Source organism: Erigeron canadensis, chromosome 4 (assembly GCF_010389155.1).
Source record: "Erigeron canadensis isolate Cc75 chromosome 4, C_canadensis_v1, whole genome shotgun sequence".
NCBI lineage: Eukaryota > Viridiplantae > Streptophyta > Magnoliopsida > Asterales > Asteraceae > Erigeron > Erigeron canadensis.
The window spans coordinates 42639892-42710467 of NC_057764.1; the positions used below are offsets into that span (position 1 = coordinate 42639892).

Here is a 70576-nt window from a genome sequence, read left to right on the forward strand (position 1 = left end):
AAAAGTTACTTTTTTTAAAAAAATTACTCGTATGTTAAAAGTTAAAAAAAGTATAGATTGGAAAACAAGTTGAGATCCGTGGGCTGAAACAAAAACGAAAAGAAAATCGTGTCCGAATTGAGTAATTGATGTTAAGGAATCTTCCTGCGTGTCTGCTCTCCCTTGATCACACAAATCTTGACCTATAGATACAACATATAGATACATACGTTAATACATAATAATCACGCCCATAAATATAAAAAGGGGTTGGCAATGCGGAAATTCGTAGCACACAGAGCCAAAACTTTACTCAAAACCACCACATCCAAATCAAATTCTAATTATTCCTCTTCTTCTTCAAAACTTGCTAGATTTTTTACATCACTTAATTCACCTCCTTCCGATACACCTCCGTCCATGGCTTCCGATCTCTCAACGCCGCCAGTCACCGTCGAATCACTAAACCCTAAGGTCTATTATTACCTTTCCATTTCAAAATTTTATATCAGCTGATTATGTTAATTTTTAAGATTCCTATAGTTTTGGTTTGCTTGTAAAATTTAATCTGTTCATCTTCAATATATACATGTAATATTCATTTGTAGTATATATAGAGTCTATAGTATTGTTGTAAAGTTATGGATATATGCTTATGAATCTGCTTATAGATAAGTAAAAAGTTGTGAATAAACTTAGTGGATCTAGTAACTATTTGGAAGTATCATTAACAGCATATATAGAGAACTTCTGTTAGAGATATTAAAAAAAGTGTCCACTAATCAAGTGTTTGGATGAGCTTTTTTGAAATTATATTACTCGTATAACTTGATAGAAAGTTGAAGCCTATATTTTGTAAAAATACATAAATTTTATATAGTATATATTCACAGATTTGTATCTATAATAGTGGTTTTGAACTGATTGCATGACAATTGAAAGTGGTTGACATTTGGGCTCATGTTTTTGCCTTTATTGCCAGGTATTGAAATGCGAGTATGCTGTTCGTGGTGAAATTGTCTCCTTGGCTCAGGTAATCTATTGATTTGTGTTGTATAATGAGTTGTTTCGACATAAGGTATCAGTTATTGATGTTTTAAGTTCATGCATTACAGAAATTACAGCAAGACTTGCAAGCAAATCCTGGTTCTCATCCATTTGAGGAGGTATCGTTTTCTGAATGCTTTTTTTTTTTTTTTTCTGTTAGAGAGGTGTATAATTTTGCTTAAGTGATGGTATACTTTGATATTGGCAGATACTTTACTGTAACATTGGAAATCCACAATCACTTGGTCAACAACCGATCACTTTCTTCAGAGAGGTTCTCGCATTGTGTGATCATCCCGCCATATTGGACAAGAGCGAAACACAGGGTTTGTTTAGGTATGAATACCTTAAAACGGGTTTTAGTTTTATAACTTTGGTGATTTCTTATGTGTATTCAATATTTCAAGTACCTTGATGTGCATAGTTAAACATAGTCATCATGTATCTTATTCTTATTATGACTTTTGGTGAACTCCTTCAGTGCGGATTCCATAGAGCGAGCATGGCAGATCCTTGATCAAATTCCTGGAAGAGCTACCGGGGCATATAGTCACAGCCAGGTAAAAGTTTTGTTTATTTGTAGCTTTCCAGAGTTGTGATGTGACTATTTTGCAATTGAGATCAGGGTATCAAGGGATTGCGTGATAGCATTGCTGCTGGGATTGAAGCTCGTGATGGTTTCCCTGCTGATCCAAATGATATTTTCTTGACAGATGGTGCAAGTCCAGCGGTAAAGATTTCTGTTCTGTGTTTGTATCATTAAGTAAAAGATTTTGAAATTAGCGAAACAAGGCAATTTAACTATAGATTATATTTTGTTTCTATACCAGGTCCATATGATGATGCAGTTACTGATAAGATCAGAGAGTGATGGAATTTTTTGTCCAATTCCTCAGTACCCTCTTTACTCTGCTTCAATCGCTCTACACGGTGGCACTCTTGTATGTGTTATTGTTTCCAAAAAATGTTTGTTATTTGTAGCCTCTTTGTTACTGACTGAGTTTAAGAGTGACCTTGTTTAACCTCAATTTAATAAATAGTGTAATAGAGCTGTGCATAATGATTTTTCAGGTTCCTTATTATCTTGACGAAGCTACCGGTTGGGGACTTGAGATTTCTGAACTTAAGAAGCAACTGGAAACTGCTAGACAAAAGGGTATTACTGTTAGGGCTTTGGTTGTTATTAATCCAGGCAACCCAACAGGCCAGGTGAATATATATATATATATATATATATATTTGTGTTCTTAACATTAAAGGATGTACCGTCTCTTATCTATTATAAATAATTTACTGATTATTTTTTCCAATGAATTTTGTTTAGGTTCTTGCTGAGGAGAACCAACGAGATATTGTGGAGTTCTGCAAGAAAGAAGGTTTGGTTCTTCTAGCAGATGAGGTATGAAATTTTACAATTTTGTCAAAGTATCAGTTATGCAGGGTTGTGTTCCATCTGATCTTTTTGTATATGTATGTTATGCAGGTTTACCAAGAAAACATCTATGTTCCCGAGAAGCAATTTCACTCTTTCAAGAAAGTATCTCGCTCTATGGGATATGGTGACAAGGATATCCCCTTGGTTTCGTTTCAATCAGTGTCTAAAGGTGGTTCTTTTTATTTATTTGTTTGTTTGTAAAAGCAGTATTTCAGGGTAATTACACGTATCCATCAAATTTCTGAATGACTATTTTTCTGCTTCTAAGGCTATTATGGGGAGTGTGGGAAAAGAGGTGGTTACATGGAGGTCACTGGTTTTACTCCTGAAGTTAGGGAACAAATTTACAAGGTGGCATCAGTGAATCTGTGCTCAAACATCTCTGGTCAGATTCTTGCAAGCCTTGTTATGAGCCCTCCAAAGGTATCTTTCTCACTGTGTGTTGTGCAATTCTATTTTGTATTAAGAATGGCGGGTGGTTAATTCAGTATAATAGTAAGTCTGATATGTGCGAGTATGCAGGTTGGAGATGAGTCATACGAGTCCTATTTCTCTGAAAAAGATGGCATCCTACAATCACTGGCAAGACGTGCAAAGGTCAGTTCAGATTAACAATACTTGGATTGGTATTATGTATGCGTTAATCTATCATAAAATTGAGGAAAAATCTTGATAATTCTTTATTTTGCCTTTTTTCTTCCCATTAATAAACAATAGACATTGGAAGATGCACTAAACAGCTTAGAGGGTGTTACTTGTAACAAAGCTGAAGGCGCAATGTATCTTTTTCCACGCATTCGACTGCCTAACAAAGCAATAAAAGAAGCAGAGGCAGCTAAGAAGGCACCTGATGCATATTATGCTACCCGCCTTTTGAATGCCACTGGTATAGTTGTGGTTCCTGGTTCTGGTTTTGGTCAGGTAAAGATTCTTGGATTTTAGATACTATGTTCACTAAACATTATTAGGCTAAACTACAGCAATTAAAGGATCTGTTATTAATTAGTTAGCCTTTTCCACATGAGTTATTTGTTTAATTGATAGACTGTTATTGTTTGGTTTACAACAGGTCCCTGGAACATGGCATTTTAGGTGCACGATATTGCCACAGGAGGAGAAGATTCCAGCCATTGTTTCACGGTTGACAGATTTCCACAAGAAGTTCATGGATGAGTTCCGCGATTAAATCTATCATACGAGTTTTTTGTTACTTTTGTTCATGAATCGTGACAAACAGGCCTTGAAAATTTTGAAATAAAAAGGTCAAATAACTCTCTTTTATAGCTTTGCCAAACTTTTGTTAATTGTGTTTACGTTTTCTGCTCAATGAGATTCTATCGAAAATATATCTTGCGTTAGCATTAGCATTATATAACATTTTGCAGTTCCTTTGGTACGTTTACTTACATTCTCTCTTTTGGTTGTGCACCTTATATTGTTTAGTGTAGTTTCAAGTTTTCTACTTAGATTGAATGATGTATAGTAAAAGTTCATGGCATACATCAACTTTCATGTGTGGAGTTCTGCGATTGTATGCAAGAGTATGTTAGTTTGGCTTGTCCTAAAAATGCCCCATCTGGCTTATTGGGGTTGGCTAAAGAGGATTCACTTTCAGTAATGGGAGGACCTGAATAATAGTTTGGTTTCAGGGGAAAGATATCTGGGACACCCAAATTAGAAATAAAATGGATTCAGTTATATGGGTTTGGTAAAGCCGATTTAATTCAACTATGCAATGTTACTAGTAATGCCTATTTTTTCTTCATAAAACCTCCAGTTAATAAACCGATTACCACTACAAATATATATTGAGTTGTTGCGGGGTTTGGCTTATTTAATTCAATCTGACACTTCATCTGGTAAGGGTCCTAATTTGGTTTTGGTCAATTATACTTAGTTCAGTTTGGTGCAACGAAAGTTAAAAAGTTAGTTATTTGGTTACCGAGCCCTACCCAATTAACCTGATTAATTGTTTTTTTTTTTAGGTGACCTCTGAATTGGCTCAGTTTTTTGTTGAATTGGGTGACGTAGCAAACCCGTTGGCATTTTTTCATCTCGTCAATATTGACAATGAAAACCGATTTTTTTTTATTTTATTTTTCTTTTTCCTTTTGGTTATCAAATTATGAATATAAAATAACATAAAAAGACAAATATTTTAAAAGATGATATATAGTTATATGGTGGAAATATATGTAATCTCATTTTTCATAGTCAAGCTCTGTCAACCACACCCCTAGCCATTGAATCTTAATTTTTTTAGTTTTCTTTTATGAAGGAGAAAATGTACACACCTCTAACAACCAGATATTTACATCAATCGTAGATTTTGTTAGTTCTAAGAGCAAAGCAATGTTGAATAAGAGCAAGTCAGCAAGCCCCATCAAAAACTAAAAAGCTCTATTTTAGAGTTCAATAATTTGACCTATCAGGTTCAAATTACAAGTGTAACTTTGTTATCAGTTATGGTAAAAACTTTACGCCACCCTCGATTTTAAACTCAAACACAATAAAAAACCAATCATATATGCAAACCTAAGGCCTAAAATGTGTAGAGGGAATAATTACTGTGGGTATAGGAACACAAGATATAATAAAGCTGCAATGATTTTAACTTTTGCCAAAACAGTGATTGTTGGCGAAAGCAATCTTTGAACAGACAAAAGTAATGCCGTGCAAGTAAAAGTAATCTTTGAAGAAGAAGAGGACAAAGTTATGGTTGTAAGCCTTTTGACATGAATCCAAAGCAATTCTGTGTCATGTCAAACTTTTTTTGTAATTAAAAATTGTAGATTAACCCCCCTAATCTAGTGTACTAATCCTATTATTCTTTCTAGATCAATTACCAATCAAGCAACCACAGGAGCCCTGGTGGCCCGAAAAATGCACACTTGGGTGGCGGTTCATCGTCTTGTTCGATTTGGAAGTCGTCTCGGTGTGCTCGAGCTGAGCCGCTGCCCTCAACTCCTCTGCTTTTCGATGAACTAGCATCATCTTTTTCATCATTTTCTCTTCATGTTTTGATCTCATTTTTTGAATCTTTACCTACAGCCCATTTTGTTAACTTAATTAGAGTGTTCAAATCCCAAATCTTTTGGTTTAGTTGGTTTCTCTTTTTCTTTTTTAATTGTGGAGAAAAAAAAAAGTTTTCACCTCAAGCTTTCTTGACTGCTCTTCTGCTTTGGCCTTCTGGAGTTTCACCCATGCTTGAATTTTTGCTTCCTGAATTTGATACCTGCAGAAGAAAGAATAAAACATAAAGTCAAATGTTGTTTTCTCCAAAAACCTATGTTTGAAGGGATGTTTGGGTCATGCTTTGGAATAATCAGAGCATGGATAAGCTACTTTCATACATTATCCAAAACTGATTATTCCGGTCCAAAGTTAATCAGATTATCAATTACAAGTATATGAAACCGATAATCTGATTATCTTTAGATAGATGATCAGTTTGGTCTAGTATGATGGTGTTACGTTACTCACCTTATGCACGGGGGAGACATATCTTTTTCTTCCCAGGCAGAAGGTCTAGGCCCTGAAATGCTATCCAAACATTCATTTTTTATCTCAAAATGCCTCAAACTTTTTGATATTTCCTCCTCTTCTTCTTCTCTTGAGCTCCACTTTGAAGTATTCAAATCAAATGGTGTCCATGGTTGTATTTTAGCTAAATGGCACTCCTTTAACTCAATAATGTCAAATGAGTTGCTCTGGTCCTTCATTGACAACGGGGTGTTATGTCGTGGCGGAGACAAGCTTTTCAACGGTGTTGGGCACCGCGAGGTGGTGTTGCTGCCCGTTGGAGTCATCTGGGTTCCCATGTCTTTGTTTTTGGCCTCTTGAATCACTTCCAATTTCACATTGCTTGTTGAATTCTCTATTTGAGTTTTGAATCCAAATGCTTCACTCATTGGCTCCAAACATTTGGTTTTTGGAAATGCAGTTTCTACCTCGTTTGTAAATTTATCTGCGCCACCAAACATAGGTCAAGAACTCAACATGTGTGTGAACCAAAACAAAGCTTTACATACTAGTGCATTTGTGCTTCTTTGCTCCATTCTATGTAACATAATTGCTTGAAAAATATAATTATAGTGTATATAATAGCAAAAACTGAAGTAAGTACTAGTATACAATGAGACCAATATCTTATATTTTGCTAACTCAGTCTATCAACATATTCCATAAATAACAAAAATAGTCATACTCCCCCTTCATTTTCACAATTTTTCACCAAGAAAAAGATCATAATTTTTTTTGTGTGTGTGTGTGAGCTATAAGGTAAAAATACAAAATTATGTGTGACAATGGGGAGCAAATAAAGCTAAAGATAAGTGCACATGAAAAGTATATATGAAGAAGACAATGCAAGTGAATAAATTTAGTTTTACCTTTTAGAAGGCCATCACAAGAATCAAAAGTTGAGACCCCATTGGAAGCTTGATTGTGGTCCAAAATTGCATTTTTTGGACCATGAAAAACACAACTTTCTTTTGTGAATCTTGATCCATTTGAAAAGGCTTCTGTTTTGTAAAGTTTTTCTTGTTTATACATGAAATCTGCAGACTTTACAACACCATGAGCAGGAGATTCATGGCCACTCATGACCCATTTTTCAGCATCATCCCATTTTGAAGGAAAGTTTTTCCTAGTCCCAACTGTACTTAAAGTGTAACCGGGTCGACCCATTGTTGATGGAGCTCCAGTTTTCCTAGTCATGGAGTCAGGAAACCAGTCTGCAAATGGGTTTTCTTTATTCATTCTTACTTCCTGTAAAATGTAACAATTGGTGAAAAAAGTTGCCAAACTTTTGAAGTTTTTAAAGTAAGCAAATAAACAGTTTTTAAAGTTTTTGTTAATTAATGGTTATCTGTTTAAAAAACAAGAAATAAGCACTTATATAAGTAACACCAAACACCCCAAAATTTCAAGAAATTTGAAAAAAAATTAGTACCTCAAGAGAGTGGAAGAATGGTGTAGGGTCTTCAAGATACTTAGAGCTTTTGAAGTCCATTGTGTTTTATGGGAGTAAAAAGACAGTAAAAAGAGTGGAAAGTAGTAGAAAAAATAATATACTTAAAAGAAGGAATCTTTTGTTTGTAAGTTTGAAATAAAACAAGAGGGTGAAAAGGGTGACATAATATGGAAGATGAACAGAGGTAAAATAGTACAAGCAATCTTATTATGTAGCAAAGATGTGCAATGACTGCTATGAATAACAATGGTCCGGATTCTACATAACAGCTACTGGTCAAGAGTCTTCAAATTCAAAAAGTAAGTAGTAGATAAAGAATTCTTGTTGGTACTCTTTGGTTTGTTACTCAAAATCTTTAAATTTGTATATATAGTGATAGTGAAAAAAAAGTATTTATGTAGTTTGTAAGGTTCCAAGTACAAATCTGCATATATGTGTTACCAACATACAAACAATAAAAGATCCATTCATGCAATAAGGTTTTGGAATTATTCTAAAGAAAATTTAATAAATTATTACTCGTACATTTTAAGTGTATTGGAAGAACTTAGTTATTAGAGTGTCGTGTGTGTTATTTATTAACTCAATAGCATTACGAGTTCAAATAATAAGGGATTAATTTAAGGCTAAAGGACCAAGGTCTACAGACAATTGACTATGAAATCAGCAAGTATATGTTGGAAAATAATGATTCGTATTATAAATATAATGTAAAACATGATTAAGATTATTAACCTGAATATCCTGAGGAACCTGTTAATTGATTCAACATACGTGTCATTGAGATTGGTTTCCAAATTAAGGTGATTGTATATTTGATGGGGTGTTATACGGCTGGGTAGTTAGACCGTGATTAAGAGAGCATAAGCACACAATTAAGAGAGATTAGAAAGTGATTAAGAGTTCTAATGAAATGTAATTAGGTTCTATTTATAAATAGAACATTTATACTTTAGCCCCCTGGTGTTTCATAAGTGTGCAATATAATTCATAATAATTCCAATCACCTAATGGGAAACGCTATATTATGTCATTAATGGTAAATACGCCCATCGTATATTTACCGACATAAGGATTTCAATTATTTGTCAATTATCATATCGGACTGATATATGATCGGTGAAGGTCACAACTACGTGAGTCCAACAGTATATGGTGCCGAACTGCCGACTTATCTATAATCTATCTATATCTATATCTATAATCTATATCTATAACTATCACCTTTTACAATAGCTATATTTACATTAATCACCTACACTACTCGACGTCGGCACTACCACACTGTTGTCACCGCCGCATTGCGCAGGCACCCCTCTAGTATCAGTTAAGAAGAATTGTTAAGTAAAATAAGATTATGAAAATGACTTAATTGTGCTTAATGAATTATCCCTTTAAAAAAATTATAAGAAATTACTCAATTTGTCCTTAATTAATTATTACACCCTAAATGCCTAAACTTTTATTTTCTAAAACTATTTTAATATCACATTTAAATCAATCACATTTACATCAATGGTTGATTCGAAATATATTTTTAGACGGTTAGACCAATTTTTAAACTATATATGAAAGGAAATTTGAGTACAAATAGTCAGCATTCTTACCTCAATTATAGGTAATTTACATCAATTTCGTTAGAATATACATCAGATATGTTGTGTACATAAAAATTAAATATCTCTATCTATATTTATAATTTATAACCTCTTATAAAACAATTTATTGTTTTTTCAGATTTTAGAAAATCAAACACTTTTTTATACCAAAGATACTTATATCTTTTATTCACTAATTTAAATTAATTCATCTAACATCCTTATAATATTTATCATGAAATTATTATAACATACACTATCAAACATTAAAATAACTATACACCTCTTTTTTACCTCAATTATTTTTAAATTAATAATCACACTACTATTGTCACCACCGTTAACGTCACACTGCATTGTACGAGTACTCATCTAGTATATGTTCTCTATTCATTCGGTCAAAGTCTCCACGACCTTTTCACGCCCCTCTGAGGTGCACCATGTTGATAAGAATCGGCAAAGACCTTTTTGTACACGTCCTTGAGGGCTGCATTCATGGCATCTTAGTTAAATGCAAAAGTCCAATATGAAAACTTAAAAGATTACTAAGGTCGGTCCTTATAGTCTCTTTCACCCCGCGTCTGACGTCGTCCGACGCTTGGGGGTGAAAGACGTTATTAGCACCACTGGCGTCGGAGGTGGCGTCCGGATGGTTTGTTCTGAACTTAGACACACGTTTTTGCTTGTTTGTAGGTCCCAAATTCGTTTAATTGGCTTTTAAACTTAAAAAAATAGCGAAAAAAATCGTATATATGCGGTGGTGTGTACTGTGTGTGTGGTGGTGTTTATGGTGGTGTATATATCATATATGTATATATGAAGAAGAAAGACAATAATGATAAATTTCATTTTAACCCCCAAACTTTTATTAGTTTACGAAATAATGTAAAAAAAGAAAGAAAGAAACTGCTCAGTATCGCCTTCCGCGGGTTTTGAGCCCCAATAACTTGACGGTGTATGGAGGAGGTTAAGACGTAGGCATACCTTACATTTATCTAAGTAGAGAAGCTGCTTTCATTATCTACCTAAATGGGAGAAAAATGACCTCCAACCTTTGCATGGGATGAGAAACCCACCCATGACCTCTTAGTTTTAATTTGTATAATGTATATTAATATTACTCATCATAAAAAAAATTTTAATTAATTTGTTTTTTGATTTTGTATAAAGAAAAATGAAATAATAAAATAATAGAAGAATAAGACTTATAAGGAGGAGTGTTCTTAGAGTGTTATAGGAGAGAGAAAAGCTTATAAATAATGGAATAATAGGGGGAAAAGTGGTTTAATAACTTAGTATAACGAGAGGAACAAAAATGTGACATAATGTTCATAAAACCTAGGCTTTCTAAAAGTTGTCTTGTTCAAACATGAACACGGGTGTTAATTAATAGTTTTGCAGTTGTTGAGTTTTAATTATTCTTTTGTTGAATTTTAATTATTCTTTTCATCTTTAAATAAATATATACTGTATAGTGTGTATAAGAAGGCATGTTTCTATGAAACTATTTAACTACAGCCCTTATTGTATTTTTTATATACTAAAGTTCACCCTATGGTAAAAATACAATTTTTTTTATGTATATTAACGGCAATAAGGATATAACTTTTATTATTATTATTATGGTAAAAAGACACAAAGGTAGTTTGAGGTGAAATGGTGATGATTGTTGGCGGATTGATTTTAAGTAAAATAGGTTGTGGGTTGTCGGATGGGCCGACCTATTAAGTTTTTTTTATTTAAAATAATTTTGGGTTGGTGGGTTGAACTATTAACCTAAAAGGTCACTCGAGGCGCCCAAAAAAATCAAATTAGCACCGGGTCGAGATTTCATAACCCTAACCCAGTTTTTCCGTGTCAATTATTGAAACAATTTCGCGTAAGTTGAAGTATTGAAAGCCACATATATCAAATCGATTTTATATATGTTATACTAAAAGATGTACAAGATTCGTTTTCTTAACACTGTCCGATTTTATAAAAAAAACTTAATTTTGATATATACTATAACACGTACCGTATAAGTTTACTTGGTAATCCGGTCACCGACCGGGTATTAATCTAGTTATTATATTGTTGGTAGAGATAAAAGAAAAAAATAAATCTAACATTTAATTTAGACCATTGAAAATAAAACACAATTTAATCTTAACCATTGAAATAAAAAGTCAATTTTGACTATTTTAAATATGGTAATAATTTTATTTTATTAAATGTATTACTCCTTTTGTAATATTTTACACAATTTGTATTAAATATTCACGATATACAAACCTCAAAACATTAGATTTTTTCCAACAATAATACATACTCTATGAAAGAACTTTTTTTCAATTGCAGGTGAGATGTACGATAATTGTGAGTAAAGTGAAATGACGCCTTTTTCTTCTAAATTTAACTTTGTATATTTAACTCAACCTTTTAATTTATTATTTTTGTTATGTTAACTAGAAAAGCTTTTCATGGTTATATTGTTGTATACTTATCTATTAAGTTTACTGTTGAAAGTTTATAATATTTATTTTGTATCAACCTTATTGTTATTTAATAAAAAAATTAACTATAGTGTATTCTAATTTATATAATTTACATTTATTTAAAGTACACTTGTAGTGTAATTATATCATATTTGGGTGAAAGGATTGACGGGTTAAAAATACCTAACCTGAACCCAATCTACTATCAAAATCTACTTGAAGATCTCATCTAAAACCTGTCAGCCTAAACCGAACCGCCAATCCATAAAAAATCAAGTTGGTGGGTTGATTTTAGATCAAATGGTTGGTGCGTTGACAAATTGATTTCAAGTAAAATAGGTCATGGGTTGTAGGATCAAATGTCGACTTATTACAAATTTTTGAATAAATTTAAAATATTGTTAGGTTGGCGGGTTGAATTATTAACCCAAAAGGTCAACCCGACAACGACATCAACACCTATCCCTACCCATCGATATACTATACCTATACGAGGTTATGGTGAACGGGTTGGTGGGTTGAAGATATCGAACCTGAACCAGACCTAATATCAAAATCAACTTGAAAGTCTCAACCAAAACATGTCATCTCAAATTGACCCACTAATCCAAAAAAAATTAGGTTGATGGTTAAATGGTTTGGTGGGTTGTTTCAGGTCATATGGTTGATGGGTTGGTGGATTAATTTCAAGTAAATAATTTGTAGGTTGTCAGATCAAATGAGTTAGAGAGTCGACTTATTAAAAATATATATATAATTTTAAGATATTTTTGGATTAGCGGGTTGACCTATTAACCCAAAAGGTCTATATGTGTGTGTGTGTGTGTTATACCAAAAAATATATTATAAGACGTATATTTTTCATAATGTGTGATGCATTACTGTATAAATTTACTTGGTAACCCGGTCACCGACCAGGTAATACTCTAGTTATTATTATTAACGGCAGTAAGGATATCATTAACAAGACTTTTATTATTATTATTATTATTATTATTATTATATTATTATTATTATTATTATTATTATTATTATTATTATTATTATTATTATTATTATTATTATTATTATTATTATGCATGTTGGAGTGTCGAATTATGTTGGTAACTCTACCAAAAACATATCCAACCTGTTATTTGAGAAAACTCAAATAATTGAGGCTGGCAATTCTATATATGGTTATGGTTTGTTAATCTGTTATGATTGGATGTAAATGCTATGATATTGAAAGATATGATTTTTATGACCAAATAAAGAAACCAAAATGCTAGAAAAAGGCATAGCGTAATAACATTATACGAAGTATTATCTATGGATTTTTGTTAAATAATCTTAATGTTCTCTGTAAACTAATTGGATATACAAATTTTGTATCTCTCAATAATTATAAAAGAGGACATGAAATCATTTTTGAAAAATGCTAAACCCTTATATGAAAAAGAATATTAAATTATAACCTTATGATCAATTGGCTTACGTCATTTTCCTTATTTAGACAATTATTAATAATGTTATTAAATATTGGTAGATAAAAAAAAATATACCAGCGACAATCTCAAATACGCTACCCTTTTATTTTCATTCAATTCAACTTCTTTTCATATTAGTTCAATATTCATTCAATTTATTAAAACGAACATAAAACTCGCGCGTTGCGACGGATTTTCTTTTATGAGTGACAATTTGTAATAAAGGTAGATTTAGTAATTTAGTGTTATAGTGCGTGGAGTGTCATTTTAGAAACCATAAATATACATAAATGGTCTTTTTGGGAAAAACAAATACGCTTAATTTTTTAAAACATACCATAAATAAAAATCCAAAATGATTTAGAATATAATAATAATAATAATAATAATAATAATAATAATAATAGTAATAATAATAATAATAATAATAGCACTTTGCCACTTTTGGTTCCTTTCATCATAATAATATTTACTTTCTTTACAAACGACAACGACAACGGTACCCAATCCTGACAAAAGTTGGGATAAGGGGGAGGTATGATGTAGATAGACCTTACCTCTACACAATGGTAAAGAGGCTGCTTCCAGATCCACCGAAGTGGAAAGGGCCTCTGGCCCAAAAGTAAAAAAAATATGGTCAGATCCACCGAAGTGGAAGCTAAACCAGATGGGGATAAAAATTATGATATAATTGGTAGATACAAAACTTACATCCTTTACAAACTTATAATAGTAATTTTCTATCTCAAAAATGATATCAACATTATGCATTAGACGATTTACCCACGGATTATCCGATCTATAGTATATTTCACATGATTTCAACACTATTCATCGAATGAAGGTTTTCACTCTTAATCAAATGAAATTGTTTTTTAAGCAACGTCGTGATTAAAAATCATAATTTGGCCGTCATTGTTATAAACAATTCAAGTAATGTATTGTTATTAAAGATTTTTTTGCTCTTTATAACTTCTTAAATTTATTTAAATATATAATGTTTGGATTCAAGTGGAGAGCATGTTATTTAGGTAAATAGTCTCGTGCTTTTTAAAGTGATTAATATTTTTTGTGTTAATGTATTGATAGTTTTTTAAGCATTTTAAAATAATTTTTCGGGACACGGAATTATCAATGTTTTGTGATAAAATTTTTTATGTTGATGTGTAATTTCTAGTCTTAAATTTATGAAAACACAAAATACCTAGTTACTGACTACTACACACTTGCGGGCAGTGAACCCGTTCGTATGCAATATAGTTGACTTGGTAAACCGAGGTCGAACACAAGGACTTAATAAGCAATTGTTACAGTAAAATGATTCAGATTAAAAGTGGGTTTTGTGACCGAATTGTCACGTTGCAAAGTTAGTGAAGAAAGTCAGTAATCCCGTAGGATTAATCGTAAAGAGTATTTGATTGGTTGAACCTTAACACAGATTTAAAAATGAACACCTACTTGGATCAGCTCACATGCCAATCATCGGGTCTAGATATTACTTGCATTTGTTGAACGACTCAAAAAGTAGACAAGATGAACTCCCGTTATACTTGAAACTTTAACTGCTCAAAAGTTAATTATTGCTCCCGCACTTAATTTCTTCCCTAAACAGTTAAGCCTTAAGTTCCAGAGTTGATTTTATGATTTAATCTTTTGAAAGCTTTCTCCCGAACTGCTTATTCGCCTAATCAGATCCCTCTATCATAGACGTCTACACATTCAAAATGAATTTAATCGTTTTTAATCTTTATCGTTGATTTCTCCCGAACTCCAACGATTTCAGGTTAATTATAGACAGATTAACCATTTCATAAATCGATTGACAATGACATAGATTTCTCCCGAACTTCTAATTACAATTATCAATCAATTAATATAAAAGTTGAAAACAATATTTAAATCCAAATAAATGTGGATCTTCGATTAAACATATAAACCTTGTTCAACATTCACAAGCAACATCAATTCGACCCTATGACATGCTTACTACCCAAGCGGGTTGTAAAGATTTAGCTATTCATATTAAAAACACAAGAACAAACAAATAGAGAGGAAATCATATTATACCAAATGAATGATGATAATCCAGTAGCAATAATGATTACAATCCAAAGCTGAAAATAGGTGAAACCCTAATCACTTGTTTGCTCCCAAAAGATTCCTGAGTATGAGAAACTATCAAAATTGTGTTATGAATTCGTCCAAAAGTGCAGAACCCTAACTAATCCTATGTACAAAACACGCGTGTAACGGCCGTTACTGGGATAACGGCCATTACTTTTATACTTAAGGCCTAACGGGAGTTACTGGGCTAACGACCGTTACTCTTCAGTTGATTTCTAACGGCCGTTAGTTATCTAACTGCCAGTTACAGGAGAAACCACAAACCACCTATGTAACGGCCGTTACTGGGCTAACGGCAGTTACAACTTCCAGATTTCGTTTTCTTCGTCTTTCGCTCGATTTCACCCGAATCTTTCTCCCGTTTCTTCCTTAACTCATCAAAATCGACCAATTCATTCGTCGAATCAATTTCCAACCTGAAAACACTCAACATACCTTCAAAGCATCGAAAGTTGGATATAAAACTATCAAAATGACGAATAATTGGTTCTAAAGTCACGTGGGAAATGGTATAAAATATGACACATCATATGTCCAAGCCATTTTAGTTCATAAATAGAAGAGTATCCGGACATTGCATTTGGCCGCCGGCGTTGATAGGTGGTAGTGGCGATGGAGATTGGTGGTGGCAACAAGTAGTGCAAATTATTAATGTAAAAAAGTATTGTAGTTATTTTAAGAGTTAAATGGAGATGTTGTATATATAGGTATTTCAGTAGATATGAAAGGTATTTCAAGTGGAAATATTTAAAATAGTAATAAAAAAAAGAGAGTATTTTGGGGTAATGAATTACTTAGTTGAAAAAAAAAATAATGAATGTTTTATAATATATTTTAATAAAGATGTTTGTATCATTAGTGATCTTATCTTCGATTCAAATCCAATAGTTATTGGGAAAAGGAACTTGCAAATTAACCCATTTTAATTTGATAATAACTAACTCGACATTATTAGTTCCAAATATATGTTTGGACGATATTTGGTGGCGGATAAATCTTAGAAAATTTTAAATTTGGGTAATTTAAATTCAAGAATAAAATTTGTAAATTATAATTAGAGCATGAAGCAAGAGGTGTGATCCGTGACGGCTTCACCGTCTGTTGACTTAATATTATTTAATGTAATAAATTATAAAAATTCTACTGTAATATTTGACAAACTTTAAAATGAAGTAATTAGGCAGAACAAGAATTTAAAAATGTTTTAAAATGTAGAGTATGTAAATTCATTTCATAATGTATTATATAACTTCCTATGTTATTATGTAGAAAGTTTAATACCAAAATTTAGGAAAAGTTTGCTTCCGATATTTTACTTTTAGTTAAAGATAACATTAGTTTATTTTCATATTAAAGTTTTTATATAACTTTCATTATTATAGTAGCTTTCTAAAGGTTAATCGGTTTAATCAAATTAATTACACATGCGATTAAGAAAACATATGTAAGACCTTTTGATATTACTTTTTCAATATATATATATATTTTTATCTAAATGTGTCGGTAGTATTTGATACTATATAATAGAATAACGTGTCTTAATTATATATGTTTACCCGCGTAATAATCTAGTTTGTTGTATGAAAATTCAAGATATGATTTCAAATATATTAAATAGTACTTCTATTTTTCTTTCCATGTAATAAGTAAATAGTAACAGCCATTGAAAACATCAATGTAACATTTTATTGTATAAAACTTTTGTTAATTTGTGTGATTATCAATGAAAAAACTCTAAGATTTGAACTCATGATATTATGATGTATTGACATTATCCCACAGATAAAACCCTGTTAACTTAACTAATTGGCATTAGCCTAATGGTGACCAGTCGCTACTTTCCAGGTGGATCTTGAGTACGAAACTTGTTAAAAGGAAACTTGAGATAATCACATGATTATTTAGTGATTGGGATTCATCTGACCGGATGATTAATGGGTACCCAATGATATATAAGATCATAAGTTTCATTTAATTATTATTATTATTATTATTTTAAGAAAAAACCATGTAAACTTAGACATTAGCCATACGTGATACGTTACCTTAGGGGGGAGGGAGCCGAAGGGGAGATGGGGAGCGAGATGAAGAGGGCTACAGCGAGATGAGGGAGATTCGGGTGCCATGGTTGCGAGCTCGACGACGAGATGGGGGAGCGAGCTTTGAGCTCGGAGAGGGTTGAAGGAGGGTTGGGGAAGGAGGGGCTGAAAGTGTAAAATTTCCTGACAATTGCAGGGACTAGCAGTGTAAGTTTTCACATACCAGGGACCAAAAGTGTAAACTGGCCTAAAGTTTCATTTCTTTTGTTTTTTCTTTTTTAGCTGCGATCCAAAAGTCTTTTTTTTGTTTGTTTTTTTTAGCTGTGTCTAAAGTCAAAAAATGGGATGAAACTTTCTTTCCTAAAGTTTTTTTTGTTTTTGTTTTTTTGACATAATGTAAATTTCTTTTTTTATTATTATGTAATGTGTTTTTTAATATTACGTATGTATTTTGTTATTAATTATGTAAAGTTTATAAATGTGTTTTGTTTTCTTAACATATAAATGTAAAAAAAAGTTAATTATGTAAAGTTTATAAATGTTAAGGGTAAATTATTAAAATTTAAAGAAAGGTTGAGAGTTTCGGTTACCACTAAAAAAGGTTGAAAAAAAAGTTAGAAGATTGAAATGAGGTGGAATAATTTGATTGGTTATTTGAAATGAGATAGGAGGGTTCAACCTTTTGGCTCCCTCCCCTTAAGATCGGTTATAAGGTTGGCCCCAGCATAAATGAATTAAGTCATAGTTGCATGCCACGCTACCTATGGAAAGAAACAATAATTGAGTATTAAATGATGTTACAATTATAAAAAGGGCATTCAGAAATTGATATTTATGGAAGTACAATTTTGGTTAATGAGAAATCACATGTCTTCGGTATATCACCTATCTCTTTCACATCAAAGTATTTTTCATAAAATTTTCTATCAGAAATCAGAAATATAGTAGGAGGTAATTATAATGTATTTTCTTTCTAGACTAGATAAATGGGTAGAATACTCGAATTCACTGTATGCAAATATGCGATGTAATAACTACACTTATCTGTTACAGTATTTTTTTAACATAAACACTACACTTATTAAACTACTAGCATTGTATCCGCGCAATGCAGCGGGGAATAAGAAAAAAATGCCGGTGGTTTGTGGGGCGGCGACGATGAAAAAGAAAAAAAAAAAACAAACCGGCGGCGATGGATGGTGGTTTGATGGTGGTTTTTTGGGCGGTGGTGGATGGTGTTTATGGGGGGATAACGTACATAGAAGGTAGATTGCGGCGGTGGATGGTGATATTTGGGGCGGTGGTGGATGGTGTTTATGGGGGGAGAAAATCAGAGAAGGGGGGAAGGGAGAGAAAATCAAAAATCGGATGAACGTATGTGTGTGTAATGAGCGTGATGGAGAAAAAATAGGGTAATGTAAATTAGGAGGGTATAAAAGACATTTTAAAGATAGAGGTGTTAAAGGGGGGTGAAGTAGTTTGCTTATTAAGAGAGTATAGACTATTACAATCGTGCTAAAAAAACTTGCATTTAAAATTTACCATTTAGATTGAACTTTTGTTTTCTCGTTTTTAAACTTTTAGTTGAAAAAGCTTTGAGAAAAATCATTAGTATGAACTTGCCTGTAATTTATCATAAGCTTAATTGAGCTGAATTAATAATATAACATTGTTTTTCTTTAGGTTTTCTTAAACAAAGCCCTAAAGATTTTCGTAAAGTTACATTAAATAGTTTTACACTTGTTATAAAATTCAAATATTAAGTTTTATACGGAACGGTACAATCTTTTATGAAGCCCAAAGGCCTAAGGGATTATTTTCTTTTTCTTTTTCTTTTTTTTGGTTAAGTTAGAGAAAAACATTCATTACTTGCAAGTTGCAACTATAACTTACACCACACCAAACAGGTGGTTTTTTTTAACATCATCTAAGGAATGCTTGACTTAGTTAATTCAAGGTTTTTCTTTTATTATTTTCTTTTCTTTTTTTAGCTTGTAGTATTTAAAAATAAACTCTATTTTATAATGTAAAATATGATTTGCAACTTAATCCGGCTTGAGATTTAAAATCAACCCTAAAATATACACAAGCCAAGGGTTTTTTTAGTAGATGTTTACATAGAAAAAAAATAATAATAGATAAAAATTGTATATATGTGTATATAATTTTTCAAAGATTATAGACCATTGGAGAGAATGGATTTCAACTTGATTTGGTTAAAATGTGTTGAGGCTGGTGATGGTAACTACAAAAAGCATGGTCATCGTGCCACCACCTAGCCTCGTAACCATTTCATTTGGCCCATTTCATTTGGCTTTGGTTAGTGTCACTAACCCCACCACCATGTTGTTACGAATGGTATTATAAACTCACTATCATTCATAATTTATTATTATTATTATTATTAAAAAATAAGATTTTTATTAAATTTTCATAGAAGTTACAAAAAAATTTCATAGACTATTATTATTATTATTACCTTTTAAACTACATCTCTCATTTATTTATTTATTTAAATATCTCTACCAAATAACAAACTTAATAAAATTATTTACAACACAAGTCATTCAACTATGAAAATAACTAGACTACCCTTTTTACACCAATTAACTTTAAATTAATAACCACACCGTCACTGCCAGTGCCACCACCGCCGCCGCTACTACAGAACTTACTTTGTTATAACGGTAGTAACACGTGTTACTGTCGCCACCCCCACTTGTCGCCGCCACCACGACCACCGCCATCACCGCCACTGCCACATCTGTATCCTTGCGATTACTTTTACTACATAATGAAAATGGTCAATCTCTACCATAAAATTTGAAAGCTTATACTACTAATTTTTTTGTTAGAGTACTAACAAGAAAAACATGTAAAAGCCACCGATATGTACTAAGCTCTTTTGTTCATCTTTCCGAAGAAAATTAGTTATACAAACACAGCTTGACGAATCGTGTATCAAAATCTAAAAGTGGTACATCAATGTGATCATATCAAAAGCAACACACAATTACCTTAAATACATACACTAAGCTTACCAGTTAACAAACTATAATAGGAATAGAAATTCGCAAAACAATACTGCCTAAGTGCCTATGCAACTTCTTCTTGAAGGACATGGATACCGAAATCGAAAAATACATGTACTCGTGATTCGTGAAGTTTCGTTTTAGCTTCTTTGAGATTATTCACTCAACGTTGTAAAGAAAAAAGATTTTTATGATGGAAAGTGAGACGGATTCGATTAGTTGGATTGATTAAGTATGTAATGTAGATGTAAGTTACATCTGATGAAGAAATGAAAGTTGTATGAAAGTTGGGGTTTGGGCTTGTCCCACATCGGATGGTGAACAATAGCAAGAGGGGTGGTAGTGGTTATAAAATGAAAGGAGATGGTAGCAAGAAAATTTCCGCAGCCATGCCGTGAGCACAAAATGAACTATTCTTTCGCCTTTTACTAAAGAATACCGTGTGTCTGTAGAGACTCCTACCATTTTCTCAGTTTAAGGGGGTGTTTGGCCTAGTTTATTTGAAGGAACTTTTAGCTTTTTTGCTTATCTTGAGGGATAAGCTTATGTTTTTTAGCTTATGTTTTTATTTGATAAGCTAGAAATCAAAGCTTTTTAGCTTTTTTTCTTATTTTCCTTTCAAAAACCAAAAGCTAAGCCAAACACTATATAAGAGCTTATAAACTTAAAGTGAAAAAGCCAAAAGCCACTTATATTTTATAAGCATAAGCCAAAAAATATAAGTTAGGCCAAACACCCCTAACTATTAGATATAGTCATAGCAAACTCTAATACTGAAACCATTTAAATGTTTTGTAATAACCCATCCCATCTTATACGCATATTGTTCAGCGTGATTTTGTAAACTGGATTTGCCATTAAGCAACTTTTTGTAATGAAATTAAGTCCATAAGGCCAATAAATTTGTGATCAAAATGCATTTATTTATTGAAATAATTTGATGTACGACGATGAATGAAGTAGGATTTCGGAGCAGATACTGAATAAGGGTAAAGGACATAAAGTTTCTACTCAATTTTACAGAGTAACAATCAAGACAAAAATGTAATCATAATGTTTGGGACTTGGGAGGTCCAGCTTGCTGAAAATAAAGCTTGATATGATGCCCACATATATTTATTTATTTATTTTTAAAAGTTGATGCCCTCATATATACTACTCGTAACTCTCGTACAATATATTTCTTTTAATATGACTTAGATTATGCATACTTCATATAACATTTCACAAACCATAATTTCCAAATATTCAGAACTAAAAACCCGTTACAAAAACCCAGTTCAACCCAAGAAAAATTTATTACTCGTAATAAACACCACACCTGACAATAAAATATACCGATGCATACATATATCCACAAAGACTTAACAAGATATAAATGAGGTTTTTTTTGTTCAGAATATTAAGAAAAACAAGTATTTGACTCGGATATACACATCTCAGATGATGTAAGTGACCAATTGTGAACCTTTTTCCTTGTCAACACAAGATGCTAATCTAGTCTAGTTCTATAAAATGTTAGATTACTATTTTCAATAATTCGTAAAGGGATCAATTATCTGGTCGTCATGTGCCTGCAATTCCAATCATCAATACACTAGCGACTTGGTATCTAGTTCTCACAACTAACATAACAGATAATTAATCAGATAATAACTTATCATTTTTATTTATTATTTAATTTAATAATAATCTCCATAACCTCAATAAAACAATGTGCATTTTTGATACCCTTCAATTAACAACTTAGATATCGTACGTTTCTTATCTTACTTTAGAATTTAAACCGTATACAATTTTACGTGAATTATATGATAATTTTTATATATTGCCAACCCAAAAGAAATAGAAAATACTCAGATAACCTCTCAATACAATTTTGTTTTATAAATATTAACTCAGAGATTTTCAATAATTAATGATAAATCAACCTACTTGGTGTGCTTAAAGATGTGTCTAATTGTAATATGATGACATATGAAAAAATCAGGGGGACATGATTAAGAAAGAAAATTAATGGAATCTACATGTCAAATTCTTAAGGTTTTAGACATATCTTTAGGCACACCAATTAAATTGATTAATCATTTTCCATACATTAATAATGTCATAGTTTTACAACATCAACATATTAACTTACACTTTTAACTTTTAACGTCTACACGTTTTGATACTCGCCAAAATTCAAGACACGATCTTTAAATAATAACCTTTTGTTATCCCTCATATCAAACTATTTTCATAAAAACGACTAGATTTTCACACAAATAAGGTACTCATCTATGTTTGACATACATTTACGATGACGACATGGTGAATGGAAATATATTGTAATTAAGACGTTATAGGGACACTTTTGGCTTCATTAAATATAAGGTTAGATAATATTCTTTATACTCGATATAGTTTTTGAATAATATCATCAGACTATTATTATATTATAATAATAACAGTCTTGATCAATGAATATACATGTACATTAACGATCTTAAGTTTGGTTAATTAAAAATAAACAAGTAGATGTTATTAAAAGAAAATTAATATAGGGCCACTCAATACAAATTATGACACACAAAACCAAATTTAAAAGTTAAAATGTCAACATCCACAGTATGAAGATAAGCCTCGCTTACCCCACCCAAGTCTTAATAAAATTTCATTAAAAGAGTATTTCACCCAATAATGCAGCTTATTTTCTCTTATTTAACCTGCTTCCATCAGTTTTATAAAGATAAGTACAACTAATCCTTAAAGGTATGATCTTAAATTAATAATTCTTTGCTAATTTAGTGTTTAAGACACTCTTGTTTTTTGGTGATTATTAAGTCCATAGATTAATCCATGCTATCGACGTTTTTAGACATATATGGAAGTAATGTTATGATGATATTTTGTGTACAAGACTACATATTATGAAATGCTTGATAAACACAAAACATCTAATCAAGAAAAAGTTTTGTCCTTGATAGAGATGCGTATGAATATTGGTTTGTATAAGTAGCAACCATGTGTTTTCAGATTTACCACTCAATTATATAGATGCGTATGAATAATGTTATAAAAATTTATATGTTAACAATAATAATACTATAACCTTGCTACCTAATCATGGCAAAACCACTAGAAGTCAAATTAATTAAACAAAGAAAAGGAAGTTTCCATTTTTTCCCTAATATATAGTAGAAGCCTAGCACATACTCTTTTAGTTTTGTCTTTAACTCCAAATTATATACTCGTATCTATTAATTCTTTCCAAACAACCTTCTTTCTTGAAAACATCATATCATAAAATGGCTACAAGTATCACTACATCACCATTGTTCTTGATCCATCATGCTCCAAGTAGTAATCCCGTCAACAAGAAAACATCAAAAAGGGTATTAATGCTTGCAAAAAGAGACTCCCATAACACATCTTCATCTCTTATTCAAGTTGGATCACCCATCAAGATTCAAAAGGTGTATATATGCTTTTCTTCATTTTTCACTCTTGCAATTCATTTCTTATTCCATACAAAATGGGAGTACTTCGCTGCTTTGATAAAATGACCAATGATTTGTTATATAATAATAACTTTATATATATAATTATAATTTGGGAATATATAAAGACCCTATTTTCTTAATAGGTTTTTGAAGACAATTCCAGAGGAATAGTGTGTTATATGGATGATAAAGGTGAGATAACATGTGAAGGATTTGATGAAGGTCCTCGACTTCATCAAGGTGCTTCAAGATTTTCTTGTCATCAACGGTAAACTTTCTCTTAAAAGTACTTTTTTTTTTTTAATTGCGATGTTTTTATATGATTATTTACACAATTGTTGATATTTTTGACAGAGTTGATCAAGATATCGTAGATCTTCTTAAAAGAAGTCTACTTCAAGTTACAGATGGTGGTAAAGTCAACTAACCATGGTTGTCAAACACAGTTCTAACCCACATATATAGAGAGAGATCAGAGATGGAGGGAGAAACCATCTTGATTAAGCTGTTAAATAATGGATCTGACATGATGAAAAACATCATTGCAAAGTTTTTTATGCACACATGTATTCATGCAACAGAGAAAGGTTGTATGTGACTATATGTAAATATATATATATATGTGTGTGTGTGTGTATGATGTGTATCTAAATATCTGTTTCTCTACAAATGCATATTGTGTATGAATAATTTGATAGTGAAATAAAAGTTCATAGTTTCATCAGACTCTTATTTTCATTATCAGGTTTTTGTTTCGTTTTCCATCCATACCACTATATTGGGTTCATAGAGAACCATAGCAATAACCCCCATTATGTGGGGCTAGGAAAGCATGATAATGACCTTATAATATACAAAAGGAGCAAATAGCAGTAACAACAATTAAAAAAAGATTAAGGTCCCAATAATGAACAAGTAAAAAAACAAAAATATATGTGGATATGCATTGAATCTAGGAAATCGGTAAGATACTGCTAACTACAACAAATGAAGATTGAAAAATGCAGATTGATATACATACAAGGAAATCATAATTTACAAAAATATATTTGCAAGGTTAAATAATGGTAAAACAATATAACAAATCCTGAACCCCCTAAAAAAATACCTCCAGATGAACATCCATGGCTATGAAGCTGTATTTCTTTCTGCCTGTTAGCCGCCGTTAACAACGGAATTCCCCTGCTAAAAGATGAACACTGAATTTTCCAGAACTTGAAGTTTGGAAGGGAGTGAAGCCAGAAATGGAGATAGATTTGAAATATACAATGCAAGCCAATATATTGACATACAACATCAATCAGCAGCAGAGGCAGAAGTCCCATTTTGGCTATTATTATCATCTAATAGATCTGTTTGGGACTGGCTACGAATAAGAGTAGGAGGAGACCATTGATCAGGGACCATCAAAAAATAGGTTGTCATGGCTTTCCTGAATCTTTTCTTGTACTGCTTTGGTGAGATTACTGTTGGAGATGCGTTCTTGGGTCCACCCAAAATACCTGACGCCTTTACCCATGTTTCTAGGTGTTTGTCCCATGTATATTGTCTCATGAAGTCGATAATTCCTAGAACAAGTTCGTGCTTTTCTTCATCTACCCCAACCAGCAAAGAATAGTCCATTACATCAACCGACTGCAATGATAGATTTAGGAACTTCATTATTACAAGAATAATACGGGACATACAAAATCTGATCCACAAGATGAAAAAAAAAAAAAAAAAAAACTTACTGCAAGAAAAGCAGTGTCGTTCCAGACAGCTCGTTCCAACAATCGTTTGGCCTTGTTGCCAACAAAAATAGGAGAAGTTGGCATAGCTTCTATCAAATTCTGATCTAGTAAAACCTTGTTGCTTCCACTAGAATCAGGGTTATAACGTGACCTTGATGATCCTTTAAGGTCATAAAGCCGTGTTAGATTCCTTCCAAACAACAGGTTCTCCATAATCAGCACATCCATTTTCATTTCTTTCCCACCTTTCATGTGCTTAGTGATAACCTACACATAGATACCAACAAATAGAACGTATAAAAACCAAATCAGGTAAGGCATAACAAACTGGAGTATAAATTATAAAAGTACCTGATAAATGCCCAATATCTTTGCCAGGCATGTAGGACTTCCGGTACCAATTGATTCAGACAGATACTTAAAGTAAGCAGGAGCAAATTTGATAAAGGACTCCAGCTCTGTCTTTGTAACCTGTTTAATTATGAACCGGTCATCTAATGTTTTTGCAAAGAACACGTTACTTTTACCACCCTGGGCTCCCCACTTCTTACAACGGCTAAGAGACCTTATATAATCCATTTCAGAAGGGCAAGATATTCTCCGTAATGCTTCAAATTGCTTTGCGTAGTAAGCAGTCACTGTGTATTTTACTTTACCAAGAGGACTATCGTCTGTAAACTCAACTCTGGAATGCAAAGATTTTGTTTGTGACACAGGATCCGACATTAATGAGGCACGTGATCCTGACATCAATAAAATACCATCATCCGCTATACTTTTGAGAGATTCCATTGACATCCCATCAGCATTACTAAATGACCGAAACATTGATGCATCAACAGACTGTGATTCCCCCCCTTCTTTTTGTCTCTCAAACTCACCAGACACTTGGGAAATATAATCAGGTGAAAGCAATGCATAGGATATGATACTTGTGGGCTCATCATCATACACAGGTATAACAGTGTCGTTGATTCCGACAGCTAAAAGCAACCTCGCCCCACCTTGTTGGAGTTCAGATTCCCGAAAGGAGGAGATGTAGACGGGATTATACCCATTGAGTGGGTCGAGTTTCTGAGAAGTTGCTAAGAAGTTCTTGTTTAAAGAACGGTAGAAGTTGAGAAACGGCATACCTAACCAGCTCGATGAATCTTCTATGGCTTCAGACCCTTTGGTGGATAATACGGGGGATAAGAGTGATGATGTCTTAGATTCTTCCATACGATCTCCCTTTTCCAGTTTATCGGAATCATTCACGTCTAAATCAGATAATACAGAAGATTCTGGGTGGTTTCCTGTCCAGGCAGCCTCAAGAGTGTCTGATAAACTTGCCATAACTGGAAACTGCCCTTCAGAGACAGCCCGGCGCACACTTACATTTGACATTAGTGAATCAGAGGGCCCGTTTTCTTCCATTGGACTTGGATTTTCATCCACTCTACTATCTTTACTAATGTCAGCACTTGTTTCGTTTTCACCAACATCTGATATATTACATGAATCAACAGCTGACTTCGAGTCAACAAACGTTTCATTGAGTTTATCATCATACTCTGTTTCCAAATCATTTAAATAGGCTCGTGGGCTATTGCTATCAGCATTAGATGCATATACAAGACGGTGGTCCCACACATAAGATTGAAACAGAAGTTGCCTCCTCAGGCGGTTGATCTCAAGAATATCAATAATAGGCTGCCCACTTTTCACCTCATGGTTCAAAATCTTTTGCAGCGACTCCTGTCATAGTAGCGCAAAGTTAGTAACTTTAAATAACTGATTCCTAATGATAAAGTGTAAGCACAGGAGTCACCTCAAACTCTGACTTTTCTTTTCGCAACATTACATCCAAATCTGCTATTTGCCGTCTAGATTGTGGCATTTTCAGGCTACTAGCTAACCCTGTCGGTCTCTGATCTGCCATATGGCTCAGAGTGTTCAGAATCTCTGAAAATAATAGCTCTGAGCGGCGAATAACCTGTTAAAGCATACATTTAGCATGCCATATTTGACCTAACTTTATTAAAAACTGATGTAACGTAATAGCTTTGAACCTCGTCCACTTCATGTTGAACCCACTCAAGATTCTCATATTTGAATTCAAGTTTATGAGGAGGGAGGTAGACAGAATGGACATCAATAGATGCATAACGAAAGCAAGCAACCATTTTCCCAAACCTGTATATGCAGCCATAAGATTACGATATTGTGTTGTTTAATATACAGAAAAAGAGATCAAGGGTTCTAAAGCAAAAGTACCCATAAAAGCGAAGACAATCTCGATGCAGAGAATGACCACAGCTGGCAACCCTGCTGGCAGCCGCATGGTTTGAAAAACTGAGTTCTAAGAACTTCCCAAAGGACAAACCCCATGCAGCGTCTGACATCACTATTCTACGAGTTGCAGGAGGGAAGCCACTTGTCCGGGGACATCTTAAACACCTGTGCCACATCCAAATCTTACCCTCCTTTTCCCCTGGCAACAGAAATTCAGGCAACTTCTTCACAGATATGGTCAGGGTTCCTTGTCTATGAGTGTAACACTGTACATGTGCTTCTGATGGCATCTCACATGACCGGCATCTATAACCCTGCCCAAAAACCCGCTATAAGCTAACACAGACGAACAAACAAAAACACACACACATATAGAAGGTTGGCTTACTGGATCAAACAAATCATCGCGGAGAAAGCGGCCAAGTGGTTTGTCCGAGGTGCCATAATACTTTATGCGAAAAAGGTGGGACCGCTCACAAACAGTTCCCTTCCACACACAACGAGATGACAAGGAAACCAAAATACTTTGGTGATCTGAAGGCGAAGGAGGAAACTCTTCCTTTGAACTGGAAGCATCCTCCTTCCCATTCTTTCCATCCAATTGCAGAGATAATCCATCTGAAGTGACATGGTCCACACTAGTCGTACACTTACTATCATCTCCTTGAGCCGGAGGAGGCTCAAAACCGTTGGATGCAGAAGTAACCACCTTAGACAAACCACTTGGTGCCCTAATAGGAGTGGGCTCAGCACCGATACCCTCCGGAACTTTTATTTTTGAAGAAGGAACAGAAGTCAAGAATGAGCTGGCTTTTGACACATTTGGGCTGCCTTCCAACTTCTGGTTGATGATAGATGAGAACATTTCTGACATGGAGACATTGTGCGTCTCAGTGTAGGGTTGATGAATCTGAGCTTTATCATTCACAGGGCCTGTAAAACCCGAAATCGTAGAAATTGACCGCTCAATATTTGATGGTTTATCAGGAAGTGCCACAGTTAGTGCAGCATTCAAGGGCAACTCAGGCAATGAAGCTCCCTCGTCAGCAAGAAAAGAAGTCTCCAAAGCCAAATGATAAGCAGCAAAAACTCCATACTGAACAACATGCTTTACTTTCTTCAGTTCGTCACCACTCGCACCTCTTAGTAATATCTGAAAATACCATTACATAGAGTGAAGCGGTATACAACTCAAAGAACCAGTCTTTCCAAAACAACTAGACAGACATACAGAGGAGGATTTTAATGTTTAGGGTACCCGAGTCCCGAGAAGGGTGAGTCTTCGACTCAAATGCATGCGCTACCCGGGAAGGGCAAGTCCTTGACTCAATGTATGCGCCCTAGCCAGGGTATAACCGTGACCATTTCCGGACGGTTTCCCTGGTGATGTTTACCCAGGGAAATATGAACCCAAGACCTCTTGTGAGGACATCAAGATACCTAACCACTAGGCTACCCCGGTGGTCGTTAAAGAATCAGTCTTCTCTACCTTTTTAGGTTTTAATAGATGGGAATCACTTACAGTGCAACCAAATGGCTTCGGGCACCCTTCAAAGTACATCAGTGTCTTCACAAGCTTTTTCCCGCCCTGTCCAGCGGTTCCATGTTCTTCCTGGAACCTTTTAACATGAAACAGGTCTGAATGTCCCAATGTCTGAGACGAGAGATGATCAATTGAAGGAACTATCTGACCCCCGGTGCACCGCGCTATTCTTTCCAGAAGTGGCCTTTTGATATTTAATACAAGAGATATATCCTTCGCAAGAAGATATTCTTGTGCATACCGAGATACTGATTTCTCAACCAAAAGGACATCTGGATGGTGTGCATCTATCTTTGCCACAGCCATCTTTAGATGATCCATTTCCTAGACACAGACTATATACCATAAGTCTAAAGCTATCATTTTCCAAATCATAAAAGTTTTATAATAAAAGAAAATTGAAACCTGCTGCAACAGAGTATCAAAGCTTGACAGATGATTAGAAACACGCTGATACTCAAGAGCCCCACCAAGAATTAAGAAACGAGGCTTTTCTATTCTTGATGTCATCCGTCTATGAGCCACATTTTTCTTACAAACGACTCCTTTCACCACAATACTAAAACAAAGAAAACAGAAAACTTAATATCATAATAACAGGAAACAAGAAAGTATGTTAGACCACTAAAATGCCAACCTGTCAGAACGACGCCCAGAAGCTAAACATTTAATCTTGACATATCCTCCTGGATCCATCCCGCCACCTTTGCTGGTATCTGGTTTTAACAACGACGCAGCTTCCCAAGACAACGATGTAATTATTTCTAACCAGCTATCATTATCATCTTCTTCCTCATCAGTAACAAGGTTCTCAACTTGCAACAACTGCGATACTAATGCCCTAAAATGCCCATCAACTACATTCTTCATCGCTTTCTTGTGCTCTTCATTTGATCTGTCTCTATTGCGGCATTCTCCACTTCCAAGGTTGCTTGAAGAACGTAGATATCCCCATTCACCGGCAGCATCCCCATTGTCATCGTCGTCATCATCATCAAATAAAAGAGCTTCCCTCTCATCTTCTTCATCTTCTGGTTCAGGAGGCAACCATAGAACCCCATTGTTCTCAAAATCCACAGGTTCAGGGACATCTTGAGCAACATACATAGAGGAAGAAGCTTCACATTCATCACTAACATCATTTGCATCTTCTTTTTTCTCAAGCTGTTGAACATCTTGTAAGGAACAGCTACTTTCACTTTTTGCATCAGCAGCTTGTCCATCCAGATGCCCTTTTTGAGAATCATAATCAGTATCCATGTCATCCAACATTGATTCATCATAATAACCATTTTCGATCTGCAAAATTTGTCTTCCACCGGTAGCTAGCTGATAAGCATATTCTTCGTCAAAGTCTTCACCCCTGGCGACAATAAAAGACAAGTGCAATTAACTGACAATAAGATGAAAAACTGATAAAGAATATATCTGCGATCATGTTTTACGAAGAAGGAAACCTGTTAATGTAAACATCAAAATGGACAGGAGACTGAGCAGCCACATCAAGAAGCAATTCATCACTCCTTTTAGCTAATTCATTTTGCTCGTCTAAATTTGACTCCATTACCACAGACTGGTGTGACCCGTATCCAGGAGGGTAATGGGTATGACTATAAGAACAACCTGAGTGCGACACAGAGGCAAAGGTAATGCCACTACTGTCTGCAGTGCCGCTAGATTTAGTACTAATGAGACTAACAGCTGACGGTGAGGTACTAAAATCCAAAGTGGAATCAAGAACCCCATGATCAACAGAGGCAGCTAATCCGCCTTGTTGCCATTGCTTAAAACAATAATTACACGCCCTAATCTTTTCCGTATCCTCCCTAATTATATCTTGATCACTAGATCTAGCCGGAATCCAATTATGAGTACACTTGGCACAAAAAACTCTCCCGCAAAGCCTACAATGATGTCTTCTGTTAAACAACGTAAACTGTAAATCACACTCGTAACATACCCTGCAACTCTGATCGGGCATCCAAAAGTCCCTCGACACATTAGCTGGCTCACTCCGCCGAGGGATCCACGATTTCAAATTACCTATCAGATTACTTAACTGCTTCTCCGGTGAATCCATATATATGACTTAAACAACTTCCTTATCCCACTCATTATGTAATTCTCATTTGTTCGCCAATATAACACAATCTAACTTACCACATGCTCCATTCCACAATCCTAATCCTCCAACTTTCAAAACCCGACACTCTAACTAGTTCTGCTTCATATTCTTTTCATAACATTATTAAATTATTGTTTTCTATATATACGAATAAAAACTTTACTCGTAAACGCCAACCGGCATATGTCTGTCGAATAGATTGAAATTGAACTTACGCAATCTCTGTTTAATCACAGCCCTACAAAACAAGACATATAGATACAGATTACATATATATATACGCACACACATATACATATATAATTAATATATATTGTATATATTAGAAATGAATTTAAAAAAAAAAAACAAACAAATCACATGCAACAAGAGATGGAGAGAGAAAATGGACCTGTGTGGAATCAACAATTAATAATTACAATTATTATACCCTGTAATCTACGGAGTATTAAATAACGAAATGATAAAGAATAAAATTTAGGGAAGATATATTGGTTTATAAAAACATTTTTATTCAAAAAAAATGTAATAATTTAGGGTTTGTGTGTGTCTATGAGGAAGAAGATAATAAATAAAAATTAAAAAAAGAAGATTGAGAATGAATCTTGCACCATAAAATGTGAGATCAGGGGGACAGAGATGGTGACATGTTTACGTGAATTATATATTTGTTGTATAAACATGTATTTACATGCTAATAACATCAATTTCTATTTGGGGTAATAAATGACATGACATTAATATTGATAATGTATGTATACAAGATACGCCTAACATGAAGATAATTACATTTATCAACCTTGCTTCTTTTCTATTAAATGTTACATGTCATGTTTTTCTACTTCTGTTTAAGCTTATTTCCTTTGTTTTGTAAATAAATAAATTGGTTACTTTGTTTTATAGTACATTAGTTACATATCGATATTGATATAGATATGGATGGTTTTTAATGATTGGAATTAACTTAAATAATAATTTATAAGCAGAGACCAAATTTGTAAATCGTAAATTGAAATAACCGACTCGAACTAACACGAATGGTTCGATTCTTAGCCCATATATATATATATATATGTATTCACAACAACCTACCTAGCTTGTTTTACTTTGAAAGTTAGAGTAAAATTTGGATAATTTGTTAAGAGTTCGTTCTTAATTAAATTATTAAGTATGGAAGAGATAGGCACGCAAATAAATAATTGCTAGAACGTGATTTATATGTAACAACCCCAAATCAGACAACTTGCATCGATAAAATATTCTTTTGACCATTATAACTCTATATTTCTAATCAATAAAAGCATACCATATCATATTGTTGAATACATGACTGTTAATGATAACAAACTTACGTAGTCAAGTAATCAAGATGCTTACTTTGTTAATTGATTGGCGTGTGTCACTTTCTATACCAAACAAAAAACAGCTAATTAATCTCTTAATTAAAAAGGGTGATGTGTATTTTCATGACGTTAAACTTACTTATTTTTGGAAGGACTTAATAATTTATAGAATTTCATAAGATTAAGTTTCCATAATTATCGAATTATATTATACTACTCATTAAATTTCAATATCATTAGGTGGCATAAGGCATATATGAAACGTACAAAAGCTCAAAATATTCATCAGTAAGGGAAGGTTATCGTCGTAACTAACAAAAGCTTGTATACAATCCAAAAATAGAGTGGTTTTCGTCTTTATCTCTCCGTTTTTCTTATGACAATTGCAAGTAATTGCAAATTCACCGTATTTGATGACTAGTGATAACGTGTTACGTGTCTTTATCTCATCAATGACTTGATACATTTTCAGTTATGTACAATATCTTATTGGTAGGTTGTGTATATATTAATATATGTATGTGTAGTTGTGGTCCTTGTGGACGTTTATACATATGCTGATATATATGTGTGCGTGTCTATATATAATATGTTTGTGTGTATAAATGACTATCTATCCGAAGAAATGCTCAAAATATTATATTTCATTTGACATTTGGTAGTTAAGAATCTGATGTTAAAAAAATATATATATATATCACTTGACTTTAAATGGTCAAAACATTACAATAGACAACAAAATGAATAAAGCATGCATAAATGGTCTTTTAAGTTCGAGTTTATATATAAAAGTGACTACAAATATTAAATTTCCATCAAAAGTGAATTTGAGTGAATTTTCTTTCTTTTGACTCTGGATCTGTCGACGGTATGAATTTCTCATCGAATGGTTTAAATTAAAGGTTTCTTTTTGTAATGAATCTCTCTAACGCGAACACCGTTAAAATAACATATGTTTGACCGGTCGAAGCGGGTAACTCACGCCATTAAAAAACAACAAAATCAATAAAGCAATCTGAAATTTTTGCATGAACTGCATAGTTATTATAGTTTTATATGAAATATATAGAAAAAATCAGTAAAGGGTTCGAAAAATTTTAAAGAATGAAGCTTGAAAAATCTTTTACGTTAAAAACAAGACTAAAGTTTTCTAACTAAGTTTATTTTTTGTGTGTTTTAGATTTATTGAGAGATTTAGTTCTCGATCTATTGCTTGTTCCGTTCATCATTTGTACGACTCACTCCAATGATTACATATTTACATCCATTCTCCTTATCGTAACAAACAAGAGGCAAATAATAGAAGCCACAAATCTACCAACAAAAAATTAAAGAGGTATGGTAACAAAGTTCCACCGTTATTTACATATTTTGTTTTGAAAATATTTTTGTCAATCGTATATAGCATTTACAAATTAAGTGTTATATTTCTACTTTTTTTTAGGTGAATTTTTATTTGTATATTAATAGTCTACTCAACATTATTTTTGGCCCTTTAAGTATAAAAGTGTACATTCCGTCATTGTATAAAAACATACAATGAATCAAATGCAACACGTTATTTGTGTTAACGTTTTGAAAAGGTCAATATGAGAACATGTGATAAGGATATATGTGGATATTAATGTGACTGAACGGGTTACAGAGTGACATTCATTGTAGTAACAGCGTGATGATCACTTGAAAGGATAATAAGAACAATTACTTGGCAATTGCAGTTTTTCACTTTTTCACCCTTGTGTTTTCCTTTTCCAAATATTTTTTATTTAATTGATTCGGTATAATAAAAGTAAGTTTTTTTTTTTTAAAAAAAAAGGGCAAATTATTAATACTAGAGCTAACTAGTAAGTTTAATGTGATATTATCGCACAAACATAGTAATACTTCAACTATAATGCGTTAAAAGAAAAAAATCAATTATAAGCCTTTATGCCATGTGCTCTAGAAAATTCTATAACTCCGCTTGAAAAGTTATTAGTAAACATGGTCATTATTGTTAAGATAATATATTATATTTTTTAATACAGAATTAAGATAATGTCAGATATTATCTGTGTGATGTTTCAATAGTTAAAGTCTTAAAGATACATATGAAGTTCAGAAGTTGTTGCTTGCCCAACTCAAACGAACAAAGCCTCTAATTTATTTAGCTCCACGATGTAGAAAAAATTTACATGTAAAAAATCAACTAGTGATAAAAATGTAAATGGATCAAATGTGAAAACAACCAAATACAAGATTGTAAATACACATGACAATATATAAATCATAAATTAATTAATATCAACATTTTCGTTAATTCCGCAATATTCATGAAATACACACGTTATAGAATTTCAAATAAATACAAAATCATATAATGGTGAATGGTTGGTGTTTTGGAAAATAACAAAAAAGCCTCACGAAATGATCAAGGCAAGTGGCACTTTTTCTGTTCTACTTTATGATTATATAGGAAATAAATATAAAAAAAAGGGTAGAAAAAGTACGTACACGTTATAAAGAACTAACAAAAAGCGTGTCACAAAATTTCAAAGTACATTTTACAAAATGATAAAGTACGTATTTGTATGTTGTCATTATATAAATTGTGTGATGTTTTCATCGTAATTCAGTTTAATAATTTATTAGTTTTCATTATTTTATAAATTATCTACATACTAAAAACCAATGCGTTATGTACACGTCTTTTAAGCATGAAAGATACAAGCTATTAAAGCACATACTAATTTTAACTAAATTTCATTTTAACCCTTTTAATTTTAACCAATATTCGTTTTAACCCTTTAAAATTTCTATTTTTTTAACTTTTATCCCATTTATAATATACTAAAAACATATATGAATGTATAAGTGTTTTATGCGTACAATGTACAAGTTCTTATAACTCGTAATAATTTTTACTATTTTTCAGTTTAACCCCCTGAACTTTATATTCTTTTAACTTTTGTTCTACATCAAATTTTTCTTTCTAATTTTCTTGACACTAAGTTTTTGGGTTCTCAATTTTTCATCAAATAACTTTCACGTGGTTACGATTTTACTTTTAAACATTTGGTTTTACTATTTTTATCTGTCTTTATATATATAATACTAGCGTTGTACCCGCGCGATGCAGCGGGAAATAAGAAAAAAAACGCCTGTGGTTTTATGGTGGTCTGTGGGGCGGCAACGATGAAAAAGAAAAAAAAATAAGCCGGTGGTTTGATGGTGGTTTTTGGGGCGGTGGTGGATGGTGTTTATGGAGGATAGTGTACATAGAAGGTGGATTGCGGCGGTGGATGGTGGTATTTGGGGCGGTGGTGGATGGTGTTTATGGGGGGAGAAAATCAGAGAAGGGGGGAGGGAGAGAAAATCGGATGAACGTATGTGTGTGTAATGAGCGTGATGAAGAAAAAATAGGGTAGTGTAAATTAGGAGGGCATAAAAGACATTTTAAAGGTAAAGGTGTTAAAAGGGGGTGGGGTAGTTTGCTTATTAATGGACTATAGATATATATAATAACATTAATATATAATAACTTTCATTATCGTTACGTTTTATGTTCATGTAACATTTAAATCATTAACATAGTTATTGTTTATGTTTTTATACAAAAGGTCTATACAATTTTACAAATCCTTTGTGCTTTACAAGTTCTTATAACATATAATAAGTTTTACCAATTTTTTTGATCTTTTAACTTTTGTCTTACATCAAAGTTTTCATTTTCGTTACACTAAACTTTTGGATTTTTATCAGACAACTTTCACACAGTTACAGATTTACTTTTAAACATTTGTTTTGATTATTTTCATCTGTATTTTTATATAAAAAATGTTTTTTATGTAATAACGTTTGTCATCATTACGTCTTACGTTCTTATAACATTTAAAGCATTAATATAGTTACTGCATATGTTTTTATACATCTTTTTTACTCTTTTGCATTTTTTTTATTATTATTGCTACATGTTCAATTATATTTTTTAAATTTTGAGTTCGAGACATAAAATTGGGAACAAAACTTTGTCGTGTAGAAAGCGCGCGGGGTACAAAAACTAGTTAAAACCACAATTTGATAAGGCATAGTTATTTTTCAACTTAATAGAAACATGTTTTTTTTAACCGTCTTAGATTTAACAAATTTAATTAAAAAATGGGTGCAAAGAGGATAATAACTGGTGTTTGATTGACTTATAGACCGGTTAAACAACTAAGTTATGATAATTTTATATTTTAATCATTTTTTAAAACAAGGAGTGTTTGGAAATTGAAAAGAGAAAAAAAAAAAGACAAACATTTTTCTTTTTTAGTTACATTGGAGAATGAAATGTCTAATTGATAAGTGAAAATGATTTCCATTCTTTACAAATTGTAGAAAATGAATAGGAATGAATTTCTTCTTTTTATAACATTATATTTGTTAATATTGATAGTTAATTAAAATGTTTTATTTCTCTTATATCCATTATTTATTTGTATCAAACGACATAATTCATTATCTTTTCAAATTCTCATTCTTTTTCTCACTATTTCAATTTTGTATTATATTCTCCATTTTCTCTTACCAAAAACACTCATTTTAATTTTAATCATCAAACACTTGCATCCAATATGGAACATAGCTCCAAATATTATATAAGAGTATAGTAAACACTTGCATCCAATATGGAACATAGCTCCAAATATTATATAAGAGTATAGTAATTAACATTGGCGTATCAAGATTAAATGTGACTCGTAGCACAATTTTTTTATATCCCTATCCTAGTACTGGCACAAAATAATGATTAGTTTGTTACAATTAATAGTGATTTTTAAGGATTTGGGGTTATTTTTAACGATTTTTATGAGTTTTTGACACTTTAGTAGTTTTACTTCTCATTTAATTGCACAAATACGTCTTTATGAGTTGTATTGTCAGTATAATCTTTTAAAAGTTTAAAATTAGTTATATTGACTGGTATAATATATTTGTTTGACCTGTACCAACAAATACATCTTTTTTCAAAAAAATGAAGCTACATGTATCCGCTGGATCCATAACCTGGACTACCCCTATATTACATGTAGTTTCGCCTATGGTAATCTATATTCCGTATTAAAGCAAACTGCATGTTTTTTTCAACTAATCTACCTTCGAAATACCTATTATACCCTCCTACAAACAACTAACTCTTCCACACTTTTAAGTGATTTTCCTGTACTACCATTCCATCTATTTTCCAATGCCTATCCCTAATCTCCTCCTTTCTTGCTCTCACCGGAAGCCTAATATAAAAATTAGTTTCATCTGGACGGCAACCACCATCAACCTACAAAAAAATTGGTTTCATATCTCTCTGGCTCTGTCTGTTTAACTAAACCACCACCACAACCACAAATCACCATTCCTTACGAGCTCTCCAAGATACATTTAACTATCACCTTTTCAAAGTTATCGGCGCATTGCATGGGTACCCGTAAAGTTAAATAAAAAAGGAAACCAGCTTAAAATTGTAAAGTCATCTTAAGCTTTTTTTTCTTTTGTTTTTTTTAGAAAAAGTTAGTTCAATGTATTTTTACGGTGGCGGGTGATGTACCGACAAGTGACACCAACAACCGACTCATTTTTCGTGACTACACAAACCTTCAAGGGTAACATCGTAAATTCATGATGGCTATTTCAAGGGTATATAAAAGCACACACTTCAATACCCAATCTATATTTTCATTTCATATCTCTCAAAAATCAATCATTATAATTATTTTCCCCCAAATTTTTATTCACCAAAAAAACAAACCCTAATTTCTGTGATAATCAATTGAATTGAATTGAAGTAAGTATGTGTGGTGGTGCGATCATTTCCGATTTCATTGCGCCGACGGCGGCGAACAGGTCTCGCCGGTTAACTGCCGATTTGCTCCGTCAAACTCTATTTGTTAATAACAAAAAATGTTACTCGAAACCGATGAGATCCGCTGTATTTGAAAATATTGAAGATGAATTTGAAGCTGATTTTCAAGGATTTAAAGATGATATTGATGATTTTGCTGCTGTGGATGTTCATTCTAAACTGTCTGCTCCTCCTCCTCCTATTACTGGTTAGGTCCTTTATATAATAATCATAATCATATTTGTGTGTAAGTATATTTTGAGTTTTACTGATTTTATATCTATATCTATATCTATACATATAAATAAATATATTGCATAAACTATTATTTATGGTTGTTTGGTAAGAAATTATCGATACTGTTGCTTGTAATTTGGCTAATAATGTATAAATTTTTTACCTTTTTTTTTTAAAGTTTAATTGTCAGTTTTATTTACATATAACTGATTATATATTTTTCGTTACTTTTATTATTTCTTGTTAATTTTATATTTTAGATGATTTTGATATACTTGGTAAGTTATACGACTAATTGACAATAGGATTGATTAGATTATTGACATTTTTTCCATGATAAGGGGGGTTTTTATTTAAAAATGTAATTAAAAGTTACTTTTATTTTTTAACCTTTCTTTGGGCTCAAAATCTCAGAAGTCTGATCATAAATATGAGATAATCAAGATATTTGATTTTATTATTGTTTGATGCTCTGATTCTGATAAGGTAAAGGTGATAACTTTTTTCCTTTTAATATTGTTTGATGATGATTATGATCAGGTTACATCTATAAGCATGGAAAAAAGTTGGGTTCTCTTTTTCTTTCTGATTTTATTTCTTTTTGTTTTGTAGAAATGTTATGATTTCTATTCATTCATAAATGGTTTTTGATAATAAAGATTTTAAATCTATCAAAACTACTTGTGTTTTAGATATATTTTTTAATGATCTCGATAAAGGTTCTGCTGGTATTTCTAAAGATAAACAAAGATGGATTTACTTTCTTCCTTTTAACTGTTAAAAGTCAATTCTATGTCCAAAGGTTTTTCTTTTTTCAGGAATACTTGAGTTGAACATCTACTTTCGCTCTATCATTTACTGGGAATTGTTTGATTAGATAAGAAACCTCTTATGTTGTTAGATGCCTCTCAGAAAGAAAAGTTAAGTGATTTAATCGCGACATGTTGCAAATTGTATGAACCTTAGGATCGATGATAATTGTAAAATTGTTTGCATGTTTGTATTTTATATGGGAAGAGAAGATCAAGTATGTATATCCTTCCAGTTGTTACAAAAAGCATGAAGTTAACACTCTTTTTTCACACTGATTCAGGCTCAAAATCTGCGAAGTCTGATAATAAAGTTGATAATACTAATACAAGGAAGAGGAAAAATCAATACAGAGGGATCCGCCAGCGCCCATGGGGCAAATGGGCTGCTGAGATTCGTGACCCGCGAAAAGGTGTGCGTGTGTGGCTGGGTACTTTCAATACTGCTGAAGAAGCTGCTAGGGCTTATGATGATGAAGCCAGGAGGATCAGAGGGAGTAAGGCAAAGGTCAACTTCCCTGAAGGAGTTGAGTCAAACCCTGAGAAAGAACTTCCTAAAGTTAACCCGATCGTGAACCAGAGCTTAAATGGTTCACTTGGGACTTTTGAACAGAAACCTCAGATCAACCATGTTGCTGCTGATATGGGGATCAAACAAGTGTCTCCATTAGACGGTCCTGCTGTGTTTCACTTCAACTCCGATCAGGGTAGCAACTCCTTTGGTTGTTCAGACTTTGGCTGGGGTGATCACGCAACAACTCCAGAGATCACATCTGTTTTCTCTGAGGTTGATGATGTTAGCTTCATGGATAATGGCAATCCTGCAAAGAAACTGAAACCTGACTCTGCAGACACAGTTTCTGGAGATGGACTTTTTCAGATGCCATACTTTGAGGGGAGCTGGGATACTTCTTCAGTAGACGCCTTCTTAAATGGCGATGCCACTCAAGATGATGGAAATGCAGTTGATCTTTGGAGCCTTAACGACCTTACTGCCATCATGGATGGATCTTTCTAATAAATTGTAAACAATTCCAGATTGTTGCATGTAATCGGAATTAGATAGTTGATCTTGTTTCATCTATTAATCTTTTTTCTTTTTTTTTTTTTTTTTTTGTTCCAGGTGCATTTGTTGGTGATGATGGGCAAACGGATAAGCATGGGTGACTCAAGTTGCTTCGGTTGTATGCAGAGTATATAAGCTTAACAATGAGGTGTATTGAGATCATAAGACCTAAAACTTATATTTTGTACTAGTTATATTTTGTCTGTATGGAGGATAAATGTTCTTAAACTAATGGTTGTGAGTTGTGACTTAATTTTGTACTGGAAATTAGGCGCCCCATCCACCTATATTAATCCTGTTCTGGGTTAAAAGTTATGATCCACCTCGGTCTTTCTAATTTTCAAATTTTGGTTTATTTTTGTTTTCTTCCCCGATAGTACTCTTATTTTGGTCTCTATAGATATTTAGTATTAGTGATGGTTTAAAGATTAGGTTGCCAACTATGCCAAACCCCAACCTTAGCACTAGTCTTGTATATACTTGTGGTTGGTATTAGGGGTAGGTGGAAAAGTCCAATGGTTGATTATAATTCTTTGATCGAGGAAAGATGAACTATTTATTATTATGTCTTTAATAATGTAGAAGCCATGTAAAATAGGGGGGTGTTAGGACTTAGGATGTGTGTTTTGGTAGTAATTAGTGATGGATGGGTGTATGGAGTGGATGTGTGTTTCAAAAAAGACGTCGTAAGTAGAAATGTAGAATCACAAAGTGATTTGTCATTTGTCAATGGTTATAGAGTTGGTTGTCAAGAATGGGATTTATCAGGAAGTTAAGTTCCAACGTTGGCTAGTTAGGAAGTATATATTAAAAATGGCCGCCTTGTGGGAGGAATTTACCCGGTTTCAGATAGTGGTGGGATAAAGTTTTTAAAAAATCAAGACATGCTTTTGTTATTAAGATTTGTGAAAAGCTGAATTCATAGATACTGAGTACTTAAGTTCTACTGAATGCTCAAAGATGGAAGTATCAATTTCTGAAGATGAGAAAGATGTTCTGAAATGGGAACGATAAGCATCAGTTCAAAAGAAATAAAATAAAAGTAGGAATGTTATAACTTATAACTATAACTAATTTAGGATAAAAAAAACAATTAAAACCCTCCTTTGGTAGCTAAGGCACAGCTTAATTAACACCAAACCAGGATGCCCATCCCCAAAAATCGACTGGCAATAAAGTAGCATGAGGCATCGACACCACTAACATCAAATCCTGTCTAAACACAGCTGTTGATGAATCAAACTTCGTTAAATCGACTGGCGAAACAATTATTATAACGGTCCGAGTGTTTTGAGAGATTATGAATAAGTAAAAGCTTATGACATACAAAACCATATTCTTCGTTAAATATAAGTTTCAAAGCTGTGTAATATATGTAAATTTATTTTGTTTTGGATAATCATTAAAACAACTAACAAAATGCTAGATTATTACAACCCAAATGTCTTACATATATAGTTACATAGTCTCTTAAGCTACAAACCTTGAAGATGTCAAAACGCAAACTGTACGTTTATCTAATAAGAACAGGTTTTGATGTCACTTCATCAATAAGTGTTTTTCAATAGGTACGTCCCAAGATGACACAGATGACATTCGAGATCACAAGCATGAGCATGATTCCATAGTGCTTCTTACCAGGCGTGTCCCATTATGACACGAGAATGAGGTTCATAAAGGAGAAACGTTAGGCAATCAAAAGTGCAAACCCAAAGTGATACTTCTCACATGGTACGTACGTTTCAAGGTGATACCCACGAACTACGCCAAAATCACCCCAACATATAAAACCCCATTACTAGACAACCACAACGGTTTATTAACACCATGCATCAAAACTAATTGTACATTAATATAATGAGGTTAGTTATTGTAAAATAACTATTAACCTAAAACAAAAAGATAACATGTTAACCTTTAGATCCTCCATCATGATCAGATCAAAAAAATATATCTAATGATGGCATTTTTGTAAATTTTTGGATGTTCAATGGCATGTAACATTCATAAAAACATGCATTCCATGTTTGTAGCTTTATTAATTTATTAATTTAAAATTTAGTTACCGATGAACAAGATTGTTCAAAATGTACGGTATATTAGATTTAAATTTATAAATCACATAAAACATAATTTGCTGATTTCTTTTTATTTTAATTTGCTATAATGTAATATTGATGCACAAACAATCTTGTACAATTTAACAAATATTTTTGATGCACAAACAATCTTTTACAATTTAACAAATATTAGATACAACAATTTTTGTGTGTTTATATTGATGCACAATTGTTATTTGAGTTTGTATTGATGCACACTGTTATTTGTGTTTATATTTCAAATAATGCATGATGATAAACTTTGATGCACGTTGGTACATTTTAGTGCATTTTTGAAAAATTTTCCAATAAGAAAAGATACATGAATTACAAAAAGCTGGACAGATTAGTTTACAAATAATTGTAAAATTATTTAGAACATGGAAATATAAAAAATAAAAAAAACCTTTTAAACTGAATGACAGTTTTCACGACATGTCGACATTAATCAATATTAATGTTCTTACATTTACAAAACTATGTTCATCAATGATGTAATACATGCAATAGGTCTTAATTTATATTTTTAAAAAAGTAATTAATAAGAAAGTTATCACATAATTATAGCAAATGCTAAAAAGAAAATGACGAAGAAGAAAATATGGCGATGAAATAACAGCGAATTCCTTTTGAAAAGATAACAATTAATTAAGCATCTATTAATTTTTAATGTTAATGTTAATCTGCTTAAAAGATGGAAACCGTTTTTTAGGTGTTAAAATCTCAAAAATACCCTTATTTATTAAAATTATTATTAATAATACATGGGACACTTGTCATCACTATATTATGTCTTTTTTGTTTTATATTAATAGTTGTTTTATTTTACCTTTAACCTTAATATAATACTCGTAATATATAACCATTTAGTATAGAGTGTTGATCCGTACGTACATCATCGATTTTTAGCCGCTACACCAATATGCTTTAAGTTATTTTATAATACAATAATATGAAACATGTTTGATAATTAATGTATATCTAAATAATCAAGTGATGTATGAATTTGTGAATTACCACCCTTTAGCGTAAGTAAAATCTGTTCGCTAGCTTGGCTTTATATCGTATACAAGAAAAGTTCAGGGCCAAACGTTAAGAATGACTAAATACTAGATCATAACCGTTAAAACACGTTTTATGCTTCAATACTAAGTTTTGTGTATATCTTTGATTAATCAGTTAACCTTAATGGAAGCAATAATCTGTCTTATTCAGTCATTAATATTAATATATTACTCACAATGAAATCTACTTCAAGACGTATATTGAGATGACCAATCCATTTTGTTAGAAGGTGCCACGTTTAAGCAAATATCAAATATCAAATTATTAATTGTCAGGACCAGGTCCCTTTCAACCTACATTTTTCTATTTCCACATGATGCTCATTATTATTTGCTTAATAATAACAACAATAATGGACTTTTCAGTATTCGATTCCTGTCATTAAAATATATATACTAGCTAGTATATATGTATGTATATATATCTTTGATTTATTGGAAGCAAGCTAGCTAGGAAAAAAGTTATTTAATTAAAAGAGGCTTACAAGTCACATATATTGAAGATGGAAATTTTGGTTTTTTCACCTAGCTCAAAGACACTTTTTACAGGTGGCCGGCTTATTTGAAAAGTTGTTTACCAACTTAAACAAATACTGTTAGATAGGGTCTTTATTAGTTAATTTGTGTTTTTTATATTGTCCCACATTGATAGAAGATAAAAGTCTAAGTGGGTTTATAAGTTTTGGTTTGATTGTGATATTCAAATAGCTTGAAAGATTATTTGGAAGGAAACTTTAGCATCCTTTGCCTTTAATTGTCAAGACCCGTAAAAACATGTTTTCAAAAACTGAATTTGGGTTTGGTTTTTGACAGTTTAAAAACTGTAAAAACTCTTATATATAGAGGCAATAGGGGACGTATTTTGTATCATCTTTTCTTCTTCTATTTTCTCTGATACAAACACATACTCATAATGTTCATAGAAAAAGATTAAAAACGCTGTTTAATCTTTTGTATTTGGGGTGAATCCTGGGAGGAAACTAGTCTAAATCCACCAGCGTTTATAGTGGGGGCTAATATTCCTTAAGGATAGCGATAATCACGTCCTCAATTTCGTTCATATATTTTCTATATCTTTAATTTTTTGTATTCATAAAACTACTTTTCTAACAAATACGAGTACAAGTAAAATAAAAAGGGTAAAACGAAATGCATATATTTATCATTTATCCATATTGATATTATGTCAGTCAAGTTATGGGTACCCTACTATAGATATATGACGACAGGCACTATCTTTTGTATGTCACGTTTGATTATTTAGCGTGTGCGGATTGCTAGAGATGGAACTTGAACATCATTATTATTAGAGCTAAGCCAAGCAACAATTAAAGAACGTACACTCAAACAAGATGACCATCCGTAATCGTTGTTCATGATAGGCAACTTCAATTCGTGATGATGTGGATCGATAATGTATATTGTATAAACCTATTGGGACCTTCAACCTTGTAATGAACATATATGCGTGACAAAGTTTGTGAGAGTATATATATATATATATAAATGATGTTTTTTAAATGTTCTCATCGTTCTCATTTTAAAACTGTTTTTATTTGATTGTCCCCCTATATATATATTATATATATATATATATGTACGGTAAAATCTCTATAAATTAATAATGTCGGGACCGGGTTTTTTATAAATATATCGAGATATTGTTATATCGATAAATTAATAAATTATTAATTTAAAGATATTCATATATGAGCTTCAAAATTTCCCTTTTTAATTTTCATTTTCAATTTATCTTCACATATTAAACTAAATAAACTTGTCAAATGCATTGTTTTGAATTAAAGCTAGTTCAATGTACGAGAAGATAATGCATTAACTCTTAAAATGCGATGAGAAAATTTAAAGATGAATTCAATATAGATTTCAAGTTCCAAATAAAACAAAGTGACTATAAATTCATTTTTTACTAGACAATGTTAAAATTTGAAATATTTAAGAAATTATTAAATAATAGTTTTATTGGGACTACTATATTTACATTGAGGTATCAAAAAATTCATTATCTTATTATTTATTATTTATTTATTGAAGTCCAATTTTGTATTGGTTCCAAGTTGGGACCAGACAAATTATTAATTTATCGAGTATTAAATTATAGAGGTTCTACTCTATAGTGGTTTATAAAAAGTTGATGTTGCAATGTTATGGACTCGATCGATAAACTTCACAACGTTAACGATGCTCTTAATTAGTATGAGGCATAATGGCATATGTGATTTAATTATGTGTAGGTTGTAGGTGTCGTTGTTTCTGTTATTTGGTTTATTTTTATATTGTTACTAGTCTTAATACTTGTACGATGTACGGATTATATAATATTTGATGATACAGAGAATATGTGGTTGTTAGATATATAAGTTTTGATATCGTACTTTCACATATTATATGAAAACCATATGAATTGGATAATATATTTGTTTAATTATATGTTTAAAACTTAGCATATATCTTATCTTTTAAGATAGTTGTATTCCGTATAGGATAATGATAAATCAACTTAATTGGTACGCCTAAAAATCAACCTAATTATAAGATGATGACAAGTGGAAAAATCAGGGGGCAATATTAAGAAAGAGAATCAGTGAATCCACATGTCAAATTCTTAAGGTATTTGGTTGATTTTTAAACACATAAGTTAGGTTGATTAATCATTTTCATTATATTTAAAGATTAGTATTTGATTATAATTAGGTAATTAGGAATTAAAAATATTTTTTTAGTTACACCAAGTGACACATGTCATCTAAGGAATAGTATTTGATTACAATTAGGTAATTATGAATTAGGAATCTATTGTTAATTACATCAAAAATAATACATGTCGTGTAAAGAATGTAGCAAGTGTCGATAAAAAAAATACACAATCCTGTTTTAGTATATTGTTAGATGCTACCAAAATGACACTAGAATAGGTTTGGTTTTTGAGAGACGAATAGAATCAACAAAGTATATGTTTATCGTATTTATTGGTCTCCCCTAGTATTATTTTTAAGTGTGTGTATATCTTTGAGTAGTGATAAACTGATCAATTAATTAATGTAAATGCAAAATTTATTTTGTAAGTTTATCACTAGCTTTCATCATATATATTTGTTCTCACCGATATTGTCTTTAAGTATCTTTTAATTAAGACCATGGTTTATACAAGATAACTATCCTTGAGTTGAAGACATGTATCAAAATTTTGTGCAGCCATCGGGGATGGTGGCCAAACACTAGGACAATGACCAACTCCAAGCTTATCAGGGCGATATCATATATGGATTAATTCTTTTTAGAAGATTAAAACAAATTTTAAAAGGTTAATTAATTAATTACAAAATCATAATACTCTCACCTTCAGTCTTTAGATCGAACTTTGTACAACTCTACAAGATGGGAATCGGTAAAGTTAACCATTGTTGTAATTAAAGAAGAATTAATAAACTGACATGTATATGTTTCATGAATTATAAATTGTAAAGAGTACCGTGTATAAGTTTTAAAGGAGAATCAATTCACATTTATATAATGCATATTATAAATAAATCTACAGATGTATAAGTATGTTACCATGTATAAGTATAAGTTTTAAAGTTATCATGAATCATAGATTGATAATCAATTAATTCACACGTGTAAGCTAGAACTTATGTGTTATGCATATAGGAAATATAAAATTTTAACATAAATTAGTTATTTGTATTTAAAATTCCTATATTCATCATTAATTAAATATTATTATTGTGTTTATCTCCTCATCAAGAAAACGTGTGTACAATCACCACCATTGATGGTGAAATGTGAATGGTAGGCGGTTTTGTAGATAGTGTATTGCCCTCTTCATCTCTCTAATATATCCGATAATAGTCTGTTGTACTTTAACTATTAATATGTTACTTATCATCATCGTTAATATTAATTAATAATGTATAAGTCTAGATAACCTGCCAAGTGTGATATACAGAGAGTATACAAATGAAATGAATTAAAATAATTTAAAGGGACACCGTCTGAACATGTCGTGTAAGTACGTACTAATTAAACTATAATTGTAAAAATAAATTTTAACAAATATAAAAAATAAGTATGATTAGTTTGTAATATGTGAGTTGACTAAATAAATACGGAGTATATAGATATATACTAGTGCTCAGGCCCGTCCATTGGACGGGTATTCTCAAGTTATATAAACCTTATAATAATTGTGAAACAAAAAGTGTATTACCAATATCATAACTTAATGAATACGAAACTAAAGAAAAAACACATAAAAATTAACTCCATATAAATATTGATTTCAGTTTATTTATTTTTTCCAACTCTAATAAATAAAAAGAGAAACCAAAAATGTATGGTCAATATTACAACTTAATCAATACGAAAGCTAAATAGTAAACATATGAAAATATATAAATATTGATTCGAGTTTACCATTTTTTTCCAACTTTAGTTAAATAAAAAAGATAAACAAAAAGTGTAAACTACATAATTTGAAAAATACATACCAATTTCTATTAAATAAATATTAAAAAAATAGATAATTAATAAGGAGAGAGTATTAAGCTAAAAGAATAAAATTATGAGTGCTAAGCGTACTCCGAACTCTTTCCTTTAGTCATATTACAGATAAGTGTTAATTAAAATTGTTTGTTATGGTAAGAATGAAAGTCATTTTTATACGATATAGAATTTTGAAAACGTATAATAAATTTTCAATTAATAATATATTAATATTTGTAATTTTTACATAGTACTGTAAAAGGTTATTAATTATTTAAAAACGAGATAGTTACTTGGGTGTTGCCCCGGGAGACATTATATTTATTGTGTTCCGTAATATTTAAAAAATTATTACATGTTTTTAGAAACATTATATAGCTCAAAACTTGAGTTGATATTGATTTTTTAATGAGTAAACAATTAAAAATTAAAAAAAGTCAACAGTATAAATTTATAACAAATTAATATATTATATACATTCTAAAAGATAATAAGTATGGAAGTAGAATATTTAAAATAAAAATATAAAATAATAATACAAACATAATTAAAGCTAATTTCCTGGATCATTGAAAATAGAAAGTGAAAAAAAAAATCAAAATAATAAACATCAACCGAAATAACATTGAAACTAACACATATTGCAAACAAATTTTTCGGAGATGGTTAGATGTATATATATTCAAAACATATAACCTACTGTTATATAACCTATTGTTATATGTATATATACTATGTAATAGTTCACTTGTACTAAGATGAGACAATCTTAAATATGTTACAAACTTAAAAAATAATAATATGCAATTAAAATAAGTTATATTTGTAAACAAATTAGAAGCAATTTAAAAGATCAAAACATAATTTATCAAGCCCAAAATTAAGAATATAAGATAGGTCAAAAAGAAAATGAAGTTGACCCATTAAGAAAATAAAAACATGTCCAAATAAATAAAATGACCCGTTACTATTCTTTGCACGCATTTACATGCTTTTAGAAACATTATATAGCTCAAAACTTGAGTTGATATTGATTTTTTAATGAATAAGCAATTATAAATTAAAAAAAATCGACAGTATAAATTTATAACAAATTAATATATTATACACATTCTAAAAGATAATAAGTATGAAAGTAGAATATTTAAAATAAAAATACAAAATAATAATACAAACATAATTAAAGCTAATTTCCTAAATCATTGAAAATAGAAAGTGAAAAAAAAATCCAGAATAATAAAACATCAACCGAAATAACATTGAAACTAATAAGTAATGCAAACAAATTTTTCGGAGATGGTTAAATGTATATATATTCAAAACATATACCCTACTGTTATACGTATATATACTATGTAATTGTTCACTTGTATTAAGATGAGATAATCTTAAATATGTTACAAACTTAAAAAATAATAATATGCAATTAAAGTAAGTGATCTTTATAAACAAATTGGAAGCAATTTAAAATATTAAAATATAATTTATCAAGCCAAAAATTAAAAATATAAGACAGGTCCAAAAGAAAATGAAATTGGCCCATTAAGAAAATAAAAACGGACCCAAAGAAATAAAATGACCCGTTACTATTCTTTGCACGTATTTTTATACCTTTGTTTTTAATATATATATATATATATATTAATGAGGTAGCATATATGTTCTTGGTGTGTATTTTGGTTACGAAGAGAGGAGAAAATGGGTAATATTGTCTAGTTGGCAAATGGTGACAGCTAAGAGACAGTAGTAGCAATCGAACTACGACACGTCACTATGTTACAGCTTGGAACTCTCAAAGTCTTACCCATGCCCATGTGGACACGTCTTCTCCATGTTTTTATTTTCCTTTTTCAGTTTTTTCCTTTTTATTTTCACAATTATTATAAAAACTATAAATATAAAAATACATATTTTTGTACCGATTAATAACTCATAAAATTTTCTCTCTTATTATTATATAGATAAGATATTTATATAATCGTTTTGTGAAAGTTAATTTGACCGCTATAATAGAAAAAAGAAAAAAAAAAAAAATTTTTATGGTAATGTAAAAATGTTAAAACCAAAAACACGCTACTTGAGAAACATGTGACCAAAATATAATGCATGATGTAATGAATTGGACATTTTCTATATCGATGGTGTTAAGACCACATATATTAAAGCTTGTATAAACTTTTAGAGGTTATTATTTGATGCTTGAAATATTTTATTAATTAGAATAAAACAAATATAGTAAAACACAAAATCAATTCTTATATTTATTTAGGTATACAGTACCCGCGTGATATGACGACAGTGAAGTAGTAATGGTGACTACTGAAAATAGGCTACAACGGGTGGTGGTGATAGCGGCATCGAATAGTATATGTAATTGATTTAAATAAGCTAACGAAGATGTTTTAAAATATAAATTACAAATAATGTAATTATTTATTAAAGACAATTTAAGAAATTTGCATGGCAAGATAAATGATATTCAACACAGCTATTTATACTATCTAATAAAGCAAACCATCAAATTTTTTCTTTAAACTTTTTACATTTGAGAAACCAAAAATATAATTATCCTTTATTCACTAATTTAAACATCTCCATTTAAAGGCTATTCCTTATAAGGCTTATAGCCTCTGTCCGACACACGTCCGACGCCAACATGGTCGAAGACCTTAGTAGCACGGGGTACTTCTTCGATGACGTCTAGGGGTTTCTTCCAACTTTAGACACGCGTCTGAAGTGTTTGTGAGGGAAATAATATGGGGTTATAAGGAGGGGGTATTTTTGGGATGTTCTAGAAGGGAAAAAAGGTGATGAATAGTGGAAGTATGTGGGAAGAAGTAAGTTCCTATAAGGAGAGGCTTAATATATCTATAATATCCTTAATGAAATAATTTACATGATAAATCTACCAACACTTATAATAACTACAAGCTTTAACATCAACTACTTTTACATTCACCACAATCGTCGTCTCTATCACCGTCCCCACTGCTGCCCCCACCACCACCTCCGCTATCACTACTCCTACTATCACCATATTGCGCAAACATAAGTCTAGTAATCTTTAATGTGGAGTATGAAAATATAGATACCAACATGGAAATCATTAAACTAAAAGGTAATCTTACATTTATATTAAGCAAATGATATTTCCATTCCTTCATTTTTAAAAATTGAACCCTTTAACTAAATTGTCTCCATACATTCTATATATCATCTATATCACTTAACAGGATAACCAAATAAAATATTTAATAAAATAATTAATAATAATAATCTTTCAACTGTTAAATAATTATAGTTAACTTTTTACATCAACTAACTTTAAATTAATAGTTACACCGCTTCCACTGCCAATATTAATAGTCGACGTCAATGTCACATTGCCACTGCTACTGTCATCTCAGTCACATTGTACGAACATAAATCTAATCTAATGTAACGCAAGCGTGAATGTCACACATTTCTACTCCAAAGTCACTTATGAACTTGTACATTAAGACGCATTTAAAAAAAACCTTATATACTGAGATATATATTTGTTTTGCATATCTATCCGAAGTTTGCATTAGTAAAACATTTTATATATCTATCCAAAGTTTGCACATAGTAAAACGTTTTATATTTACCTTCGTACATATACATCATATTTTTTTAACTTACAATACATTCATATTAACAAAGTTGGGCATTGTCAGTATTCGAATACGGCGTGGGCGCATCAAAATTAGGGTAATAGCCATTTATCCGCTCTACCTTAAAAAAAAAGTTAATAAATTATATGTAAAACTATTATAGAACCGATATTTTGTTCTAGATACTTGCTTTTATAAATAGGTATTTTGCACATGTTTTTTATGTAAGAAATATTTGTTTATGTAATTATTAACATTTCGTTTTCAATACAAATGTTTTTTTAAAACATCAAGTCGTTGTTTATCTCAAACTTAATTGATTCAGTGAATAACTATCGTAATGCATAGTTTATTTTAACATTGATTTGTAATGATTTAATTTTTAAAAGTTATCAGTGTGTTGCTTTAGCCACTAAGTGCATGATTTTCAATATTTTTCATTTACATCGAATAGTTTACTTAAACTTTAGCTCTCGTTTCATGTCGTTTTATAATTATAATATGACGTGATTTACCCTATATTATGTTCATCATAAAATATTCAAAATTAAAGAGCGATAATGACTTGACAATCATTTTTAAAAAAAAATATCATTAGTTATCACCTTCTTTTGATATTGTCTTGTTAGGAAAATATTCAATAATTGAAGGAAAAACAATAAAGGCTAAAACTATATTAGTAGGTGTTTAGTTTTTACACAATCCTCCCTCCCTCTCTCCCTGCCTTAAATATAGAAAAAATATTTTTTCCGCTAAAATTTCAGATCTTTTTGTATTTTTTGTGGATACGCTCGCCGGAGCTGTGATTTTCGCCTCTCTCTCTCTCTCTCTCTCTCTCAACTCAAATCTTTCTCTATAATCACCAGATCTGTATCAATCTTCATTACTATTTCTATTTCTATCTCTATCTCTATATCTATCCTCCTATCGCCTTTCCTTCATTTCCGCAATTCTTTTCTGTAAGATTTTATTACTTCTCAAATATTATATTTATATTTTTGCATATGTATATATGTATATATATGTATGTGTTTGTATACGTATATATTGTAGTCTTACTGTTTTGTATGTTGTGGTTATTGTTTGTATGCAGGTAATTATAGTTATGTAAAGGATGTTAAAGTTAGGGTTTACGGCGGTGTAATTTGAAAATTTGAAGTTATATAAACTTGTATGTTAACCTGATATAGCCCGGGCGTAAGGCTCGGGATCCAGAATAATGAATTTAGAGAATCAACAGCAGCATGATTGGATCACAGAAGTTCCTAAAGTTAAAAATGCTTATTTGCAGAAATTCAGACTCTACGAGACTCGTTCGGTATATAATTCTGTTTGTTTTCATCATTTTTTCGTGCTAGCGTATCGAATTATAAATTAATCAAATAATCAATTATATTATATGATGCTATGTTTATCTGCTTTTTTTTTTATAAATAAAAGTTTGGTATTATATTATTAGAGCATATTTAAGTTTTTGTTAAGGATATATCGATCGGTTATGGATTAAGTTAATACTTCATGATGCCTATTTGAAGCTAACTTATAAGGTTTTTTTTGTTTTTATATATATATATATATATGATCAAGTGTTTGTATATTAATTTGTATTGTGATATTGAGAAAGGAAGCTGTTTGTTGATTACAAGTTGTGGTTGATGGTGCATATTTGGTACTACTGTTATTTTTATCGTTTGTGTACGTGTTCCGAAGCACGTGATTAGGCACGGGGCAGGGGATAAAGTTGAATCCACCTTGAGAGTTTTGAGTTTATATTGGCCCCTACCTAAGGCTTTATTACTTGGAATAGTGCTAGACAAAGAGATACCGGCATTTCTAGAGTGATCTTAAGGTAGTCTTAAGAGTTTATGGGTGTAGAATGTGTTATTCAAGTTAGTGGATTACCGATTAGCATGTTAGCTTTTTGTATTTAAGCCTAGTTATGTCCCAGCAGTCGGTAAGTTCTTGCCTTTTTCAGTTGTAAGTACAGCTCTGAATCACTTACTAGTTCCGTAATTTCCTTTTAAATCCATTTACAATGCACTTATATAGGCAATATAATTGAGCTTTTTTGTGGTACCACATTCTCACACTTAAACATGACGTGTTTTCTATCACTAAATTCCAAAATAAGCTTTGCATTGGTGATATGAGTTTTTCTTCATGGCCGAGTCAGTTTTTTGCAACTTTACCTCATCGATGATGTTAACTTTATCTATTGTTATTACAGAACTTTTATATGATTGGATGGAACAAGAATGGATCAGCTTGGAGAGTGTTAAAGATTGACAGGTCAGAACCTACCGAGCTAAATATTACTGAAGATCCCACAACCTACACTGAAATTGAATGCTGTGAACTGCTAAAGCGTGTTCATGAAGGAAATAAGTCAACTGGGGGGCTTAGATTTGTTTGTGTTTGTTATGGAATTGTTGGTATGCACCATTGTTACGTTTTTTTAAGCTAATGAACATTTACTACAATGATTGGTTCACACAATTTCTTTTCTCTCACTTTTTTTTCTTTGTATTTTAGGCTTCATAAAGTTTTTGGGACCTTACTACATGCTGCTTATTACAAAAAGAAGGAAAATTGGTATAATCTGTGGTCATGCGATATATGCTATTACCAAGAGCGAGATCTTGGCAATTCCCAATTCTACTGTTCAACCCAGTGTCACTTACACTAAGAATGAGAACAGGTCCTTTGTCAATTCTGCCTGTAAATGTAAAAATGTAGTAGAAGTCAGAACTACTCTTCATCTATATGTACTGAAAAGGATTAACATCGACCTCGATTGTTATTCCTTTTTTCTCTTGTTTACTTATATTAAATTATTCTTATCCAAAGTGTAGTTAGTGCAATTGTGCTTTTTTTAACATTCAATGTTGAGTATATTTTAGGGAGAGTTTAGATGGCGACTATTGATGACATACTATTACACGTGTCTAGCTTTTGATTTTTTCATTGCTTCTATCTGAATGGTTTCATTGAGGGTGTTGTTACCAGTTTACATCCTGTAAGTTACAGGGCAAGGCCCATGGTCGTTATGATATTAGCTAAGAATGTTGAATAGATAAGGTATTATGAGTGTTTTACTGGGGAAGCAACTGTTGTGTTGTCTTCTTACTTTTGTTAATAGTTACAGCATTGCAATTTGTGTTTCATATTATATTATTTTTTCAAGCATTTATTATGATAATCGGTTATGACTTTGTTTTAATGTTTCATTTAATAGATACAAGAAGCTTCTATGCTCGGTGGATCTCACAAAGGACTTCTATTTTAGCTACTCGTACTGTGTTATGCATAGTTTTCAAAAGAACTTGTCTACTCATGAGACAGGAAATGAAACAATGTTTGTTTGGAACGAGTTCTTAACGAGCACAATCCACAATCAGCTTAGGAATAATCTCTGGACGGTGCAACTAGTTTATGGCTACTTCAAACAGGTATGTATATTCACCTTTCATTATTTTATTACAAGTATATTCTCTGTTCATTCTTTATTTTATACTCGTAGTAAATTGTGCTTTTGCTTTTGTTTTTTCTCAAAATTAGGTTAAACTCTCAATAGCTGAAAAGGACTTCAACTTGACCCTCATTGCCAGACGTTCTCGCCATTATGCTGGAACCAGGTATGTTGAATTTTGATTTGTGGACTAGTGTCATATTAGATCCTACTGAGTACTGAGTGATAGTGCATCTATGTTTAGAAAAAAATTGTTAGATATACTATTATCAAGCTTTTCCATTAATTATTTTATCTTATCATGGTGTAGGTATTTAAAACGAGGAGTAAATGAGAAGGGTCGTGTTGCCAATGATGTTGAAACTGAACAGATTGTATTTGAAGATGTACCTGAAGGATTCCCAGTGCAAATAAGCTCTGTTGTCCAAAATCGAGGTTCAATACCTCTGTTTTGGTCCCAGGAAACGTCACGATTAAATATTAAGCCTGATATTATATGTAAGACTTGAAAAAGTACTTCAACTTTTAATTGACATTTCGAAAATTGTCTCCTTAACTGGTACCTCTCCATCTAGTGTCGAACAAGGACCCCAATTATGATTGCACTAGACTTCACTTTGAGAATCTTACCAAAAGATACGGAAATCCAATAATCATATTGAATTTGATCAAGGTAAAGAGAGTCTTACTGACTATACTAATGTCCAGTTATCTATGCTTATCACCATTTTCTCTCTTATAAATATGTTAACCATCGTGTGGCTTTTCAGACCAAGGAAAAGAGACCCCGAGAATCCCTCCTCCGCGTGGAGTTTGCTCATGCTATCGAGTTGATTAATAGAGATTTGCCTGAAGAAAGTCGTTTAAAGTTTCTCCATTGGGATTTAAACAAATATTCCAGAAAGTATATTGCTCTCTGCTCTGTACTATATGGATTTGATTACTTCCTTACATTGATAATTTGTCTATAACATGAGTATATGATTTTTCAGCAAATCTACAAATGTGCTGGCACTTTTGGGCAAAGTAGCAACCTATGCATTGAACCTAACTGGCTTTTTTTATTGTCAAGTAATCCCCAATTCGAAGTCCCTAGAGCTGTTAAATCTTTCCAGGTAATGATATATAATATCTGTATAAAATCAATATTAGTTTGTCTTATTAACAGTTTCTATTCTGTTTTTTCAATATTAATATTTTACTTAGACATTAAAGAATTCAACAAACCTTTATCTTATTTTTATGTTCTACTTGGCTATCTCTGCAGTATAGCTCTACGAAACTTCTGACCATAATTATGAAATATCTATACTAATTTTAAAAAAAAACACACTTTATTTTTGAAAGTGTTGAAAAATATGTAATATTTTCACCTAGCACCCCTTAAAATATTTTCACATACACTACTCCCTTAACATTAATAATTAAATAACACTATCAATCCTTTATCTTTTAAAATATCTCTGTTAACCATTTAAATCAATTGCTTTTACATCAATTATCTACACCACTCGACGCTGCCTCCACCACCAACAGTCGCTCCCACCACCACACCGACGCCGCCACGACCACCGTGTTGCACGGGTACCGTGCTAGTTTATAATAAATGATTACCTTGTGTCATTTCTTCAATGTGTTTCTCAAAGTTTCTGTTATAGAATCAATTGATAAATATTAATCAGTTTATTACATTTTCACCCAAATTAATATTGGAACCTACATTAAATAGGGGGAGTTCTACCAATATATACGAATATGTTATTCTAACTTTCAGTAAGTTTTATGTCATAATAATAATTAATTGTTTGCATTTGATGATTCAATTGGCTAGTCATCCCACTCCCGCTGACAGAAATTGTTTGTTCTCAGTTTTGATATCTAACCTCGACCGGATGTATGACTTATTCTGTGGGGTCATGTTTTATTTATATTGATGTCAAGAGGTATCCGCTATAAAGTTATGATGTTTGACTTGGCACCTAATTTTTGATTTCTGGTTATATATTTGAGTATCAATACCGCTCAATCATTGTATTGATCAGATGACTCTATGCAAGTATGTAAATTTGAGATGAAAGTTTTAAAAATGAACACTGCTGCAATTTTTTAGTACATCTGTGAAAGAAAGCGTTGTAGTTATAATGATAAGAAGGGTGGATAAAATTTAAAATATTTTTCTATAATGCCCCTGGTCATGGTGCAGGGATGACAATGGTCACAGTTGCAATTTCGAGATCGAGGAAAGTGATGCTGAGAACTTTAAAACTGGCCCTAATAAGAGTGGCGATAGTGGGAATTTAAGTTTCAAGCCTCCTACATATCAGACTGGGGTCCTAAGAACAAACTGTATAGATTGCTTAGATCGCACAAATGTTGCTCAATTTGCCTATGGTTGGGCTGCACTTGGTCGTCAACTGCACACTATAGGATATATCGATACCCCAACTATTGAGCTTGATTCAAATCTAGCAGATGATTTGATGAGGATTTATGAGAAAATGGGTGACACTTTAGCACTACAATATGGTGGTTCTGCAGCGCACAATAAGGTACTGCAGTGTCAGCAACAGCTGAAGTTGACAACTATGATTTTATGATCGTTTTGTTATACGTGTAATGTCTTGAAATTATTAGTTGAGTTTTTGTGCTCCATTTTATCTTTTTATATAGATATTTTGTCAGAGAAGAGGGCAATGGAAGGCTGCAACTCAGTCCCAGGAATTCTTTAGAACTCTACAACGTTACTACAGTAATGCATACATGGATGCCGAAAAGCAAGATGCTATTAATGTGTAAGTGATATAAATCTATGATATTAAATTAAAATTCACATATCTGATATACCCATATTTATTTATATGATTTTGAACTTGGTCAATGTTGGAGCAGGTTCCTTGGTCACTATCAGCCACAAATGGGTAGACCTGCACTCTGGGAATTGGATTCAGATCAGCATTATAATGTTGGTAGCCAAGGGTCTGATGTTTTTGCAGAAAGATCTAGGTACCGTGCTGTTATCATATTCTTGTGTTTGTGTTGTCTAGAAATATTTGTAGGCTAATATTTACCAAGCAACCTTTCTAGATTTTGCACATTTACCATCTTAAAAGTGACTGTAATAAATGGGATAACAACTCGCATTCATCTACAACATCTTATGTTAAACATTTCTTTGTAAGTTATATGACTAGTCAGATGTCCGGTACAAAACAGAATGCATTTTTTTTTTCTTTTGAACTGTAAGACACCTCTTGCAAAATATAATTGTCCATTTGTCATTAGCGGTTCAAATTGGTTTGATCTTTCTCAATCATCCTGGCCAGAATGTGTGATATGCTATATGTTGGATGCTTACCTTTTTTATAAATGCAGGATTATTAGGAGGTCGTTATCTGTGGGCAACATTCTCTATGATGGCAATATTCACCGTGACGGGAGTTCTTCTATTGGAACTGCTCAAAATAATGAAGATACCTTAAATGAAATCTCTTCTGAAAGTGATTCGACTTATCCAAGGTTTGTTCTGATTAATGCATTCAGGATTGTTATATCTACTATGTTGAGTTGATATATATATATTTGAAATTGTAAAATTGGAAGCAGGTATACAAACTCAACATCTAGGCCAAATCTTATATCTGAAGAAATTCCCAACAGTGATCGCATATTTTACAACAAGGATTCTTTTAACTGCTCAAATTTTCTCGACGTTGACTGGCTTTCCTCATCTGGAAACTCATGTGAAGACGAAACTTATGAAAGGTAAACTCATGATTTGTTTTAGTCTACACTCAATGAATGGCCGTTATTACTTTTTGAACCAACCCTTACTGAAAAGACAACACAGGTCAACACTTGTAGGGTCCCCTATGGGCGGTCAATCATCTGAAAATGTAGTAAATGAACTGTGCGCTTTTGCTAGTGATTCTGAAATGTCTCCTAATATAAAGGTCAGTTTTCTTATTTTGTTGTGTTCATTGTTTATTAGGTTATTTTACAAGTGTATTTTATTTGCTGATTTATGTATGTTATTCCTAATCTTATTGTCTATTTTTAATTTGGGTGCAGGATGGTAGAAAACCAATTGGAGGTGGGTTCTCCGATAGATTTGCAGAATGGGTAACCCATGGGGATATTTTTCCTTGATCAGTTTTGCCAACAAAAAACCAAAAAACTAAAACAAAAAAAAAAAATAAAAAAATACGGAGTATCACCTTACCCATAAGCCATTATATCCAGTCATCCCGTCCTAAGGATGTGGGTTGCAAAGCACAAATAAATGGTAAGAGCATACCATAAGAGAAACAAAAGGAGCTGCACACTTATATTGAAGTTATAAAACACCCAACAAAATTCAACTAGCTAACCCTTGTAAAAATTGATATTAAAAAGCATAAGTGAAACAGTCAAAATTTTAGTACAGGTACAAAGGCTAAAAGAACAATAGCTGGTTTTTTCATAATTTGAATCTTTGTAAATAGTTTTTGATTAATTTAGTGAGACTGGAGATTCTTTTGATAGTTTGATTATATGATTGCTGTTCATTTCTCTTTTCCTTTGGTAACCGCTTTGCTTGGCCTATTCACAAGGCCTTTGAGTTTATACATTATGGAAACACAGAACTTAAACCAGGTAAAGCCCTTTAGGCTTGGTTGGTTTTTACAAGAATACCACTAAGGTAATTGATGACAATCACTAATTGTCCATCATGTTTCATGGTAGTGTGATTTTGCTACACTCTTACTAAAACATTGATAGGTTTATACTCTTAACCACATTACCTTGCACAACTTTATACTTTTGTGTGATCTACATTGATATATTTTTGTAGAAACATTATTGTAGTGTATGATAAAAGAACTATAGAGGTGTACAAATAAACTTGGTACATGCGATGTGTGAATGGAATGCTCCATACTTGTCAATCACCAGGTTTCTAATTTGTTGAATTTGAAAATAATTTGAAAGAAAAACAATGAATGCGACTAATTTGATAGCCGTAACAAAATGGTTTAAAGTCGGGGAGAGATTTTAAGGTTTTATATGTATCATATGAAAGTGAAAAAATCTTTTGTTGAAGCCATGTTATTGGTTGTGCATTTTTGGGTTACAAGAATGAATATAAAAGTTTGGATACCAGTAACAATTTAAAGCAAATTAAGCATATCAAGCTTATAAGATCTTGATTGACACCGAATGAACTTTACTCTTGCGCAAGGTGCCTAAAGAATATTAACTTGGAAGTACAAAATGATACAATGGTCATGAAATTTGCCTATCATGCACAAACTTATGAGTTATGAAAAGACACTTTTACTTATAAACGAACGCTAACTTGAAACTTTAGGGTTGTCACATACTCACATTATGCCTATTCTAAAAAAAAGAAAGAAAAAATGAACTATATTTTGACCCAGAAAGAAAAAATCACATTGAAATGTTTTAATGTTAATAATGAAGTTCAAAAGGTCGTGGACATTGTTGACACCTTTAGGCTACACGTTAGATATTTGTTTGTTTTTCAGGGAATATTTCAGCGGTTTTGGGGATATTGAATACGATATTGGGAATATTGGGAATTGGGATTTGATTGGTTATTATTAATTTATTATTATTATTATTTACAAGAAAAAGAAAAAAGAGAATGATATATGGGAGGTGTGAAAGTCACTAATATATTGTTTGGGATATGTGATAAAAAAAATATAAGAAATGTTAAAAGAGGTCGATATCAAGTTTTACATGATATCGCATACGATGAACGAAATGTTTTTGGGGGCAACATCCGTGTGACATATCTCGTTGAATACGATATTGGGAATATTGGGAATTGGGATTTGATTGGTTATTATTAATTTATTATTATTATTATTTACAAGAAAAAGCAAAAAAAAGAATGATATATGAGGTGTGTGAAACTCACTAATATGTTGTTTGGGATATGTGATAAAAAAAAAAACATACATTTTTGTTTGAATTTATAAATTAAAAAATATATACATTTTTTGTTAAAAAGTTTACTTTATATTAACTGAAACAGTTAAACATTTACAAAAGACAAGCAGATTGAAAATAGGTCTTCAAATCAATAAGAATCAGATTATAGCTCATCTGCTGCTCATACCAGCATTTTAAGTGTTTGATGAAATCCTAAGAATGAATTTGTATGTTCTTTTTTATTGGTTAATTTGGAGGATGTTGCTGCTAAGCATTAACTTTTTATGAACATGCAAGTGATAAAAGGAAAACATTTTTCAGGGGAAATAAAACCTTTTTTTTTTTTGAAAGGTGTGGCTCATTCATAAAACAATACCACACACATAAAGAGGATAAAATCATAAAAACATGTCCCTGAACTTGGGGCAATGATGCATTATGAGGGAAATAGTTAAGGTAAATAGATTGCTGGTTGAAAACCTGAAACGAACATATCCAACATCAATTTGATATTTCGATTCGATACCTTGTCCGCTCTCAGCTACAGATATATCTTATCATGAAACACACCATTAACAACAGCTGCAAGTGGAACTAAAAGCGTTGGGTTTAATAAACAGCTATTCGTATCATATCACTACTGAATGATCATTCAAACGATTTAGAACAAGAATAAATAGTAAAAAGGGCAAGGTTTGCCTGTTCAGCAAATTAAAAAAGCTTAAACAATATCCACCTCAATATTTAAAAAAAAAAAGGAAACTACAGGAATAATTCCTGCTACCAAAAACATCTACTTGTAGACAATACAAAATTATCCTCGATATTAAGAAGATTCTACTCGATCTTAGATAAAACACGGAAAATAAACATTGGTGTCTTGACAGATTAAACTTGGTCCCAACCAGTTGCACCGACACCTTCGGCTGTTGGTACGGGTGCTGCCACAGGTTCCCATCCATCGGCAGCAACATCGTCCACTGGAGCTATTAAACAAAGAGCAAAAAAGTATTCAAATACTCGGCTTCAGATATCATTTGGACAACAGATAATTGTGACAATACTAAAACATTTACAAATTGATTCCTTACCATCAGCACCAGTCCAACTACCCACCACAGGGGCACCAACAATTGGTGGAGCAACCTCACCAGCCCATTGAGCATCAGTGATCTGGGACGACCATTGATCATCCATTCCAATGGCACCAGCATTGTAATCCTTGTAGTCAGCAACAGCTTCATCTTCTGGTTCCTTGGTCTCTTCTGGTTCCCTGTAGAAGAACAGATCAACCTGCAAAAGAAAGTCGGATTATGATCCAAACTCCGTTGAACTAACACAGTTAGTTTGTGTGTCGGATCCTTTAATACCTAGTTACCTACCATAACATCCCACTTGTGCCCTTGGTTGATAACACCTCGCATCTGCAAAACCATCCTTGCGAGAAGCCAAAACAAACAACCAATGCTGTGCTTCCCCTTGTTGTTGGCAGGGATACCGATATCAACATATCTCATTGGGGAATCAGTGTCGCAAAAAGCAATGGTTGGAATGTTTCCAAGTGCAGCCTCCTTGATGGGCTGCAATGCATCAAACACATGCCATTTAATCAAAAGACGAAAATGCATTTATATATTAAATATACAAATGTGCATACACAAATAAGTACCATCCATAAAGCTTTGATCATTGAATCAAAAGACACAAACAAGTTTAAAAAATGAATATGATGGTGAACTTGATTGAGGAAAACACCAACCTGGTGATCAGTTCGTGGGTCAGTCAAAATAAGAAGTCTAGGCTCACTGAAGGATGTCTGGAGCTGATTAGTGAAAGTACCAGGAGTGTGACGTCCAGCGATGGCATTACAGCCAGTATACTGAGCAAACTTCAAGACAGCCCTCTGACCATAAGGCCTGGCAGACTGAACAATGATGTCTTGTGGGTTCTCAATAGCAACAATCACCCTAGCAGCCATTTGCAACTTCTCCCAGGTCTTTCCAAGATTGATTATATAAATTCCTAGTTTTTTTATACAAAAAATCCTAAAATTACTGAACAGATAAAACAATCTCTTGTAACAATAACACACGGAACTATTATAAACTAAGCTAGACAACACCCAAAAACAAACAACTTTTTGTCTACAAAAAAAATTACATTCCTTTAAAGTCAACTTTTGTCAAGATAGAAATACTAAACAGACAAAAAGCTGCATTTCTTCATTTTCCAATGTACTACATTTTTCTTTAGAGTCCTAATTTTTTTTAAAAAGATTCTACAAGTATTGAACAGATAAAACCATCTCTTGTAACAATAAATTCCTAAAAATATTTTTAAAAACACTGAAATTACTGAACAGATAAAACCATCTCTTGTAACAATATTTACATCACTACTATAATCATTTGAAATCAAAGAAACAGCAAGAATTCTTCATTTTCCAATGTACTAACTAGATCTTTCAATGCAAAGTGACAACCTCAATCTAATCATACAAACAGACAACCTAGCCTGTAATATATTACATACACAACACATGTATCTGTTAATATATGTACTAACTAAACACATATATCTCAATTCAGTGTGTATTTCTATGTCTGTATCATGTTTTTAATATTCATTTTAAGGATCATTGGCAAACACAAAATAAGATATACATACATACATACATATATATAAACACAAAAACTATCAACAAAAAAATGAAAATCAAAAAAGAAATAAATAAGAAGAAAGATAAACAGAGAAAGATACCATCGTTACGGCGTTTGAAGACATAACGGTCCATCTGGAAATCACAGTTTTTGGTACCAAGATGGACTTCGGCAGACAACATCATTTGAATATCGGCCTCTTTGGCTGTCAACGGTTTGGATGCCGCCATTTTGTTTGGGTGTGATTTTTCTGATGAGATTTGCAGCGGCGAAAGAGAGTGAAAATAAAGAGGGTGGGCGGTGTAGGGTTTGTATGAAAAATATATAGAGAGGGATTTTAAGGATGAAAACCCTAGGGATACTAGTACTGTTGCTTTTACTAAAAGGCCCTCATGGTCTAGTTCTCACTTTGGATCCCTTTTGTTTACATATGGTGTCAAATGTTGTATGCATGACTTGTTCTAGATTTTGAGCATTATTGTTGGTGAAAAATACAACCGAGTCGAGTTTTTGTTGAGTGTCAATTATGTTCAAAATTCTTTAGATTTAAGATAGTAATGACTAGTGTTTGATGGTTAAGAGGTTGTATCTGCTTGTAATGAACCTCTAAATACAGTAACTGCTACAGTTTTTGTCTCTCATTACCAACAAATATGCTTTGTTATATATATAATGAATCTGCATTTATTATTTATAAGTAGTTTGAAATAATAAGGTAAATGTTACAATATGTAAATACAACATTTATCTTAAAAAACCTAATGAAAATAAAAATGAAACGTGGAATCTTGAAACATCTCATATGATGTGTCTTTAGCAAGATAACACTCTCTTTTCCTTTAGAAAACCACTCGTTGGAACTTTGAGTCTACCAAAACCAGTTTAAAAAATTGAGAATACCATCAAACATACATATTTTTTAAGACTAGATGGATGTCGACGCGATGTGACGATGATGATGGTAGCGACAACGGTGTGGCGACGGCGACGGTGACGGTAGTGATGAATGTAATTTTTTTGCTTTATTTGTTTTGCAATTGAGTTGTTACTCTTCCCACTAACATATAAGACATTTATGTGTCTTTTTGCTCCTTTTTAGTGTTTTTTTTCTTCTTTTGTTATGTCATGTGATTAGTCATCATGTTCTTTAAAAAGAAATCTAAATTTGGAATCTTTTTAGTGTGAGTTTATCCAACTTGGTAGAAATTTCCGTCTATTATAGTAGAAACAAAGCTCAATTCTTAAGTTATGAGGAGCAAGGCTTTCCCTTAAAGCCCCTCATAGGAGCATTTCATGCCATGTGGCATCTTAGTCATTATTGGGCTTTCCCACTTATTTACTTGGAGCAAGATCTTCAAAAATAGAAGCCCCTCCCTTTTTTTTTCTTTTCAATCTCCAACGTGCTCAACTTTTGTCAACCACAAAAAATGTCACGTGAAGGTGCTTGTAACTTTCGAGACCACAAATAAGGATATGACAACTCATCACCAATAGACACAAATAAGGCCAAGTTTGTACACTCCCATTTTGTGGGCCAAGTCTTTCACGCCAACTTTGCTCCGTCCCATTTCTCACGCCTTAACCCTTTCTCTCTTTAGAATGCCCCATCGGGGCAATGTACGAGGCGTTCCGGAGCGTTCTTGTGCGTTAAAAGTGCAATTACACGCCTTGCTTCGTTAAGTCTTATCAATAAAATAGTTAAACATTACTCAGTTGAATATAATATAACATAACAATATAACATATTTGTTGGTTTATACCATGGAGTACCGATCTGTCACCCAACATTCTATAACAATTTAAAGGTTTGGACTCGCCCTGTTTAAAAAATAGCTCTTTATGTCAAGACTTAATCATTTATTCTTGCTATTCAAATAAAATTTAGACCGTTACGTTTCTATAGTTAGAGTTTGTCATTTCTTCATGATTGTAACAAATCACTATACTAGATACAACTAAAATTACAACCTTAGATTGTTGAACATAATCCAACAAAAAAAAACCAAGTAAAGCTATTGAGATGACCCCATAAGTATTCAAAACGATCACGAAGACATTTTGTCAAACGTTTAAGTTTAAGTTAAAAAATTAAAAATAATAAAAATTATTTGAAGCAACCCGGTTACCGGGCGCCCCCCGGCAAGTGAAACCAAAATCCTAAAACCCTAAACAGAAAAACCTAACCAAGGGTTTCTGCTGCCACTCTTTCTTCTCTTCTTCCTCCCCAAATTCACCTGCAAAACAAAAAAAAAAAACATGTCGAAAAATTCAAAGCAAAAGAAAAAGACCCAATCATTATCACCAGCTAAACCCACCACCGAGGCCGACCTCCAATCGGAAGTCGCCAATTTCGCATCTTCACTTGGTCTCTCTTCATCCCTCCCATCTTCCGGCTTCAACGACACTGATTTCCGTAAACCCAAATCCCATAAAAACCCTAAGAATGACGTCATCACTCCCACCAAAACAAACAACAAATTGAACAACGATACTAAAGGAAAGCAACCTCCTTTACGCCCAACTCCTAAACCCAGGGTTGGTTCCTCTTTCACACCCCCTTTTTCTCAACTCTTATATATATATATATATATATATATTATGTATGTACACTATAATAATGTATAATGTGTGTATGCATATGTATATATAGAATCAGGATTTTAAAGCTTATAAATTTATGCCTTCTCATCCTTTTTGCTGAAAACCCTTCTTGCCCAAATTTGATTCTGTATGCACACACATATATATAGGCACAAAATACATTTGATAATATAGCTGTTTTTTAATTCATCAAGTTTTTGCTGCAAAATAGGATAATGTGTTCCCACAGTTGGCAGCTGCAAGTAACAAAGTGTTTGATAGATTCAAGAACTTGCCAAAACTGCCATTGATGAAGGCTAGTACATTAGGTGTTTGGTACGAAGATGCGGCGGAGCTAGAGGCGAACTTGATTGGAACGGGTGCGGGACGAAAGAAGGTCGAGATTAAGGATGTGGAAGAGTGGAAGAGTTTGGTGCAGAAGAAAAAGGAGGTTGCTGAGAGGTTGTTGGCACAGTATGTGATTGAGTATGAGAAAGTTAGGGGACAGAGTGGTGATATTAAGATGGTTTTGGCTACACAGAGGTCTGGGACTGGTGCTGATAAGGTTTCTGCGTTTTCGGTTTTGGTTGGGGATAACCCGATTGCGAATATCAGGTCAATTGATCAACTTATAGGTATATTTTATCTGTTTATAAGACTCATGTTTGTGTGTCGTCGTTTTAGTTTATGGTTCTTGGAAAATGGAAGTGTTTAGTGATGGGATTTAGTATTGTTGATTGTGAATTGTAGGGATGGTCACGTCAAAAGTTGGAAAGCGTTATGCCTTTACTGGTTTTGAAGCACTTAAAGAAATGTTCATATCAAGGTTAGTAAACTTATATGTTTCAGATTGTTAGTTAAGCTTGTATTTGTGGATCTTTTCTCCTTTAAGTTTTCACCGACTGACATGCGTTCTTTTGCTGCTACCAGTTTATTACCTGACCGTAAGTTGAAGACACTTTTTCAGCAGCCATTAAACCATCTTCCAGAGTCAAAAGATGGCAACTCTCTTTTACTATTCTGGCATTGGGAGGAATGCTTAAAACAGAGGTACATGCCTTTACCAAACCTTTTATTGAAGTGGTTGAATAAGTTACATTTCTTGATGAATGATCTTTGTTGCAACCCATAGAAAATCAGTTAAATGGTGAAATCGATGCCAATCATACATCTGTTTGATCAAATGATTTGTTTATGTTTGGATGTAGATATGAGAAATATATATCTGCACTTGAAGAAGCTTCTAGAGATGTACTAGCTACACTTAAGGATAAAGCATTGAAGGTATATATATCTTTATGCTATAGTGATTGATATTTAAACCTATAACGTTCCATTTATTCTGCATATCCTTGAGTTATATTCTAAAAAAAAAACAACGAAATGATAGGATGGGAAAAGAAAGAGATATAATAATCCTTTCAAATCATCCCAAATAAATATGGAATGTTTTTTTAAACAAAAACAACTAAAGTGTCCTTTTAAGTAATATCCAATTCATTTCCTTTCCATCCTTATAAAAAGTTAAAAACTCAAGAAGCCAACATTTTTTAAAATCATTTGGATTCTTTTTTTTTTTTACCTTTCTAAAGTTTAAACTATGCACCCATACTATTATACTTATTTGTTTGTGTACAATGATTTCAGACTATTTATGTCTTGCTGAAGAGCAAGTCAGAACAAGAGCGCCGTTTGCTCTCTGCCCTTGTAAATAAGGTTTGTATATTGACACTTATATCATTCTCTCAATTTTGGTTATCTACACTTCATGTCGGTTTTCACTGTAGTTACTTCAACTTTTGGCACTTTAGAAATTAGTTTAACTCAGTTTGTTGCGTGCAGCTAGGGGATCCTGAAAATAAAGCTGCATCTAATGCTCATTATCTGTTGTCAAAGCTTTTGTCAGACCATCCAAATATGAAGGTATACTATACTCGAGCAATATAAACACTTGAATATACAAGTGTTAATTGTTCTTCAATATATTCATTGAAGTTTAGTATATTTGATCTTACTGAAATATCCTCACTTCTGCAACTTCACAGGCAGTTGTGATTGATGAAGTGGATAATTTTCTTTTTCGACCTCATCTGGTGTTGCGAGCCAAGAACCATGCTGTATGTTTCAAGAACTTTGGTAATTCTTTTGATTAGTAAGTCAGTAGCTGATGCAACCTCTTAAACGCAGGTTACCTTTTTAAGCCAGATTAAGCTAACAAACAATGAAGACGGGTCAAAAGTAGCTAAAAGATTAGTAGATATATACTTTGCTTTATTCAAGGTAACGTATGAGACGTCTACTTCCCAAGAAACTATTATAGTTTTGATTATCTCTAGTTTTTACATCTTAAAGTATATTATATCAGGTGCTTATCTCTGAGGCTGGTGGAAGTAAAAAGCAGAAAAAGAGCAAAGAAGATTTTAAAAAACCAATTAGCTCTACCATAGACAAGGAGACTAAAACGGACGCAGATTCTCATGTAGAAATGGATTCCCGACTACTCACAGTTCTTTTAAATGTTAGTAGATCTGCTTATGTACCTTCGGTTTATAATTTTTTGGGTTTACTTAATTATTTTGTTGTGATTTATGTGTCAGTTTTCCTCATGCTTTTTGTGGCTTCTTATCCTTTATTCCTATTTATCTAACAGGGTGTCAACAGGGCTTTTCCTTTTGTCTCTAGCAACAAAGCAGATGATGTAGTTGAAGCTCAGACCCCAATGCTCTTTCAGCTGGTAAGCTCATGGATTAATTACCTGATCACAAGAAATTATGGATTCTTTCTTCTTTAGTTGGTGGTAATTTATATCATTTTTCCATCCTTCCAAGTGTTAACTTGTTTGTTATATGCTCTTTTATCTACTTGTATTCAGGTTCACTCAAAGAACTTTAATGTTGGAGTTCAGGCGTTGATGCTTCTCAATAAAATCTCGGCAAAAAATCAGATCGTCAGTGATCGGTTTTATCGTGCTTTATACTCCAAGCTCTTACTTCCTTCTGCCATGAACACTTCTAAGGCAAGTGAACTTGTCTGACTGATTGTAAACCTTAACTTTTTCGCCCTTTATTTATTCATGTTTGTACTTGTTCCAACTCAAATCTTTTTGGTACAAATATAGGAAGAAATGTTCATCGGTCTTCTTTTACGAGCTATGAAGGACGATCTTAATTTGAAGAGGGTGTCCGCATTTGCAAAACGTTTGTTGCAGGTAGGTACCAAGTTGTATCTGAATCCTTTGCTCCAGTTGATATTTGACCTATATATCTGCACTTCATGTTTACATATAGTTACACGTTAAATTCACATTTATTAGATTATAGCATGCAAGTATTAACTGCTCAACTTCTACAGGTCTCCTTACAACAGCCACCTCAGTATGCTTGTGCAAGCCTCTTTCTTCTTTCTGAAGTTCTTAAATCAAGACCACATCTATGGTGAGGACCTTTATTATTGTTACTTTGTGAGCTTATTATTTCGGCTAACGATGCTGATATAACATATCAATCCATTTTTTGATGTGCAGGAACATGGTACTTCAAAGTGAGCAGGCTGATGATGAACTTGAACATTTTGAAGACATTGTTGAAGATCCAGATATGCAAGCAAGCAAGGCAGCAGATAAGACAGATACTGATGGTGCTGATAATAATGATGATGACGACGATGATAACTCAGAGGATGGGGCCGCGTCTCCAGCTCCAAGCTCTGATGATGAGTTTTCAGACAAAGAAGATGATGACATGCTTGATTTTGATGGCTCAACTGATCTTCAGGAGTCCCAAAGGTCATCTGGTCAAACTGCAAGCCAACCACGAGTACCAAATGCAAAATCTTCGTTGCCTGGAGGATACGACCCCCGACATAGAGAACCTATCTATTGGTATTTTTGTTTACTTAAAGCATTAAGATGCACACAAATCAGTCCTATGCATGTTCTTAAAAAAGATCTATCCTAAAGGATAGAAAATAGCACTAATATGAG

The 70576-nt window shown here is 32.3% G+C and overlaps 8 protein-coding genes and 1 pseudogene across 8 annotated transcripts in view; 6 read left to right on the forward strand and 3 right to left on the reverse strand.

Annotated features, from left to right (window-relative positions):
* The first annotated feature begins 240 nt into the window (after nt 1-240).
* Nucleotides 241-3831, forward strand: LOC122595183 (alanine aminotransferase 2). The gene is made up of 14 exons (XM_043767514.1): nt 241-453; nt 962-1012; nt 1095-1145; nt 1235-1362; nt 1508-1586; nt 1652-1756; nt 1857-1967; nt 2098-2235; nt 2351-2425; nt 2510-2630; nt 2730-2884; nt 2984-3058; nt 3179-3382; nt 3531-3831. The coding sequence occupies exons 1-14, from the start codon at nt 256-258 to the stop codon at nt 3645-3647; spliced, it is 1608 nt and encodes a 535-aa protein (XP_043623449.1). The 5' UTR covers nt 241-255; the 3' UTR covers nt 3648-3831.
* A 1366-nt stretch (nt 3832-5197) lies between these two features.
* Nucleotides 5198-6584, reverse strand: LOC122598551. Its single transcript, XM_043771143.1, has 3 exons — nt 5945-6584; nt 5615-5696; nt 5198-5506 (listed from the first exon to the last, which is right to left on the reverse strand). Exons 1-3 carry the CDS (start codon nt 6442-6444, stop codon nt 5300-5302), a joined length of 789 nt encoding a protein of 262 aa, XP_043627078.1. The 5' UTR covers nt 6445-6584; the 3' UTR covers nt 5198-5299.
* A 13975-nt stretch (nt 6585-20559) lies between these two features.
* LOC122598711 lies at nt 20560-20688 on the forward strand (annotated as a pseudogene).
* Nucleotides 20689-23372: 2684 nt separating this feature from the next.
* Nucleotides 23373-24392, forward strand: LOC122598481. The gene is made up of 3 exons (XM_043771074.1): nt 23373-23633; nt 23804-23928; nt 24015-24392. Exons 1-3 carry the CDS (start codon nt 23466-23468, stop codon nt 24085-24087), a joined length of 366 nt encoding a protein of 121 aa, XP_043627009.1. The 5' UTR covers nt 23373-23465; the 3' UTR covers nt 24088-24392.
* A 262-nt stretch (nt 24393-24654) lies between these two features.
* LOC122598270 (1-phosphatidylinositol-3-phosphate 5-kinase FAB1B) lies at nt 24655-31847 on the reverse strand. The gene is made up of 12 exons (XM_043770867.1): nt 31727-31847; nt 30668-31573; nt 29848-30573; nt 29616-29769; nt 29190-29534; nt 28056-28820; nt 27650-27981; nt 27445-27568; nt 27204-27368; nt 25745-27130; nt 25394-25660; nt 24655-25295 (listed from the first exon to the last, which is right to left on the reverse strand). The coding sequence occupies exons 2-12, from the start codon at nt 31288-31290 to the stop codon at nt 24957-24959; spliced, it is 5226 nt and encodes a 1741-aa protein (XP_043626802.1). The 5' UTR covers nt 31291-31573; nt 31727-31847; the 3' UTR covers nt 24655-24956.
* Nucleotides 31848-38368: 6521 nt separating this feature from the next.
* LOC122595668 (ethylene-responsive transcription factor RAP2-12-like) lies at nt 38369-40914 on the forward strand. Its single transcript, XM_043768086.1, has 3 exons — nt 38369-38743; nt 39866-40605; nt 40705-40914. The coding sequence occupies exons 1-2, from the start codon at nt 38485-38487 to the stop codon at nt 40597-40599; spliced, it is 993 nt and encodes a 330-aa protein (XP_043624021.1). The 5' UTR covers nt 38369-38484; the 3' UTR covers nt 40600-40605; nt 40705-40914.
* Nucleotides 40915-52700: 11786 nt separating this feature from the next.
* On the forward strand, nt 52701-59961 carry LOC122598646 (phosphoinositide phosphatase SAC2). The gene is made up of 17 exons (XM_043771233.1): nt 52701-52907; nt 53042-53266; nt 54176-54380; nt 54481-54646; nt 55184-55397; nt 55507-55583; nt 55728-55915; nt 55993-56090; nt 56188-56321; nt 56410-56532; nt 57621-57966; nt 58088-58209; nt 58307-58420; nt 58790-58933; nt 59021-59179; nt 59265-59367; nt 59486-59961. The coding sequence occupies exons 2-17, from the start codon at nt 53168-53170 to the stop codon at nt 59561-59563; spliced, it is 2370 nt and encodes a 789-aa protein (XP_043627168.1). The 5' UTR covers nt 52701-52907; nt 53042-53167; the 3' UTR covers nt 59564-59961.
* A 2001-nt stretch (nt 59962-61962) lies between these two features.
* Nucleotides 61963-64331, reverse strand: LOC122596743 (40S ribosomal protein Sa-2-like). The gene is made up of 5 exons (XM_043769371.1): nt 64115-64331; nt 63114-63376; nt 62737-62934; nt 62446-62647; nt 61963-62340 (listed from the first exon to the last, which is right to left on the reverse strand). The coding sequence occupies exons 1-5, from the start codon at nt 64242-64244 to the stop codon at nt 62243-62245; spliced, it is 891 nt and encodes a 296-aa protein (XP_043625306.1). The 5' UTR covers nt 64245-64331; the 3' UTR covers nt 61963-62242.
* Nucleotides 64332-66137: 1806 nt separating this feature from the next.
* LOC122596667 (CCAAT/enhancer-binding protein zeta) overlaps nt 66138-70576 on the forward strand; it is a 6376-nt gene continuing 1937 nt past the window's right edge. Inside the window, exons 1-15 of the mRNA XM_043769286.1 lie at nt 66138-66549; nt 66827-67229; nt 67345-67420; nt 67525-67644; nt 67803-67878; nt 68242-68310; nt 68437-68517; nt 68640-68711; nt 68782-68874; nt 68960-69112; nt 69245-69328; nt 69467-69610; nt 69713-69802; nt 69946-70028; nt 70118-70474. Coding sequence (XP_043625221.1) covers nt 66271-66549; nt 66827-67229; nt 67345-67420; nt 67525-67644; nt 67803-67878; nt 68242-68310; nt 68437-68517; nt 68640-68711; nt 68782-68874; nt 68960-69112; nt 69245-69328; nt 69467-69610; nt 69713-69802; nt 69946-70028; nt 70118-70474 — 2180 coding nt within the window. The 5' untranslated portion in view covers nt 66138-66270. The remainder of the gene's footprint in view (nt 66550-66826; nt 67230-67344; nt 67421-67524; nt 67645-67802; nt 67879-68241; nt 68311-68436; nt 68518-68639; nt 68712-68781; nt 68875-68959; nt 69113-69244; nt 69329-69466; nt 69611-69712; nt 69803-69945; nt 70029-70117; nt 70475-70576) is intronic.

Excerpts from the sequence above, each read along its gene's own strand:
- LOC122596743 (XM_043769371.1), bottom strand. The coding sequence starts at position 64,244 with ATGGCGGCATCCAAACCGTTGACAGCCAAAGAGGCCGATATTCAAATG. Across the intron at positions 63,377-64,114 it reads CTTCAAACGCCGTAACGATG|GAATTTATATAATCAATCTT; the intron begins GTATCTTTCTCT and ends TAAAAAAACTAG. Across the intron at positions 62,341-62,445 it reads TAGTTGGACTGGTGCTGATG|CTCCAGTGGACGATGTTGCT; the intron begins GTAAGGAATCAA and ends TTTGTTTAATAG.
- LOC122595183 (XM_043767514.1), top strand. The coding sequence starts at position 256 with ATGCGGAAATTCGTAGCACACAGAGCCAAAACTTTACTCAAAACCACC. Across the intron at positions 1,013-1,094 it reads AAATTGTCTCCTTGGCTCAG|AAATTACAGCAAGACTTGCA; the intron begins GTAATCTATTGA and ends CATGCATTACAG. Across the intron at positions 3,383-3,530 it reads CTGGTTCTGGTTTTGGTCAG|GTCCCTGGAACATGGCATTT; the intron begins GTAAAGATTCTT and ends GGTTTACAACAG.
- LOC122598481 (XM_043771074.1), top strand. The coding sequence starts at position 23,466 with ATGGCTACAAGTATCACTACATCACCATTGTTCTTGATCCATCATGCT. Across the intron at positions 23,634-23,803 it reads CACCCATCAAGATTCAAAAG|GTTTTTGAAGACAATTCCAG; the intron begins GTGTATATATGC and ends TTTTCTTAATAG. Across the intron at positions 23,929-24,014 it reads AGATTTTCTTGTCATCAACG|AGTTGATCAAGATATCGTAG; the intron begins GTAAACTTTCTC and ends TATTTTTGACAG.
- LOC122598551 (XM_043771143.1), bottom strand. The coding sequence starts at position 6,444 with ATGTTTGGTGGCGCAGATAAATTTACAAACGAGGTAGAAACTGCATTT. Across the intron at positions 5,697-5,944 it reads ATGTCTCCCCCGTGCATAAG|GTATCAAATTCAGGAAGCAA; the intron begins GTGAGTAACGTA and ends TTTCTTCTGCAG. Across the intron at positions 5,507-5,614 it reads AGCAGTCAAGAAAGCTTGAG|GTAAAGATTCAAAAAATGAG; the intron begins GTGAAAACTTTT and ends AATGGGCTGTAG.
- LOC122598270 (XM_043770867.1), bottom strand. The coding sequence starts at position 31,290 with ATGGATTCACCGGAGAAGCAGTTAAGTAATCTGATAGGTAATTTGAAA. Across the intron at positions 29,770-29,847 it reads TCTGGGCGTCGTTCTGACAG|TATTGTGGTGAAAGGAGTCG; the intron begins GTTGGCATTTTA and ends TCTTTGTTTTAG. Across the intron at positions 27,369-27,444 it reads TTCAACATGAAGTGGACGAG|GTTATTCGCCGCTCAGAGCT; the intron begins GTTCAAAGCTAT and ends ATGCTTTAACAG.
- LOC122598646 (XM_043771233.1), top strand. The coding sequence starts at position 53,168 with ATGAATTTAGAGAATCAACAGCAGCATGATTGGATCACAGAAGTTCCT. Across the intron at positions 55,398-55,506 it reads TTTATGGCTACTTCAAACAG|GTTAAACTCTCAATAGCTGA; the intron begins GTATGTATATTC and ends TCTCAAAATTAG. Across the intron at positions 58,421-58,789 it reads GTTTTTGCAGAAAGATCTAG|GATTATTAGGAGGTCGTTAT; the intron begins GTACCGTGCTGT and ends TTATAAATGCAG.
- LOC122595668 (XM_043768086.1), top strand. The coding sequence starts at position 38,485 with ATGTGTGGTGGTGCGATCATTTCCGATTTCATTGCGCCGACGGCGGCG. Across the intron at positions 38,744-39,865 it reads TCCTCCTCCTCCTATTACTG|GCTCAAAATCTGCGAAGTCT; the intron begins GTTAGGTCCTTT and ends ACACTGATTCAG.